Source organism: Bos grunniens, chromosome 11 (genome assembly GCF_055505025.1).
Source record: "Bos grunniens cultivar Pamir isolate PY7600 chromosome 11, Bosgru_T2T1.0, whole genome shotgun sequence".
Taxonomy (NCBI): domain Eukaryota; kingdom Metazoa; phylum Chordata; class Mammalia; order Artiodactyla; family Bovidae; genus Bos; species Bos grunniens.
In genome coordinates this window covers 658,053-729,832 of record NC_141175.1, presented here as the reverse complement: position 1 = coordinate 729,832, position 71,780 = coordinate 658,053, and the positions used below count along the sequence as shown (strand labels likewise).

General features: G+C 47.0%; 2 long non-coding RNA genes and 1 pseudogene across 3 annotated transcripts; all 3 read right to left on the bottom strand.

The window, feature by feature from the left end:
• Window positions 1-26,239: 26,239 nt before the first annotated feature.
• Window positions 26,240-27,142, bottom strand: LOC147362183 (uncharacterized). Its single transcript, XR_015136005.1, has 2 exons — window positions 26,978-27,142; window positions 26,240-26,456 (listed from the first exon to the last, which is right to left on the bottom strand). It is a non-coding gene; the product is annotated as an uncharacterized LOC147362183 (long non-coding RNA).
• Window positions 27,143-48,817: 21,675 nt separating this feature from the next.
• On the bottom strand, window positions 48,818-60,945 carry LOC147362182 (uncharacterized). The gene is made up of 2 exons (XR_015136004.1): window positions 59,448-60,945; window positions 48,818-49,679 (listed from the first exon to the last, which is right to left on the bottom strand). It is a non-coding gene; the product is annotated as an uncharacterized LOC147362182 (long non-coding RNA).
• Window positions 60,946-62,348: 1,403 nt separating this feature from the next.
• On the bottom strand, window positions 62,349-65,471 carry LOC147362181 (small ribosomal subunit protein uS2 pseudogene; annotated as a pseudogene). Its single transcript, XR_015135989.1, has 2 exons — window positions 62,628-65,471; window positions 62,349-62,476 (listed from the first exon to the last, which is right to left on the bottom strand). The product of XR_015135989.1 is annotated as a small ribosomal subunit protein uS2 pseudogene (transcript).
• Between the last annotated feature and the right edge of the window lie 6,309 nt (window positions 65,472-71,780).

Genomic DNA, 71,780 nt, shown 5'->3' with positions numbered 1-71,780 from the left:
TTCAAAAATAACAAAACCCACATATTATCCTCAGTGCTTTATTTGGTTCTCACTCTAAGCTCTGTAGACATAAATGAAGATGCCTGTGTCTGTGTGTGCATGGTCAGTCGTGTTTGACTCTTTGTGACCCCACAGCCTGTAGATGCCCAGGCTCCTCTGTTCATGGAATTTTCCAGGCAAGAATACTGGAGTGGGTGGCCATTTCCTACTCCAGGATATTTTCCTGCTCCTTCACTGTTTCTTCAGAATTTGTCTCCAGAGCAAGGAGTCAGCCACCACCACTCGCCTAGTCTGAGACTCAGGGCACACAGGGGAGTGGGGATGCGCTCTGGTGGGAAAGAGGGAAAGTGTGTCCTGCTCAGAGCATGTAATGTGGGGTAGCCGGAGGCAGGCTGGCAGGAAGAGGGCCGTCCCAGGTGACTGCTTAGATGACAGATTTGGTTTCCCCCATTTGGTACTAAATAGAAAGGAAGGAAAATAAAGAAGGTGGCACACACTGGATCCTGGAGCCCATTGCTGCAGGGGCTGGGGTCTGGTTTTCCAGGTCGGTTGCTGCAGGGCAGGGCCTCCTGCCTGGAAGGAGAGGTTCCCCAAATTCCCAGTGTGTTAAGAAAGTTCTTCATTTCAACATCCTTCTCTGGTCGTCTTCAATTGGATACTCTGTGGATAAACTTGAAACAGTGTTTCTTAATTAATTGCAAACAAAGGTAATAACTACGTTATTGTTGAGTAACAATGATAACGGTGATTTTCATTATAATTAATTTCAAGATTTCTCATTGAATACCTACATCACAGTACACATACTGAGAAAAATCCCCAACAACCTGTCGGGCCATCTGGTCAACCTCGCCACAGCAGCCACCAATCTGTGGGCTTTGTGATCTTCACATAGATGTATCCGTGTCTCACACCCGCGAAACACAGCGCCTCCACACGGACACCATCCTTTCCACTTCTGAGCCCGAAGAGAATAGTAGGGACGCCTGGCGCCCCTCGAGTAGATGCAGCCCGACCCGCAGGAAACCCGTCTGCGGAGTCCTGAGCACGTGACTGGGAACCGTGGCCACTTGGGAGCAGCCTCAGCGCCGAGAAGGCAGCGGGAAGGCCTTTCGCCCAAGGTGGCAGGGGAGCGCTTCCGGGCGCCCCTTGGGGAGGAGGACGGGCGGCCCGTGGTCCCTGCCGGTGCCTCCTGTTCTGGACACCAGGGCCGACCCTCTCCGGGGAGAGGACACACGTTGTGAATCGGGACTATCGGGGTCCATGGGGGAGGCTGGGAAGACTGGACATGTCCGCGTGCATCCATGTGGTCCGCACCTCCGGGTGAGTGAAACATCGAGAAGGTGTAACCCCGCGGACGCCGGCGCCGTGACCTTTCCTGCTCGTGCTCAGGTGCCCCGGCTGTGCCCAGGGGCAGAAGGGGCCCCGCGGCGGGATGGTCCACCGGGCCGGGAAGCGACACCGCCCGCCGCCGCCCGCCCAGGCCGCGGACCTGCAGCCCGAATCTCCGGCGACAGCAGGCTGTTCCCGGGTCTCATGGCACCGGGAGCGTTGCCGCTGCCCACCCCCCCCCCCGCCCCCCCGGGCCTCTGGAGCTCTGCCCCGGTCTTGGGCCGAACCGTAGCCTTCGCGGGAGTCGCCAACGTTCCCCAGGAAGGGACCGGCTTACGGCGGCAGCTGGGTGGCTCCCGACGGGCGGCGCACACGGCCCCGGGGCGGACTCTGACCGCAAGGCCGCCCTGACGCCCCGCTTGTCCCGCGCGTCCGCCTGGGAGCCGGCTCCCGGCCCGGCAGGGCGCGGAGACCCAGACACCAGACGGGAGGGTGGGAGCTGGGAAGACCTCCCCGGGCAGCTGCGGGAGAAGGCGCGCTCCTCAGCGATTCCCGAGGCTCGGAGCCAGGCGGCCCAGAGGGCAGGCCCTGCTCCCGGGCGGACTTAGGAATTTAGTGAGACTTAAACTGTGTGGTGGAGAAGGAAATGGCAACCCCACTCCAGTACTTTTGCCTGGAGAATCCCATGGGCAGAGGAGCCTGGTGGGCTGCAGTCCATGGGGTCGCTAGAGTCGGACACGACTGAGCGACTTCACTTTCACTTTTCACTTTCCTGCATTGGAGAAGGAACTGGCAACCCACTCCAGCGTTCTTGCCTGGAGAATCCCAGGGACGGGGGAGCCTGGTGGGCTGCCGTCTATGGGGTCGCACAGAGTCGGACACGACTGAAGCGACTTAGCAGCAGCAGCAGCAGCAGATTGTGTGGACTGCAAAACTGAAACCATGAAAGGATTCGGTAAAAACATGTATGAATGATTTTTATTCTGTGGAATAAAATGAGTGGAATCAAGACACAACATTAAAAAAAAAAAGTGTCTTCAGAAGCTATCAAAGAAATGAATAATAACAGCCATAAATCCACCTCTTCATATTCCACACGGAAGGTCCAATGATAACAACTGAGCGTGGGAGGAACATTTGTGCAAATACTTGTGTAATAAGATTATTGATATTAGTATCGCTCAGTATAAAAACAGAACATTCAGGAAACAGCCATTAAGAGGGATCTGGGAAGGAAATTTGTATCGGTACTGACTTGGAACGATCTGTATGATGAATTGTTGGATAAAAATAGCCAAGTTATAGGATTTCCACTGGTGCTAAAGAAAAAATACATACATTTGTACATTTATCTTTTATCCATGAACTAAGATGGAAAGGCAAATGAATTAGAACAGCTAAAGCAGTTTTATAAAAAGAATACAATCTTTCCCATAGCTTGGCACCTGGTGCCAGAAAGAAGTGTCTTCAGAAACCAAGACGAGCCACACCGTCTGCTTTTCTGCCCCCTCCTCCTGTGGCCTCCGGGCAGGCAGCTGGCATCCTAGCCCCTTAAAGTCACTGCTCCACTCAGACAGACGCAGATCCAAGGAGGGGTTGGTATAACCTTGGCTCTGCAGACTTGAGCTCCTCAGCCTCTTGCCTCATCCTGGGAGCCCCCAGCCAGTCAGTCATCACCCCAGTCTTCCCCACCAGAGGCTACTGGCCCCACTCTGCAGGGGGCAGCCCTTGTCTCTATGAGCTCTGAGCTGTTTTCCCAAAGGAAGGATTTTCCCTTTGCACCACAGGTACGAAGCAAGGGGATAACTGACTTTTTGCACCTGGACCCAATCTGGCCCCAATTATCCCCATGAGGGTAAAAGAAGGCCATTCCCTTTACATAGAAGGTGTGAGTCAATGGGACGCCTGAGCTTTTACATCTGGACCTTTCATGCTCATTTGGTATGCACCATGCTCCTGAAGACACAAGACAGAGACAGGGTTAGGCCTCTTAGCGTGGTGTGGTCATTGCTCTCATGAAATATCCAGGGTCACTAAGCACCTCCAGGGTGGCAAGAATAAAGAAGCAGCATGCAATCATTCATGCCACACACACACATACACACACACACACACACACACACACACAGGAGAGGCTATGGAATCCACCTGATCCTAAGGGAAAATCCAACTCTGGAATCAACCATGTCAATATGTCATGCAGAAGTAAAATCACTTAAATGACCTGATTCTTTAACAAATTTTCAAATATCAATAAATATTTGATGTCCTTGTGTTTATTCTGAGATTACTGAGAGTAACGTGGCCAGTTTTACATTACTTAAAAAAGATTTATTTTGTGGGGCAAAATTTACTAAAATTTTACTTGCTTCAAGCAAAATTCCAGCGTAGAGTATTGAAAAATGCTACTTTCCTGTGAGGAGTTGTGAGCGAGGACACTACTTCTGTTATGTCCGAGCGGGCAACAGCCAATGTTATAAGACGGATGATGCCAAGGTGACCGCCTGTGACGAGACCGCTGCCCTGAGCCAGAGCGCCTACGTCCTGTTCTACGCCCGGGAGGGTGCGTGGGAAGGGGGTGCTGGGGGATGGGCAGCAGCCCCCGTCGGCGCTGACCCCACAGAGCCCGGGCAGCCTGCAGGAGATGCCAGCGGCAGAGCTCCTGGGTCGGAGGAGTCCCCGAGGGACACAGAGGTCTAAGGGATGAGCTTCGAGCAGTGGAGACGCCTGCAAGAACACAACCGACCGAAGGCGGCCTTGGAGCTACGGAAGGTCCAGTCTGCCCTGCCTGCCGGCGCAGTCGTGATTCACCAGTCCAAACACGGAGGAGGGAGAAACCGCACGCCGCCCCAACAGGAGCACGAGCGGCTCGACCGTCCCAGCACGGACACCCCGCCTCCGGGGCCGAAGAACGTCGGCAACGGCCCTTGTGCCAGCGGGAGGGCCAGAGCCACCAAGGGGAAGAACAAGAAGCCGCGGCCGTCTCTGGGGCTGTGGCGGTAGGTCGGCTCTGACGCACATGCGTGCAGACGCCCAGGCACACGCTGTGTGCGGCACGCCCTGTGTGACGCACCAAGAGTTCCGACGAGGAGCGAGTTCCTCTCGGCCGTGTGCGTGAAGCAGCCTCCTGGGGAAAAGCGGGGCCTGGAGTGTGCCCGGGGTCTCGGTGTTCACTTGGAACCCACTCGTGCCTGAGAGGCTGAGCTCTCTCAAGGGCTGGCTTTGCTGAAAAGTCACTGGAGAGGATGGGGTGATGGGGTCCACGAGCGGGTCTGGGCACGGGCCGAGGGCCTCCCACTTCTGCGAGGGTGGGAGAGTCCTCTCGGGATGGGACTTTGGGTGTGGGTTTGCCTTTCGTTCCCCGTCCCCGTTCCCTGGCAGCACCGCTGGCCTCGGATGAGTGACGCGGCCTGGAGACGCCTCACAGAACGCTCCCAGCCAGCCAAGCAAGGAGACGATCTCCGGAGCCCTTCGAGGGTCAGGGAAGAGCGGCTGCAGGTCCACGGACCGTGTGCTTCCGGCCGGTCAGGCTCTTGAAAATGCCCCAAACATCGAGCAGCGTCCGGGGAGAAGACGGGCAAGCAGCCTTTATGGGTGTCTGTCCTTGGGAGGCCTCGTGCTACTTGGCGGAGGGTCCGGCAGGAATGAGGCGGGGATGCGCGCGTCCCTGGCAGGACACTTGTCCACAAAGATCCCTGGGGCTCCATGTCCGGTGCAAGGAGTACGCTGGAGAAGCTCCAAGTGCCAAACAGGAGAAGCGATCCACAAGGCCATGAGCACCACCACCAGCGCCACCAGCACCACCAGCACCAACACGAAGGCCAGGGGGAGAAAGGCAACCCAACCAGTCCCAAAGAAACTTCTCCACCAGCATCGCACTGGTGCCTAAGTGGAGATATGTCGCGCCACGTTCATTTCTGAAAGCAAAGTTCCTCTCCGCACTGAGGAAAGACCCGAGCCTACCCTAGATTGTGATAGCAAGACAACTGGACTTCCGACTCCACCCATCCTGTCTGGCAGTCTCATCCAGCTGGGCCCCGGGCAAACGCTTCTGGACGCCAGGAGATGCAGCCGGCCTCTGAAGTTCCTGGGGCGGTGGGGAAGCTGTCCTCCCCTAGCTGCTTTCTCGACTGCCTCATGGGCCCGTGACCCGCTGGAGGGGCACCTGAGGCCCCTTATCGACCACCTCTTGCGTTTTCTTTCTTTGGCTTGGCTGATGGCTTCAAACCCCAAACCCTCCATCAAACTTTGGCAGACCAGGAATTTGCGATGTAACATGTCCGACCTCGAGGGCCAACTCTGGCTCCTGACTGCACTAGTCGGCGTGGCAAGGAACAGAGAACGTTCCGATGGCTTGTTTCCCCCGCATGGCTACCTACGCCGCACCATGCCCTCCGCACGTAGAGAGGACAAAGAATGATGAGCAGTATCTTCCCCCGAGAACACGAACAAGCGTGCCCTGCACGAGGAAGCAGAGCCACCCACAGTCCGCCCTCATCATCACCATGCATCTTCCTCCACCCCATCGTCTCAAATGGACTTACTGCTTGCCCCATCCACACCCTCTGAAGAAGGAGGAGGAGGAGGAGGAGAAGAATGTCGATTGGGGTGGCGTGACAGAGGGAATGGGAAGGTGGCCTTATGCTGGGCGAAATCCGTGCAAAAGAGAGAAAAATCCTGGCTGATCTCGCTTCTCTGTGCTATGGGAAAGAGGCAAGAGGACAGCAAGGGTGTGAGCACTTGAATCATAAAGCACAAAGCGGTAGGCTCCTAGGATGGGATGGGGGAGCGGGAGGTGGGAGGGGTGCAATAGGCTAAGGAAGAAAGCGAGGTCAGGGCTCTTCTTTCGTAGTAAGGATCAACGGAATCAACACTTCAGCTATGGTGAACCCGTGGACGGTCAAACCCCCATAGTCCTGGAAGGCAAGCATAAGGTCCAGGACAGGAGAGCAAACAAACACACCTGTCACACACCAAGAAGGAAAGCAAGAGTCATCCTCCTCCAGGAGGGAAACCTTTTTTATACCTTGAGTTATAGCACGTTTTGAGCCCTGGAATCGGAAAGACGACTGTATGAGTCAACTAGTGTATATAAAATAGAGAAACAGAATAAAAGCAACAAAGAATAACAAAATAGACACAAAATTTAAAAAAAATGAAAAAAGAAATGGAAAAAAAAAAAACAACCCTCAAAAACCCAAAACAAACCAACCGGGGGCGGGGGGCGGGGGGGGGTGGTGTGGAATGGAAGAAGGAAAAGGAAGAAAAAACGGCAGCGGAGAGAGAGAAGGAGCTGCAGAAATGAATCCAAAGTTTCAGGAAGCCTATGCCTTTCTAAATGAGCTCGCTTTGGGTCTTGACCAACGGCCCTGAAGGGAGAAAAGCATATGTGGCACTCTGCTGGCATCTTTTGGTGCTAGGACCCTGAACGCTAGAAGAGTGGCCATTGAGAACGCATAGAAATTGGGGAGGACCTCACTGGAGAGCAACGTTGAGGCAAGGGTTGATTGTTGTCCGGGGAGGGGTTGTCCTCAGGCAGGGGTCTGGGGTGGGGAGACCCCTAAAGGGGAGAGGGTCAGTGGGCAGACATATGTTTCCACACGTGTGTTAGGATGTGAATGGTGAGCCCACGGAAGTCCTGTCCAGCCGGCATTTGTGTGCTGAACTTGGAAGCCCCACAGTGACTTTCTAGAAGGCAAGGCTGGAAGGCCCAATGACCCCGAATCATTTGCATCCTGAGCCCTTTGGTCCAGGGGGTCAGGTCGGAAGTGCGTGTGGGGCCTCTTCAAGGGGACTACCCCGAGAAAAGTGTGGGTGGTTGGATGGCGGGAGTGGGAGTGGGCACGCCCTCGGCCGCCTCAGCCAATGAGGAGCCTGCACGTGTGGGGGTGGGGCTGTGGGGAAGCCCCCAGAGGCCCGAGGGGGCGGGGCCCAGGCCCTTTTCTGGAGCCGGACCGCCTGAGGGAAGGAGGCATCAGTGTGCAGCTGCAGGTAGGAGATGGAAACCCTCGTGGGCCTTGTGTGCAGAGCCCCGGGGGCTGCTTCTGAGTAAGGGGAGGTACGTGTCCATCTCCCTTCGACGTCTTCCCCGGAGGGTAAGGTTGTGGGCCCAGCGCCGCTGGTGCGGATGCCCTTCCGGGACCCTCTGTCCCTGAGGGGCCGTCGCCGGCGCTTGGGTGTCTGTAGGGGGGTGACTTGGCTCCTGGGTCAGCAGGGCTGACGCCTGGCCAGAAAGGCGCCCTGAGTTGGAAGGGGCCGTGGGGGGTGGGGGTTGGGCTTCAGAACCTGGGGAACACCTGCTACGTGAATGCGGCGCTGCAGTGTCTGAGCCACACGCCGCCCCTGGCCAGCTGGATGGTGTGCCAGCAGCACGCCACCCTCTGTCCGGCCCACAGCGCCTGCACGCTCTGTGCCATGCGAGCTCACGTGACCCGAGCCCTCCTTCTCGCGGGAGAGGTGATCCGGCCCCGCAAGGACCTGCTGGCGGGCTTCCACAGACACCAGCAGGAAGATGCCCACGAGTTTCTGATGTTCACTCTGAATGCCATGCAGCCAGGGTGCTCGAGTGCATCCCAGCCGTCGAGCCATGCCTCCGAGGACACCACCGTCATCCGTCAAATCTTCGGTATGTAAGGTTTTCACAAAAGTCGATCAGGGTCCTTGGCTAAGAGGAGACTGTGCCTTGGACTTGCTGGTGTAATAAACTGCACTCCACTGTCTGCACGCCAAAGCCTTTGACTGTGTGGATCACAATATATGTGGAAAATTCTGAAGCAGATGGGAATACCAGCCCACCTAGCCTGCCCTTGAGAAACCTGTATGCAGGTCAGGAATCAACAGTTAGAACTGGACATGGAACAACAGACTGGTTCCAAATAGGAAAAGGAGTATGTCAAGGCTGTATATTGTCACCCTGCTTATTTAACTTATATGCAGAGTACATCATGAGAAACGCTGAGCTGGAGGAAGAACAAGCTGGAATCAAGACTGCTGGGAGAAATATCAATAACCTCAGATATGCAGATGACACCACCCTTATGGCAGAAAGTGAAGAGGAACTAAAAAGCCTCTTGATGAAAGTGAAAGAGGAGAGTGAAAAAGTTGTCTTAAAGCTCAACATTCAGAAAACTAAGATTATGGCATCCAGTCCCATCACTTCATGGCAAATAGATGGGGAAACAGTGAAAACAGTGTCAGATTTTATTTTTGAGGGCTCCAAAATCACTACAGATGGTGATTGCAGCCATGAATTTAAAAGATTCTTACTCCTGGAAGGAAAGTTATGATCAACCTAGACAGCATTATTAAAAAGCAGAAACAGTACTTTGTCAAAAGATCTATCTAGTCAGAGCTATGATTTTTCCAGTATTCATGTATGGAGGTGAGAGTTGGACTATAAAGAAAGCTGAGAGCTGAAGGATTGATGCTTTTGAACTGTGGTGTTGGAGAAGACTCTTGAGAGTCCCTTGGACTGCAAAGAGATCCAACCAGTCCATCCTAAAGGAGATCGGTCCTGGGTGCTCATTGGAAGGACTGATGTTGACGGTGAAACTCCAATACTTTGGCCACCTGATGTGAAGAGGTGAGTCATTTGAAAGACCCTGATGCCTGGAAAGATTGAGGGCAGGAGGAGAAGGGGACCACAGAGGATGTGATGGTTGGATGGCATCACCAATTCAATGGACATGGGTTTGGGTAGACTCGGGAGTTTATGATGGACAGGGAGGCCTGACCTGCTGCGGTTCATGGGTTCACAAAGAGTCGGACTCGACTGAGTGACTGAACTGAACTGACTATCTGCATTGTCCTTCTGAGTGAATTTGTTTCCTAGAACGCGTGGCTACAACAGATTTGCTAAATGAGGGAAAAGCACAGTTTGATTCCCTACCTGACAAGCTCCAAGGTATGCCGGCTGTACCCCATTGCTTCAGATAGCTATTGGTTCCTTGGAATTAACTCTGGACGCCTATTCTGAAATGGCGAAAAGTCCATAGATTTTTCAGTTCCATCTTCTGTTTCAGTTATTTGTGACTGTGATCAAGGTTGTATAGTAGTTTAGAAAATTTTATTCCAAGCAGAGCAGCTGTCCTCTGGGTCTAATGGTTAAACATCCAGTGGAGAATCTGATGGTGGATACTGGGGGCTTTTTTCTAGGAATTGAAATGGATATGGTCACTGTGGCACAGAAGAGAGGCATTCCCTACCACCCCCCGCCCCCTGCCCCAGAAGACCTAAAAGCCAGATGACACTCTTATTCTTCTAGCATGGCTCCAAGGAGTCGGGCACACCCTAGGCATGAGAGCAGGCATGGCTGGATCAGAGCATCACAAGTGCCATCTGCAGATAGGCTGAGCACTGAGATTTTCCGTGACTTAACATTCATGAACAGTATGAAAAAGCAAAAAGATATGACACTGAAAACCCCCTCAGGTTGGTGGGAGTCCGGTGTGCTATTGGAGAAGAGTGGAGAAATAGCTCCAGAAAGAATAAAGAGGCTGAGCCAAAGTGGAACCAGCGCCCAGTTGTGGAGGTGTCTCGTGGTGAAAGTAAAGTCGGATGCTGTAAAGAACGATATTGCCTAGGAACCTGTAATGTTAGGTCCATGAATCAAGGTACATTGGAAGTGGTCAAACAGGAGATGGCAAGAGTGAACATCGACATTTTAATCAGTGAACTAAAATAGATGGGAATGGACCAATTTAATTCAGATGACCATTATATTTATTACGGTGGGCAAGAATCCCTTAGAAGAAATAGAGTAGTCCTCAAAGTCAACAAAAGAGTCTGAAATACAGTACTTGGATGCAATCTCAAAAATGACAGAATGATCTCGGTTCATTTCCAAGGCAAACCATTCAATATCAAAATAATTCAAGTCTATGACCCAACTACTAATGCTGGAGAAGAACAAGACCTTCTAGAATTAACACCAAAAAAAAAAAAATTTTTTTTTCATCATAGGGGTTGTTGTTCAGTCGCTCAGTCGTGTCTGACTCTTTTGTGACCCTATGGACTGAAGTACAGACTCTGTCCTTCAACATCTCCCAAAGTTTGCTCAAACTTATGTCCATTGAGTTGGTGATGCCATGCAACTGTCTCATCCTCCGTCATCCCCTTCTCCTCCTTCCCTCAGTCTTTCCCAGCATCAGGGTCTTTTCTAATGAGTCAGCTCTTTGCATCAGGTGGCCAAAGCATTGGAGGTTCAGTTTTAGCCTCAGTCCTTCCAGTGAATATTCCAGGTTGATTTCCTGTCAGATTGACTGGTTTTATGTCCTTGCCGTCCAGGAGACTCTCAAGAGTCTCCTCCAGCCCAACAGTTCAAAGGCATCAATTCTTTTGTGCTCAGTCTTTTTTATTGTCCAACTCTCACATCCATTCGCAACTACTGGGAAAACCACAGATTTGACTATATGGACCTTTGTAGGCAAAGTCTTTCTGCTTTTTCATATGCTGTCTAGGTTCATCCTAGCTTTTCTTCTAAGGAGCAAGCATCTTTTAATTTCATGGCTGCAGTCAACAAACTACAGTGATTTTGGAAACCAAGAAAATAAAGTCTGTTACTGTGTCTGTTTTCCATTCTATTTGCCATGAAGTGAAGGGACCAGATGTCATGATCTTCATTTTTTTTTTTTTTTTTTATGTTGAGCTTTAAGCCAGCTTTTTCCCTCTCCTGTTTCACCTTCATCAAGAGACTCGTTTTTTCCTCTTTGCTTTCTGCCATAAGGGTGGTGTCATCTGCATATCTGAGGTTATTGATATTTCTCCCGGGAAATCTTGATTCCAGCTTGTGATTCATCCAGCCCGGCATTTTGCATGATTTATTCTGCATATAAGTTAAATAAGCCGGGTGACAATATACAGCCTTGACATACTCCTTTCCCAATTTCAAACCAGTCAGTTGGTTCCATTTCATGTTCTAACTGTTACTTCTTGACCTGCATACAGGTTTCTCAGGAGGCAGGTAACGGGATCTGATATTCCCATCTCTTGAAGAATTTTCCAGTTTGTTGTGATCCACACAGCCTAAGCCTTTAGCATAGTCAAGGAAGCAGAAGTAGATGTCTTTCTGGAACTCTCTTGCTTTTTCTATGATCCAAACGATGTTGGGAATTTGATCTCTGGTTTCTCTGCCTGTTCTAAATTCAGCTTGAACATCTGGAAGTTCTTGGTTCACATACTCTTGAGCCTGGCTTGGAGAATTTTGAGCATTATTTTGCTAGCATGTGAAATAAGTGCCATTGTGCAGTAGTTTGAACATTCTTTGGCATTGCCCTTCTTTGGGATTGGAATGAAATCTGACTTTTTCTAGTCCTGTGGCCACTGCTGACTTTTCCAAATTTGGGGGGCATATTGAGTGCAGCACTTTCACAGCATCATCTTTTAGGACTTGCAATAGCTCAGTTGGAATTCCATCACCTCCACTAGCTTTGTTTGTAGTGACTGGAATGCAAAAGTAGGAAGTGAAGAGATACCTAGAATAACAGGTAGGTTTGGTCTTGGAATAAAAATGAAGCATGGCAAAGGCTAACAGAGTTTTGCCAGGAGAACACGCTGGTCATAGCAAACACCCTCTTCCAACAGCACAAGAGATGACTACATATGGACATCACCAGACGGTCAATATTAAAATCAGATTGATTATATTCTTTGCATCCAAAGATGGAAAAGCTCTATACAGTCAGCAAAAACAAGAAAAGGAGTTAACTATGGCTCAGATAATGAGCTCATTATTGCAAAATTCAAACTTAAATTGAAGAAAGTAGGGAAAACCATTAGGCCATTCAGGCATGATGTAATCAAATCCTTATGGTTATACAGTGGAGGTGACAAATAAATTCAAGGGATTTAGGTCTGATAGAGAGTCTGAAGAACTACGGGTGGAAGTTCATTAAACTTTACAGGAGGCAGTGACCAAAACCATCCCTAAAAGAAAGAAATGGCTGTCAGAGGAGGCCTTAAAAAGAGCTGAGAAAAGAAGAGAAGTGAAAGGCAAAGAGAAAAGGAAAGATATACCCATCTGAAGGTAGAGCTCCAAAGAATAGAAAGTAGAGAAAAGAAAATCTTCTTAACTCAACAATGCAAAGAAATAGAGGAAAGCAACAGAATGGGAAAGGCTAGAGAGCTCGTTGAGAAAGCTGGAGATATGCACGATGTGATAGTTGCCAAGCTACATTTTATTTGGGGCAAAATGAGGACTGAGCCCAGGAGACAGCACCTCAGATAACTCTGAGAGACTGCTCCAAAGAGGCAGTGGGGGGAGGTCAAAATATAGGATTTTGGTGAATGGGGAGTTCCGTGCAATCAAGCACTTATTTTACAAAAGGTTTTCTGCTGGTCATGAGGAGCTGATGTCACCATGAAGGGATTTAGTGATTTTTCTAGATATGAACAAATGTAAGAGTTGGGATCAAGAAATCAGTTCCTGAAAATATCTGACTATCTAAAAGACCCGTTCCACCAGTTTCCCTGGAGCAGAGTGCCTGGCTCTCCACCCTGAATTCCCCTCAGTGGATGCTGACAGTCGGCAGCTTCAGCAGCACAGGGGTCAATCTCCGCAGAGGCAGCTGGCAAATCCCCTGTTGCAGGTCAGTCTCTGGCCAATGCTTGTCACAAGTGCCAATTTGTAGCTGACATAGATATCACGTGGACGTAGTCGAGAAAATACTGAAAAGGTAAAGCAGAGATGTATTACAGCGCGCTATGTTAGGTTGTCAACCGCAAATTGGCACTTGCAATGGTCACTTGCCTTCCACCTCTACAAGGATCAAATAATGTGCTGCTGCAGCTGCTGATTTTCAACGCCCCCTGAAAGGAGTTCAGGCTGGAGAGCAGAAATGAAGCCCCCTGTGCTGTGGAAAAAACTGGTGGAACACGTCTTCAGATAGATATTTTCAGGAGTCAAGTTTATAAGGCCAATTCTTGTATCTCCTGGTATCTAGAAAAGGGCTAAAATCCTTCATGGTGGTTAAGTCGACAGGCTTTATATTTAAGGAATCAGAACTTATTATACTTTGGCTTTCCCATTGAGAAATGGAATATTTCCTGCCATGTCAGTAACAAATGACTTCACAGTCATCAGTGATTGCAGCCACCAGCCAAAGGCGAGCTGGTGAAGCCCTGAGGGGACTCAGGAGGGAAAGACTATCTGCCCTCTGGCAGCCTTCAGACTGCAGCTATGCCCCATGGTGAGCCCCGAGGGAACTCAAGATGTGAAAATGCGGTAGGATGTAGATGAGTCCCAGGCTGCACACCTGGTGATTGTCAAGGGGAGTAAGGTTGAAGCTCTGCTCTCACCCAGACACTCCAAGGACAAAGCTAGTGGCAAACACTGAGCTCTGCTGAAGTAGAGATACAGTGCCCACTCCTTAGGTCAAGGAGGACTTCTCTGTGCACACATGTGCAGGAAGGCTTGTTGAGGGTCAGAAAGGGAAGGGAGTCCCACCCCATAAGTGTGGACATACACCTACAGGCTTGTGTGGTGGAATCCATATTAGCAGAAATTTGCACAAGCCTCTTAGGGGCGAAGGACCAGCCAGGTGTGAGAAAAGAAGCAAAATAATTGGCCAAATGTAAACTAAGACCCTATATAAGGACACTCCTATATAAGTGTTTTAAATCAGCTTCTTACTGCACTCCCCGTTCAGGACACCGTGTTCCTCTCCCAGTGTGTGTTACTGTCATGCTTCTGACATAAATAAATTATTTCTCTGAGTGCTCTCCTATATGTTGCTCTGTGTCTCTATATAAAAATCTTTGCACCTGTTCTGCAGTTTTTGCCTCCTTGAAACATTTTTGCTTTCAAATGGAGTAAGAATCAAGGAACTTCGCTTGTAGCCTCTAGCCACTGGTGGACTGGCAGCTGGGTTCATTTCCTAGATGGGGAAATGAGATCCTACTTCAAGACTAAGACTGTGCCCCCAATGCAGGGGGCCCGGGTTCCGTCCCTGGTCAGGGAATTAGGTCCCACATGCCACAACTAAAATGTCCCACGTGCCACAGCCCAGTCTTGGCACAGCCAAATAAATAAATGAGTAAAGACCGCTATTCCTTCCAGAACAAAACCACAGGATCCTGTCCCCAAACAGCTGAGATGCATATCAAAGGGATGATTTCAGTGAGCCCAGCCTCTTGCATCTTCCCACACAGAAAAGTGCTGAATTCATTCACTCGAGATATCTGGCTTTCTTTTAATTAACAATAATCTTTGATGTTCTGACTACTTGCCCTTTGTGCAAAACCTCTATATAACCTGGCTCTCTCCTCACCTCAGAGCAGTCCCCTCAGGTTTTCTTGAGGTGCTGTCTCCCTGTTTTGAAATCCTAAAAATTCCTGCTGAAGAAAAGGTAACGCTAAACTTTTAGGTTGTGCAGAATTTTTAAGCCAGCACTTTACTGTCTTTAAGGAATAAAATTATTTCTTAGGGGCTTCTGTGGTGGCTCAGATGGTAAAAAGTCCACCTGTCAATGCAAGAGATTTGGGTTTGATGCCTGGGTCAGGAAGATCCGCTGGAGAAGGAAGTGGCAACCCACTCCAGGATTCTTGCCTGGGAAATCCCATGGACAGAGTCTCAGAGAGTCAGACACACTGAGTGACAACAGCATCTGCAACAACAACGAGCTCTGCCTAAACTTGCTTGTGTCCCATCCATCACCTTATCTGTCCATGGAGAAGGTTTTGTGTGGACCTGAGAAGATGTGGGAAACAGTGGAAACAGTGTCAGACTTTACTTTTTTGGGCTCCAAAATCACTGCAGATGGTGACTGCAGCCATGAAATTAAAAGACACTTACTCCTTGGAAGGAAAGTTATGACCAACCTAGATAGCATATTGAAAAGCAGAGACATTACTTGGCCAACAAAGGTCCGTCTAGTCAAGGCTATGGTTTTTCCAATGGTCATGTATGGATGTGAGAGTTGGACTGTGAAGAAGGCTGAGCGCTGAAGAATTGATGCTTTTGAACTGTGGTGTTGGAGAAGATTCTTGAGAGTCCCTTGGACTGCAAGGAGATCCAACCAGTCCATTCTGAAGGAGATTGGCCCTGGGATTTCTTTAGAAGGAATGATGCTAAAATTGAAACTCCAGTACTTTGGCCACCTCATGTGAAGAGTTGACTCATTGGAAAAGACTCTGATGCTGGGAGGGTTTGGGGGCAGGAGGAGAAGGGGACGACAGAGGATGAGATGGCTGGATGGCATCACTGACTCGATGGATGTGAGTCTGAGTGAGCTCTGGGAGTTGGTGATGGATAGGGAGGCCTGGTGTGCTGTGACTCATGGGGTCGCAAAGAGTCGGACATGACTGAGTGACTGACTGACTGAGAAGATGTGTATTCTGGTTGCATTGGGTGGAATGTTCTATATATGTCTGTTAATTTAATTTGGTCTAAAGTTTGGTTTAATTCCAACACGTCATTCTTGATTTTCTGTTTGGATGATCTATCCATTGCTAAGAGTGAGATGCTGAAACCCCCTACATTGTTGTAATGTTGTCTGTTTATTTCCTATAGATGTGTTATTATGTGCTTAAAATACTTAGGTGATCAAATGTTGTTTTATATATTTGCATATGTATGTGTGTGTGTGTGTGTGTGTATACTTTTTGATGTATTAACCCTTTGTCATACAATGGCCTCCTTTGATGTTTGTTATCATTTTTTCTTAACGTCTATTTTGTCTGATGTAAGAATTACTATGCCCCCTTTCTTTCTGTTTTCATTCCTGTGAAATACCTTCATCTAGCCCCTCAATTTGAGCCTTTGTGTATCCTTAAAGCTGAAGTGAGTTTCTTGTAGACAGCATAGAGTTGGGTCTTTTTTTTTTTTTTTTTAAAGCATCAGTGTCTTTTTATTGGTGAACCCACTCCATTTGCATGTAGACTGGGTATTGATATGTAAGAACTGACTCCTGCCATCTGAGTGATTGCTTTCTGGTTGTTTTTTGTTTCAATTGATTCCCTTTCCCTTTGTTTCTGCCTACTTTTGTAAATTGGTGGCTTTTCATCAGGGTATTGTTTCCCCTTTCTATATTCCTTGCATCTACTCTAGATTTTTACTGCGGTTACCATGGAGCTTACATTAAAATTTTATACCTAAAACAGTTTGTCTTGTGCTGATTGCAACCTGGTTTTTTTAGCCAATTAAGTGGCTCTGCCATGTAACTCTTCCTCTGCAATGTTCTGATGTTCCGGGTCTCTCTTTTATTCTGTGTGTTTGGTAATAAGGTGTATTAGGTGTAGTTACTTTCAGTCATCCTTTCCTTGAACCTTTATACTTGAAGTTGTTAATATACCATTCTTCTAAGTAACTGGAATTAACTAAATCTGACTATACATTTTTACCTTACTAGTATGTTATATACTTTTGTGTGTGTTCATGTGTTACTTTGCGTCTTTTTTATTCTGCTTGAACTTCAGCATTCTTTGCAAGGCAGGTCTGGTGGTGATGAACTCCCTCAGCGTTTCTTTAGGAAAACCTTTATTTTCCCTTCATATTTGAAGGATAAATTTGGTGAATAGAGTTTTCCTGGTTGGCAATTTTTATTGCTCTGCCCTCTGAATATTTCATTTTACTCTCTCCTGGCCTGTAGTTTTCTTCTGAGAAATCCCCTGATAGCCTCGTGGGGTTTCCTGTGTCAGTTATAGTCATGCCTGTAAGTAAATCAGACATTCCTATTTTAGATAGGAAAATTTAATCAGTATTTTGGAACAACAGTAAGGAAAATTGTCGTGGTCTGGGCTCTGGTTGGAAAAGAATTTCCTGACATGAGACAGAGTGAGAGGGAAATAAAGTTTCTTAGCATGAGAGACGCTATTAGAACAGTGGGCCAGATCAAGAGAGAACCATCTTTGAACAGGGGCCCTTAGTCCAATTTTATACCCAGGGTACAGGGAGCAGAATGTGGGTCATTGCTGATTGGATGGGGGGGGGGGTTGCGGAGAGTAAAGCAAAGACCTTCTCCCTATGGGCTAGGAGGGGAGACAGGTTGTACTGCTCAGGAGGACCTGAAATCCGTTAGTAGTTACACCATGGGGGAGGGAAGGACGATCAGGGTCTGGTTCTCGTTCCTGTATTCTGTTCCCCCTCTATTTTCTCTGCTCTTCCGTCCTTGGGTCTCCACCTTCCTCCCTCTCTTTATTTTTAGGGCCAATTCTTTGGCCCCCTTTGATACCCTGCTCACGTCTAACCATCTACCTATTTCCCTTCTCAGGCATTTGGGAACCCGGTCTCAGGGGAAAAGGGGAGATGACCACTCTGGCTTCTTCAGGCTGTAGGGGCTTCATGGGGCTCTAGGTTCCCTTTGCCTGCTCTCTGCCAGGATGCATTTACAGAAGGAGATGAGAGTCCATGGAATGATAAGGCGGCTTGTTTCAGCGTTGTCTGGGTGTTGGCCAGGGAATATTCTTGTCAAACTATCACTTGGAGATTTGCTGTATTCTAGAAGAAGCCAACTTAGCAAGAAAGTTAAAGAGACATGGCCCAAAGATTGAGAGAAGCCGAAAAGCTCCCAAAGAGCTAGCCAGGAGAACCAGGGCCAGACATTGGGTCATGACATTAGTGTTTCTCTGGGTGCAAGAAGAGGCGAGAAGTTGGGCTCATAAAAACCTTTACCTGAAAACATCCGACTCCCTGAAGGCCGGTTCTTCTGGGTTTTTCCCAGAGCACAGAGTGCCTTATTTCTGATCTCCACCCTGAACTCCTTTCAAGGTCAGCAGTTTGCAGTGGTCATGATGTAATCTTTGTAGAGACAGCTGGCAAGTGCCGACTTCCAGTCAGCAGGGTCCCTTCATAATCACATGTTTGACCATGCTTTGGGGGCATTTCAGGGCCCTCGTGTCCCAGGTCTAATGAAGATTCCATTGACAGGCCATTGTGTGCTGTTACTAGACCAGACCTTGCAAGTAGCAAAAGTCTCAGGACCACACCTGTCTTACTAGCCTCTTGGCCCAGGAGAATATTCCCTCTTGTTGCTTCTTTCCATATCTAGAGTTACATTATTACATTCATTGATCTCATCAGTTCATTTCAGTTCACTTCAGTCACTCAGTTGTGTCCAACTCCTTCCAACTCCATGAATCGCAGCACGCCAGGCCTCCCTGTCTATCACCAACTCCTGGAGTTCACTCAAACTCACATCCATCGAGTCGGTGATGCTATCCAGCCATCTCATCCTCCTTCATCCCCTTTTCCTCCTGCCCCCAATCCCTCCCAGCATCAGAGTCTTTTCTAATGAGTCAATTCTTTGCATGAGGTGGCCAAAGTACTGGAGTTTCAGCTTTAGCATCATTCCTTCCAAAGAACACCCAGGACTGATCTCCTTTAGGATGGACTGGTTGGATGTCCTTGCAATCCAAGGGACTCTCAAGAGTCTTCTCCAACACCACAGTTCAAAAGCATAAGGAACTGCATATCAGCATTTTATCACGTCAGCCACACATTTAGTTATGTAAGAAACAATCTCCTGAAACAAGAAACATGGAAAATAATATAGCTAGCAGGTATTAGTAAGGTCACAAGCAAGAATTTAAGTCAAGAACTTTCATTAGGTAGAGCCCAGTATACCCCAGGTCATCTGACACAGTTAAGTGAATATAGCCAGGTGTTAATCTCCTGATTGTACATCATGGAGGATCTGACCTTTATCCAAAGATTGGTTACTAAGATAAGCTTTAGAAAAAAACGTAGAGTGTCCTTTTAAATAACCTAACTAATTAAACCTTTTAGCAATATAACATAACAGCAAGAAACTATCTCAGAAGTGGGTCATGGTAAACACAGACCTTAACTAACAAAACTAGAACTTAATATTAAGTGAAATATATATTTTTTGTCATTGTGAGGGCATTAGCCCTGAAGCCAGGGAAGGCTTTAACCCATCAAATAAAAATGAGGTTTGTTAGGGAGCCGGGAAAAGCCAATCGGCTGCCTTGGATTTCCCATAGCTCTGACTCCTTGATTTACAGCTACTGTTCATGCATTTTTAATTCCCCATTTTAGGAGTAGACTGTTGCCATGTTTTAAGGACATCAGAATAGCAAAATCTAACAGTGAGGGGTTATTTTTTTGTGGAAGCAGAATGAGCTTTTACATGTTCCATAATCTTCAGATCAGATCAGATCAGATCAATTGCTCAGTCGTGTCCAACTCTTTGCGACCCCACAAATCGCAGCACGCCAGGCCTCCCTGTCCATCACAAACTCCCGGAGTTCACTCAGACCCACGTCCATTGAGTCAGTGATATCATCCAGCCATCTCATCCTCTGTCGTCCCCTTCTCCTCCTGCCCCCAATCCCTCCCAGCATCAGAGTCTTTTCCAATGAGTCAACTCTTCACATGAGGTGGCCAAAGTACTGGAGTTTCAATTTTAGCATCATTCCTTCCAAAGAAATCCCTGGGTTGATCTCCTTCAGAATGGACTGGTTGGATCTCCTTGCAGTCCAAGGGACTCTCAAGAGTCTTCCCCAACACCACAGTTCAAAAGCATCAATTCTTCGGTGCTCAGCCTTCTTCACAGTCCAACTCTCACATCCATACATGACCACTGGAAAAACCATAGCCTTGACTAGACGAACCTTTAATGCTTATTTACTTTACCAAAGTAACAAAAGATTTAAAAACAAATATAAATCACTTAAAGGCAAAGAAATTCATAATGTTTTGAAAGCCTCATTCTAAGAAAACTTTGTTCTCTTAACAAAGAGAGTAGACTAAGTCCTGGTCTTGTGCCAGCTTACCAGATAACAAACAAACAAAATGTGTTTATCGGTGAATGTTGGAAGTCTTTTCCATAAGTCTTGAAGTAGCAGTATTCTTGCAAAAGAATCAGAATGAGACCATAGAAGGCATGTTTAAAATCTGATTAAATTGCAATTGACATGCACAATGGAGTATTACTCAGCCATTAAAAAGAATATATTTGAATCAATTCTAATGAGGTGGATGAAACTGGAGCCTATTATACAGAGTGGAGTAAGCCAGAAAGAAAAACACCAATACAGTATACTAACGCATATATATGGAATTTAGAAAGATGGTAACAATAACCCTGTATACAAGACAGCAAAAGAGACACTGATGTGTAGAACAGTCTTTTGGACTCTGTGGGAGAGGGAGAGGGTGTGTTGATTTGGGAGAATGGCATTGAAACATGTATAATATCATATATGAAACGAGTCGCCAGTCCAGGTTTGATGCATGATACTGGATGCTTGGGGCTTGTGCACTGGGATGACCCAGAGGGATGGTATGGGGAGGGAGGAGGGAGGAGGGTTCAGGATGGGGAATACGTGTATAAGTTTGCGGATTCATGTTGATACATGGCAAAACCAATACAATATTGTAAAGTTAAAAAATAAAATAAAATACAATTAAAAAAAAGAAAAAGAATGTATATATGTGCATAACTGAGTCACTTTGCTATACAATAGCGATTGGTATAAAATTGTACATTAGCTATCCTTCAATAAAAAAACAATTAAAAAATTGCAATTGACAAAGTAGCCTGGTCATTCCTGTGATATGTAACACTTTAATATGATAACTAGAATTATAACTGACAACATTTTACCAGGACATATCAGATTTTCATGAATTTCACATAATTTCTAGGATATCTATATTAGTAACATCAACCATACAATGTAACTGGACAAGATTCACTACTCCTCCAACAATAATTCCCATGTAATTTAACATGTCAAATGAACTCAGGTAGTTTAATATCTCCCTTTGGGATGTCTCAGGGGCCCTCTGAAGCACCCCAAAGTTAGCCAGAAGTCAAATGATTTAGGAAATGTTTTCAATAAATATCAAACGGGTTTATAACACTCAGTCTCATAGGATCATATAAGTCGCTATGAAACAATAGTTACTCATTTAGCCAAAATTAACAAAAGATTTCAAAGGTAAACATAGATCACTTCAGAGATAAAGAAACTTACAATCCAGTATCAAAGGCAGTTCAACATGTCAAGAAAACTTGTATTTATGCACAAAACTCTTCTCTTGGGGTCCACTTCCCATAAAACCTCATCACGTTCTGTACCCATTACTTTGTTCTCCCGCCTGAAACAGCCACCTGTAAGTCAGACCCACTTCCTTCTCTCTTCGTAAAATGTAATTTCATGTCTCATATCTTTTTTACTGAAAACACACATCCTACTTTCCTTAAGCAACCAAGAACTGACCTTTATATTAGCATTCTATAGATTGGCGAACATAATTACCAGTGATAATTTCTACAGAAAATTCTAGAGAACATCTCAGGATGGCATCAAACATTATTCATTAATCGTCCAAAATCTCTAGTTTCTCTCTAAGAGGAAGTTAGTGTTCAGTAATGAATGTTTCCAAATCTTATTTTATTTGGAAATGACCTAGCTATTCAATAAACTTCTGTCACTTAGTTTAGCACATCCCTGGAAATTCTAGTTGAGAAGGCAATGGCACCCTATTCCAGTACTCTTGCCTGGAAAATCCCATGGACGGAGGAGCCTGGTAGGCTGCAGTCCATGGGGTCGCTAACAGTCGGACACAACTGAGCGATTTCACTTTGACTTTTCACTTTCATGCACTGGAGAAGGAAATGGCAACCCACTCCAGTGTTCTTGCCTGGAGAATCCCAGGGATGGGGGAGCCTGGTGGGCTCCCATCTATGGGATCGCACAGAGTCAAACACGACTGAAGTGACTTAGCAGCAGCAGCAGCAGCAGAAATTCAAGTTACCCCAATCTGGAGAGACTATTTTAGACAGGCATCCCTAAAATATAATCAGTCTTAATAGTTTATCTAAAAGTTCATATCTCATTTACATTTTTTACGAGTTTTTTTTTTTTTTGTTCTAGAGGTACTTTCCTTCTTTACAAACTTGTAACAGATATAACAATATTTAACTTATAATAAACCTAGGCACAACGAAAATATTAGGCTTAATGTTAACGACTCTTGACATGTCTATATTAGATTAGCAAACAAACATCAATACTAGATATTTCATATTGAATATTTCCCAGTTCACGTGAATCTGATATTCATTTAAGTTAATTTCTCTTGTATTTAGAATTGTCTGATTTGTAAGTACTTATTTTTCTTTGAAGTGAAGTGAAATGAAGTCGCTCAGTCATGTCCAACTCTTTTCGACCCCATGGACTGTAGTCCAACAGGCTCCTCTGTCCATGGGATTTTCCAGGCAAGAATACTGGAGTTGGTTGCCATTTCCTTCTCCAGGAGATCTTCTCAACCCAGGGATTGAACCCCGGGTCTCCTGCATTGTAGGCAGGTGTTTTATCATCTGAGCCACCAGGGAAATGTGACCCACAAATGTATGGCCAGCTGGCTTTCAACCAGCATCCTGAAAGGACAGTCTTTTCAACAAGTGGTGGTGGAACAAATAGAGAGCCGGTAAGTGAAACAAACCAACCAACTCCCCCCAACCCTTACTTTAAGAATTTTTATTCTTCAACTTTTCTTTGGCCAATTAAATTAGAACTCATTTACCTTTTTGGCAATATTATTAAAACAAACAAACAAAAGACACACACTGAGACATACAAATTGAGACAGACAGACAGAAATCTCATAGTTTTCCACTTGACATTTAAAATGTCTCTTTGACCACCCCACCACTCACCCCCATTTTTTTGAAGTTCTAATTTGCCCAAGGCTGAGGTCTCAGGCAAAGTGGGCTGTGTATTTCAGGGACATGAAAAGGGTTAACTTCAAGCTTTTCCCTAGGCAGTCTTTTTAACAAACTTGTTTTTAATTGCATATGCAAAAATACCTGGTTTTCCAGTTTTCAAGAAAAAAAAAATTTTCAGTTTAACCAGTTTTCTCCAGAGTCTAAAGAATATCATGGCCATCCTGTGCCAGAAAGTCACCTTTCCTTTCTGTAGTCATAGTTTTATACCTGAATTATAGGCCAAATGGTGCTCAAATTGACTCTGCTGTCAGGGGCAGATCAGCTGATACAAATCTTGGATTGTACCTCTGGTGGGAAGGGAGGTCTTTGTCCCATCAGAAGGATCTGAAGGGTTAAGGGAATTTGCAGGAGTGGGGGAAGCTTGGTCCTTCCCCACCCTGAGAAACAGGAATAGTTACAAGGGAATTCTTTAGGATGTTCAGGGGTGGGGGAAGCTTGGTTCTCTCCCGACCTGAGAGATAAGCATAGTTAGAAGGGGATCTTCAGAATGTTAGGAGAGCTTTTGATCCTTCAGGCTTTTGAATATAGGAGAAAGACCTGGACCAAAGGGAACCTCAGAATCCTTTCCAAGAGATCATGTGGGCATGAAAGGTCGAGTAGGAGTCGTCTAGGAAACCTGATGGAGAGAGACAGAGGGGGGCCGGAGACAGGGAGGCAACAGGGAGACATGCGGCATGGGTCCCTGAAACCCGGGTTCTGACTGAGGGCCCCAAAGGACTGAACGTAAGGAGATTCTGAGTTCTCTAACTGCTTTTGGCAAAAGCTAGTGTGCCCTTCAGAGGCCATTTTTTTGGGTCCCCCACAGCGCAGGAGTGTGGCTGGGAGGAGCTACCACACGTCCAAGGTCAGGGGCGGCAGCTAAGAGGAGCTACCTCATTTCCAAGGTAAAGAGGAGCGGCTGCACTTTGCTGGAGCTGCCGTAAAGAGATACCCCACGTCCAAGGTAAGAGAAACCCAAGTAAGATGGCAGGCACTGAGAGAGGGCATCAGAGGGCAGACAGACGGAAACCACAATCACAGACAGCTAGCCAATCTGATCACATGGACCACAGCTTGTCTAACTCAATGAAACTAAGCCATGCCCGGTGGGGCCACCCAAGACGGACGGGTCATGGTGGAGAGGTCTGACAGAATGTGGTCCACTGGAGAAGGGAATGGCAAACCACTTCAGTATTCTTGCCTGGAGAACCCCATGAACTGTATGAAAAGGCAAAAAGATAGGACACTGAAAGATGAACTCCCCAGGTCGGTAGGTGCCCAATATGCTACTGGAGATCAGTGGAGAAATAACTCCAGAAACAATGAAGGGATGGAGCCAAAGCAAAAACAACACCCAGTTGTAGATGGGAATGGTCTTCGAAGCAAGGTTCGATGCTGTAAAGAGCAATATTGCAGAGGAACCTGGAATGTCAGGTCCATGACTCAAATTATATTGGAAGTGGTCAAACAGGAGATGGCAAGAGTGAACATCGAGTTGGACTATAAAGAAAGCTGAGCACCAAATAATTGATGCCTTTGAACTGTGGTGTTGGAGAAGACTCTTGAGAGTCCCTTGGACTGCAAGGAGATCCAACCAGTCCATTCTAAAGGAGATCAGTCCTGGGTGTTCATTGGAAGGACTGATGTTGAAGCTGAAATTCCAGTACTTTGGCCACCTGATGTGAAGAGCTGACTCATTTGAAAAGCCCCTGATACTTCGAGAGACTGAGGGCAGGAGGAGAAGGGGACAACAGAGGATGAGATGATTGGATGGCATCACCAACTCAATGGACATGAGTTTGAGTAAGCTCCGGGAGTTGGTGTTGGACAGGGAGGCCTGGTGTGCTGCAGTCCATGGGGTCACAAAGAGTCGGACACGACTGAGCAACTGAACTGAACTGAGTTTGTATTTGGGCCAGGCCTTTTGCAGGGCTAAAATTTCCAGTTTCTGAGAATGTAGCCAAGGGGTGAGTCTGAGAGAGGCTCCCGGAATGTACCAGAGCTCACTCTTAGCCTATCTGCCATAGAATGGGGTACTGAGAGTCACAGGCTGACGGAAAGGCGTCCCTTTTGTCCCAGTGATCTCCCCGTGTGACTAATGCACGAACATGGCCGACCGACCTGACAGTCGCGACCAACAGTGAGAGGTGATCCCTAAGAACCGTGCAGCTAGGGCACCATGTGACCTGGGCAGAGACAGATTCCATACTTTTCACAAGTGCACGGGGCACATTCTCCAAAATTGACCATATGTTAGGCCAGAAAATAAGTCTACTCTAAATACACTCAAATCATAGAATGGAACTTTTTCCTGTCACAATGCAATGAAACGAAGTTAATAGTAGAAGGAAAAGTGGGAAAATCCACAAGGATGTGAAGATTAAACACACTCTTAAATAACCAGCAGGCTAAAAAAAAAAAAAAAGGAACTTGGAAAATACCTAGAAACAAATCAAAATATTAACAGAACATACCAAAATGTATGGGATTCTGCAAAAACATCACCAACAATGAACTGTAAAGCTGAGAATGCATACATTAAAAAGAAAGCTCGAATAAGCAACCTATCTTTACACCTAGGCAGAAAAGGGAGAGCTGACCAAACTCAAAGCTAGAAGAAGGAGGGAAAATAGTAAAGATTGGCTCTCAGATAAACATACAGAAGAGGAAAACCAAAGAAATCAATTTTAAACAAAAGTTACTTCAAACAGATCAACAAAAGTAACAAATCTTTAGCTATATCGACTAAGAAAAAAGACAACTAAAATCAGTAACAAAGAGGAAACGTAACTGCTGATATGAGAAAATAGCACAGTAAGGGAGAGCTCTGAGCAGCTGAGCGCTGTAAGATTGGATAACCGAGATGAAATTCTGTTATTTAAGCCTCAGTCTGTGGTATTCTATTCTGGCACCCCTAGCAAACTAGCATAGCTTTACCCTCTTTCTTGCAAATAAAAGTTATGAAAATAGTGCCAAAACCCACAAAGTATATAAAGTATTCGAAAGGAGGAAAAAAGAAAAGGACGAACTACCTAGGGTGTTGAGAAAAATCTTTTTCTTTGTTTCTTACCAAAGTTAAAATAAAAATGTCAAAACCACCAGAAAAGAGTCATGAATAGACATTTTAGAGAAGCCAAACAACAACCGTGGTAAAACAACCAGAAAGTCATTCCGTTGGTAAAAACAGTAAAATAATATATAAAATAAAAACAGTAAAATGCATTTTATTCTTTGGAGGTTTTTAAAAGTTCAATTTATTGAAAATTCCAAAGAGGTTATAATACAGGTTCATGATTCAAGATACTGAAAGTACACTTTGCCTTAATCTGTGCCTCCTGTCATTTAGTCTGTGTGTCCGGGGCCATCTGACCTCCACAGGTATTATTTTGTTTCTTACAGATCCTTCTAGAGTTCCTTGTAAGCAAACATGAAAATATATTTCTCCTTCATGCCCTAATTCAAAACACAAATAGTGGTATATTAAGCATGGTGTTTTGTTACATGTTGCTTTTATTTATTTGACAATGCCTTGGAAGTTGTCCTCTATCAGGACATAATTTCCTGCACAGCAATGCACTGAGTGGATGATGTAGTAGTATAATACTTCTTGGCCATCCACTTTGGGATGAACACTGATATGCAACACTCTGTTTATATTACAAACAATGCTGCAATGGAGAACTGTGACCTGTACTATTCTGCTGCTAGCAAATGTGTAGGATATATTTCTAAAGGATTTGTAACCTGGAGTATTTGTAACTGAGAGAGCATTTGATAAGATGCTACCAGTAAGAACCTTCTGAGCCAGCAAAGAGCCTTTCTGTTTAAACTGCAACTTCTCTATCACACCACTCCCCCACCTGTGTTTAAAACTGCTTTCCAGCGTTTTCTAACCTTTAGAACACTCTACAGTCTTTCCTATCATCAGCACTGCCCTTTATTCTCGGTGCATTTAAACATCACCAGGTACGTACCTGTTGTCTCCACTCTCCTCTGGGTCCATCACTGCTCAACTCACTCCATTAGAGCTGGAGCCAACGTGGCCAGATAACTCCTTGAGTGTAGAGAAATGGGTCATGGATGATCTGAACCAGGGAGCCTGGTGCCCAGGAGAGAGAGAGTGTCTGTAAGGGGTGTAACTGGGGAGAAGGAAAGGTATATTAGGTTTGATCCACAGTAATTTCTCAGGTGAAGATTCTACAGAGCCCACATGTGGGAGCAGGAGTCTTGGTTGGAGAATTTGTACTTGGGAATTTGTACCCAAATAGCACAGCTAAAATGGGAGGCAGGGACTCCAAAGGGAACAGCCTGTGAGTGAGTCTGCTGTGAACCTGCTGTGAGTGCCAGGGAGAGACACACACGGGACAGGATGCAGCAGAGAGGCAGGAAGGCAACAGCAGGCATTCCAAAAGGAAGGAGAGAGCATCATGGCAATAAGGACGTGTCACAGAAGCATGTGCCACAGAAGGGTGGCGGTAAATGGAAAAGGGATCAGAAGTCATTCATAAGTCTTGGCAAGTTGCTTTATGAGAGGCTAAGGGCAGAATCAGACCATAGGATACAATGAAAGACAGATAAAATCGGTAGCTAAAACCTATTCATGTTCAAATCGAGATTTTGTTAAAATGCTCTCTTAAGGAACATAGAAATACAACCTCACACGGCAGGATGTTGAAATTTAGGTGATGGCTGACAGAATGACTCCCTGCCTAGAAAAGATGCCGTCAGCAACAGTTCTGTGCAGAGTCGGGCAGAGAGCCCATGACACTGGCGGACAGATGTGATGGGAGACACGTGTGGTAAAGGCTGGTGACCTGAGGTCTTCAGGGAAGAGGGTGTTCTTGCAGACTACGTTCACCACTGTGCAGATAACATCAAGGGGGGGCTTTTTGGGTCTTAGGAATTACTTAACCTGAAAAAAATTACTTAAACTGAGTTTTAAATTGGCACCATGTAAAGTGCAATGGCTTCCCTGGTGGTTCGGGTTGTAAAGAATCTGCCTGCAATGCGGGAGGCACGGGTTTGACCCCTGGGTCAGGAAGAGCCCCTGGAGAAGAAAATGGCAACCCACTCCAGTATTCTTGCCTGGAGAATTCCATGCACAGAGGAGCCTGGCTGGCTACAGTCCATGGGAAGTCATTGGAGGAATAAACCCAGCAACATGAGCAAGTGTGCTGTGTGCTGGGTTTTTCAGGACAAAGCCTGCCGGCTTTGGATCAACCCCTTCTGTCTCTGAACTTCTCTTGTATTTCATTGTCTTTCTTTTTAATAATTTAAAAGTCACATTCCTTAAACTTTCCAAGCAGTTTTCGTGGTGGGCTTTCTCCCATGAAGTAGGATTTCTAGGCATGGGTTCTATGTTTCCTTTTTACCTAAACTTCATAAAAAGTCCAACATTTTTTTGAGGCAACAGTTCTCAAACTGTAGAAATAAATTTATTTTGGTCCATACTGGCCAAGACTACAAAAATTGCTCCTCAGTCTCCTGAGTTTAAAATAGGCTCTGTGGTACCATCAAGGTTCCTGCTGATCTCAGATCCTGTGATGTTGCTGGTGCCTTGACTACTGCATGCACTCTGTCTGACTGCCAGGGCCCTGCGTCATCCATCTGTGTGGGCACGTGGCATCAATGTGCTGTATTTATGGAGAAGTATTCAGAGCAGGATCAAATCCTGGGATCAGGGACTGCCAGCACTGAGCTAGCACTGACTCCGCCCCCCACCCCACCCCCTTCCCATCACCACATGTGCGCTCACTCATGTCAACTCAGCCCCGATGTGTTTCCACCCTCCAAGTTGGTGCCCATCTCAGGACACTGGTACCTGCTCTTCCCTCTCCTAGAATGCCATTGTCCTAGAGCTTAAAGTGGCTGCTGTTTTCTGCTCAGCTGGATGGCAGCTCAGATATTAACCTCTTGGATGGGCATTCTTGGACCAGCCTGTCTAATGCTGGTGTTTCCCGTTTACCATCCCTCGGGATCCTGATGTTTTCCATCAGTGTTTTTGTTTAGTCACTAAGTCATGTCTGACTCCTGCGACCCCGGGACTGCAACCTGCCAGGGTCCTCTATCCCTGGGATTTCCCTGGCAGGAATACTGGAGTGGGTTGCCATTTTCTTTTCCAGGGGATTTTCCTGACCCAGAGATTGAACGCGTGTCTCCTGCTTGGCAGGTGGATTCTTTACCACTGAGTCACCTGGAAAGCTCAGTTTTTTCTTTATAATGCTAATCAAAACTTTTCCCCAATTAAAATTTTTATTTATAAGAGTCTGTGTACTCCAGAAAGTCACATGAAGTCAGGGTCCCTATCTGTTCACTTATTAATGTGCCTCCAGTGATTACAATTCTCAGTTGATAAGTATTTATTGAGTAATGAATACAAGAGCCTTAAGGTCCCTTTAATTCAAATTCATGGATTAAAAATGAGACGGGAGCTGCCAGGTGTCACACAGGTGGTCACCTCAAGCCAATCCAGAGATAGTGAACTGCACACTTTAGAGCAGAATGAACTGCTAATGACTGAAAAAGAAGATGGACACTGGGATTCCGGTGAAAAAAATTCTCCACAATATAAACTGTGGGAAAATTTAGTGTGACTTATTAGACCAACAGATCTTATGAAAACAGGAGCAAAAATGGCCTCAGTGACTTGATATACCTGAAGAATTCAAACTCAGAGACTCCTAAGGCCTTACCCAGGATTTATTGGCATAAAGTTCTTCTGGTGTGGGGGGGTGGAGGAAGCCATCTAAGTGTGTCTCCTGATATTTTTATTTTAACATGTTCATGAACAAAAAAAAAGAATATGAAACAAAATACACCTTCAAGACTATATGGTTAGGTGATTTTAAATTATTGATTCAAAAGTATAATTTTCTCTTGAAATGAAATGTGATTTCTGCCTCTAAATACAAGAAGGAGTGTCTGGACTTCGTCACCTACTACTGGTAATTAGAAAGCTGAACAAAATCCATGAAATGAACCTTGAGTCAGAATGCTTGGCCAGAGGCAACCTGGAAACCAACCCCATCACCATAAATCCTGAGACTGCAGGTCACGTGGCAGAGAAGTCCCCTGGGCTTCCTCGCCCTGCTGCTGTCCTCCTGCCTGCCCTTCCCAATCAAGTCTCTTGCTTTGTCAGCACGTGTGAGCCCACTCTAGGGCCCTGGGAAGGGTTTCCCTTCCTGCAATGATAAGAGGAACAGCGTCTAGACTTCCTCACCTACTATTGGGAATTAGAAAGCTGAACAAAATAGGAACCGATTCTCAGACCCTGAACAGCAGGCAGTGTTAGGCTCCAGGACTAGGTTCCTCGAGTGAAGGTGAGCACACATGTCAACCTGATGACTCCGCAGCTCTCTGCCTTCAGGCGGTTTTCACGCTGCAGCTGAGGGTAGAGGAACCATAAACATTCTGGCAAAAATCTGAATTGAGAACACTGGTGAGCTGGGAGGCCACGGAGGCTATAATCTGTGTGGCAGAGCATCAAAGAGGAGGGAGCTACTCCGAGAAAAAATTCCACAACTGCTTATGCTATGCTATGCTAAGTCACTTCAGTTGTGTCCGACTCTGTTCGACCCCATAGATGGCAGCCCACAGGGCTCCCCCGTCCCTGGGATTCTCCACCAAGAACACTGGAGTGGGTTGTCATTTCCTTCTCCAGTGCAGGAAAGTGAAAAGTGAAAGTGAAGTCGCTCAAATTGTGTCCGATTCTTAGCGACCCCAGGGACTGCAGCCTACCAGGCTCCTCCTTCCAGGAGATTTTCCAGGCAAGAGTACTGGAGTGGGGTGCCATTGCCTTCTCCACCACAACTGCTTAACGATCCCTTTAAGTCTCTCAAATATCAATATGAAGAGACACAGGTGAGGTTCCATAATGAATAATAACATAAAACATTGGTTTCACGAGCAAAAAAACAATTCTTTCTACATTAAATTTTTTTTCAAAATATGGCAATTAAATGAAGGATAGTGCGTAGTACACACATAAATGGATATGTTTCTAGAAAGCAATTTTTTTAAAGACGTCAGCATCCGTTGTGTGTGGAGGCGGGGACGCAGGCGCAGTAGAAGTGTCGGCCTGCGCGGTCCCTAGACACGTGTGTTGGGCTGTCCCGCGCAGCAGTAAAAAAAAAAAAATAAATAAATAAAGACGTCAATAAACCTCTTGTCATTCCAATTTTAGAATTCTACTAAAAAAGTGAAAAACTGTGGCAGTATGTCTGCATACAAAAGGCCTTCAAATAGCTTTCGTATTCTTTTAATTTTTTTTTAATTGGTGGAAAGTTGTTTTACCATTTTGTGTTGGTTTCTGCCATACAACAAAGCAAATTAGCCAATAATTATATATATACGTGTATATTTGTATATCACTTGCTTCTTGAGCTTCTCTCCCCTCCTTCAATAGCTTTAGTTTTAGGATGGAAAAGTTATAAGGAGCCCTCCATTTAATGTCTAAATACTAAGGAAATCATTAACAATGTCACACATGTTCCTAACTCAGTATTATCCTTCCATTACGATGTTTATGAATATTTAAAAATACCGATCAGTAAGTGCATTGAGCAGCTACTATTTGCATTGCAAGGAGTCAGCCAGCACCACTTGCGTTAGGCTGAGACTAGGGGTACACATAGGAGTGGTAGCAAAACAGGAAGGCGTGTCCTGCTCAGAGCTTGTGATGCAGGGAAGTTGGAGGCTGACAGGAATAGGGGCCCCCACGGGCTTGCTTAGAGGAACAAATTCCCGCCGATTTGTTTCTAATTGGAAAAGATAAATGAGGAAACAGTCACTGACCAAGACCGGACCTTGAGGCCTATTGCAGCAGAATTTGGGGGTGTGGGTTTCCAGAATAGTTGCTGCGGAGCATGGGACAGGGCCTCGTGGGTTGTAGTTTCCTCTCCTTTAACTGAAACTCCTCTTTGGTCATCTTCAACTGAGCAGCTAGCTATGTTGTGGGTAAAGTTTATCATTGACTACACATAATGGTAATAACAACAGTAACGTGGAATGATAAAGATAATAGTAATTTTCATTATATATTTCATCTACGATATTGTGTCTTTCACGTAAAATCTACACTATTGCAAATTTCAAAGCACCAAAGTCTGGCCATTTGGTCGACCTGTCTGCGGTGATTGCCCGGCTACAACCAAACAGCATGAACGCCAGCGGGACAATCTCGAATCGCAGGGCGGAAAAGGCACAGCACCACCACTCCGCACTCGTTTCCTCCGAGTTCGCCGGAGTTCGTATTTCTCTCCTCTGAGCGGTCTCCCGTCCGCGCGTGTTGAGAGGCTCTCCCAGGACTGAAGACCGCGCCAGGCTCGCGTTTCCTTGTACCCTCACCGCACGGCCCCGGCCACTTTCCGGGTCTCAAACATTTGTTTAGTGCCTCTGACCACTGTGCCCGGACAGGACTACAGCCGCGCATTGGGCGACCTCCTTGCTCGCCCGCCTCGTTCCCTGTTGTCACCCGCGGGAAGGGACCCGTGTGTGGTCCACACAAACGACGAGCCCGCAAGGTGAACAGAAGAAACTACAGGCGTTCTCCGCGAAGACACAGCCCGGCCTCGGACGATCGCAGAGCTTAGTGACACGACAGCTGCCATCGCGGAGCAGCTACCCCGCCGCCCGGCCCTGGTGCGGACCTGGGCCCCCAGGCGGCGAGAACGTGGGGCCGTGAGATCCAAGCACAGGGATGTCGGTGCCGCGGGGAGGGCCGGGCGCGCAGCCCAGCGACGCCTTGTTCCGCGCGTCCGGCCAGGCCCCACTCCGTGTGAGGACGCCCGGGATCCAGGGTTGGCCGGCGGGAACCCTGCGCCGTCCGACGACGGAGACACAGGGCCATTCCCAGCCGAGGAGTGAAAAACGGAAAATGTGGCCCCAGGACACCGCTCGGGGCACCATCACTCTCCTGGGCGCAAGCGGTAACCCAGGCGTCCCCGCGGGCGGAGAACACGTTCGGATTGCCGTAGAGCTTCTAGATATACGGCCGTACTCGCCACGCAAGCCTCACCGTTCAAGTCCAGCGGGAGCAGGACGCGTCCAGGGCTGGAGACGGGGCCCAGGCGGCCCGCCAACGAGCCCTCCAAGCACGGACTCGGCCGGGCTGGCCAAGCTCTAGAGCCTGGAGCGGGGTACCGAGGATGGGAAACGAACGCCCCTAACGGTGACGCAGGAGCCTGGCCGCCGAGCCACAGGAATCCTGGTGCGAAGACTCTGCCCCTACTTGCTCCAAGGCCCCGCGAATAGAAGGACGCGGGGAGATGCTGGTCGACCCCGAGCGCCAACCACCTCGCCCCGCCGCAGCGCCAGGCCATCTCATGGACACCTGCAGAATCAATCTTCAGCAGGAGCAGGCGTGCCCAGGTCTCCGAAGCACCGGGGTTATCGCTGCCAGTGCTGCGAGTCTCTGGAGCTCCGCTTCGCTTTCGCTGGCTGAGACGCAGCCCTTATGAAGGTCGCCGAAGGAAAGGAACGCTCTGAAAGCGGCCGCCAGGGGCGCCCGACAACCGGTTCGAGTGTCCCCGGGACGACTCGCCGGCAGGCCGCAGCGGCGCCGACCGCCCTAACGCCTGAGCTCGCCCGGGGCCTCTGCCTCGGAGGGGGCTCCCCGCTCGGGACAGCGCGACGCGGCGTCGCGGAGCGGCCCAGGCGGCAGACGAGGGCGGGCGGAGAGCGGGAGGCCGCGGCGGAGAGGCCCTCCCCGCGAGACTGCAGGGCCGCAGGCCAACCTGAGCAAGGGAGATTCTGCAGGGGGCTGGGCTGTGTGAACTGTGAGCTGAAACAGCGAAAGGAAAACGGAAAGAACGAAAGTAAAACAGAAAGAACGAAAGCACGGAAGACATCTTAATCTGTAATTTCAGAGTTGAGATGTTACTAAAGCACAAAAATACAAGGCTCAGAAGCTAGGAAAGAAATGACTGGAAACTTGACTATGTAATTGGTCTTTTAGTCTTCACCAAGCAAAGCCAGATGACAAGAAACGGGTGTGTGAGAACATTTGTGTGACTACATGTATATTAAGAATGTTGACATCAGCATTACATAACAGAATATTTAGAAAACATGCAAGGCACCAAGTAAATTTTCAGTGCATTCACATAACACAAGACTATCAATTTGCTTTTGGTTTATTGCTGTTGTTTAAATGAGTTAGATCCATAGGTACTGACTTGGAAAGATATCGATGGCAAACTGTCAAATGAAAACAAAGTTTCAGCACTTCCAGGGGTATATATATATACCTTTTTAAAAAATGAAGTGGAAAAATAAAGAGTTAGAATAGCTAAAGCGGTTTTAAAGAGCAAGAATCAAGTCTTCCCTGTAGCCTGGAGTCTGGACAGAAAGACGTGCCAGAAACAAAGATGGGCCACACTACGTGCCTCTCTGCTCCCTCCTACTATAGTCTTGGGAAGGCAGCTGGCATCTCAGCCCCTGCACCTCTCTGCTGCACTAACACCCACAGCCCCTGCAGGCAATCAGAACTCTGACTCTGCAGGCCTGGGATCCCTATGTCCACAGTCTCTTCCTTCATGTCAGGAGCCTGTAGCAATACACTTGGTTTGCCCAATCATCCATGCCCAGAGCTGCTGGCTCTAACATATACCTGTGCAGTCCTTCTCTCTATAAGCTTTGAGCTGATATCCTAAGGGAAGACCATTCCCCTCACAAAACAGGTATGAACCACGGGAACAACCGGAAGTTTGCACCTGGACTGATTATACAAACTCTGTGTGCACACTCAACTCCCAAAGACTCTATCCTTTTCACTGTGCTGTTTGCATGGCATGGCCATTGCTTACTTGAAGCATCCAGGCTCACTTATGCGGCAGGAAGAAATACGAAGCACACACACACACACGTACAAACATAGAGGCACACACACACACCCCAGGAGCTAATCCGGACTCCTGCTAGGGCTGGCAATGGTGGGAGCAGAAAAGAGATCACTGTTGCTGCTTCTTGGGTCCTCTGCACTGGCAGACCCTGGTTGCTTTGCTGACTTCACCGTGGGGAGTCCGGGGTTGGGGCGCCCTAGTCTGCAGTTTGCTGTCCAGCGCCCTGTGCTTTATTCGGTCCACTCTACCCTCTCTCCTCAATGCACAGTCACCATTAAGAAATAAGTATCAACACACATTGCATTTAATTTTCAAACTTGAACAAAGTTTAAGAACAGAGGGAAACTGAGTTATTGTGAAGAAGGTAGTGAAAACTTTTATTTATCTTTTTTGTAGCTACCAAAATATTCAAATATAGTCTATAAAAGCTTACTATTTTTTAAAATTAGGAAAAGTAAATAATCTCTCATTGCTCCTTCTTGCCCATAACCACCTCTGCCCCAGCATCTGTCACACTGGGCTCACCTGATGACATGCCTATTCTCCTGGTTGGAGACTTCTTTCACACTCATCACTATCCTCTATGCTCACTACACACCTGAGGCCATGGTAGCCATTCACATGGTAAGTCAGGGGATTTTTCTCTAGTAAGCCTGAGGGTTGTATTTTTTTTTTTTTTAATTTTAATAGAAACCTCTCCTATCTCTCCTCTAAAGTCACAACCTTTGCGGATGCTGTAACATTGGGTGTGAATGACAGAAAGAGGCTGTTTCCATATCAGTCCCTGAGCTGCCATATGCCTAACAGAGTGGTGGATGTTACTGTCATTAATATTTCCTGGGTGGTGTTAGAAGATCCAGGCTGAGAGGAGAAATTGGACAATTTGGCAAGACACAGATCAAACCAGGAGCTAAAGCAAGTCCCTCTCATTGTTTCAAAGTCAAGAACTCAGCCACCACTGTCCTCCTCTGCATCCTCATGCAGGACGGTTGAAACTGACCAGATAAAGCTGAGGAGATGGAAAGAAGTTATGACAGCCAAACCTCTAAAGCCCTGCTAGATACTCCAGGCATGAGTTCCCAACCACTCACCTGTGGCCAAAATAAATTAATCAATTAGTTAATTTTTTAAAAGACTAAATCCAGCAAAAAGAAAAAAAAAATGAAAAATGACATTTCATTTCTCTTTATTTTCATTCTTCTTCTGACATTCTGTACCTGATTCTGTTAGATATTTAAGATGCTTACAAAACTCAGGTCACAGAAAAGGACGAATTCCCAGTGTGTTTAGTGTCTCAGGGAACAGGCACACATCACTTGTGCTGAATAGTCCAAGGAGATGTGAGGAGAGCAATGAACCAAAACCACCAGAAAACTCCAAGAGGAGAGCAGCCCATGGACCCCAGAGCAACTGTCTGCGGGCTCACTCAGGGGTAGCAGAGGACCCGCAGGCTGGCTGGGCTTCCTGAGCCCCCAGACTGCTGGGGAAGGCTGCTGTCTTTCAATGATGATTCAGACTCCCCATCAGGAAAACCAGGCTTGATCTCAGCATCTCTGACTCAGTAAATACCTTCAGGACCCACCCCAAGTCCACCCTCTCCTCCTCTCTCTCAGGCAGAACGAATCAACTGCATTCAGTGTGGGCTAGGTTGCTGATCATCCTGGGGTGCGAAGGCCAGGACTGGCCACCTAACTCACCACCTGGGGATTCTTGGGGTCATAAGAACTTACCTAATTCCTCATTCAGGGTGAGGAACAGCAGTGGCTGTGAAAGGAAGGAAGGCCCAATAAGGCAAAGGGACAGGCAGAGTCAAGGTGAAACGACAGGAGGCTGTCTGTGCGGGAAGCTAACCAGGGCAGCATGACCAGCCCTTCTATTCAGGGACAGGCAGGTGCCCTTGTCACCAGAAGCAAATGCAAATCAACCAGGGTCCCAGGGCTGTGACTCACAGCAGGTAATGACATCAGCTTCTTGGTCCCTGTACCAGATGGGCACTTGTGAATGTGGGATGGCCAAGGAGAGCCAAGCCAGGTGGAAGATTAGCCCATGGAGCCTGCAGACCTTGACACCCACTGGGCGGAACACAGAGAGAAGGGCTGACTGGTCACCAACTCTCAGTGAGGGGAGGCGGCAGGAAGCTTTGGCCTGAGTCTCATTCCTAGGACCTACCTACAAGGTTAAAGACTGACCTGACCATTACTAGATTCTTTTTAACAGAAGCCCAGGATTCCTACTATACCCAGTTTCTAATGGGCCAAGGTGAAGATTGAAGAAAATGTTAGCATCATTCCTTCATCATTCATTTGTAAATTCATCCAATATTTACTGGACATTTTTATCACTAGTGATAAAGAACAAAATCTGTCTTTGAGAAGCTCATTCTCTGCTGGTAATACAGAAAGTAACCCCCATCACAGGGCAGTGGAGAGTCCACTCGCTCCACTCAGGAGTCTGGGGGCCCTGACAGTCTCATAGAGGAGGGCAGGTTCAGGTGAGTCTTTAAAAGTGAGACTTTTTTACCTGGAGGTGGAGGCAGCTAGTGTGAACAGGAACGTTTGTGAAAATGAACCTCATCCCCCCCGCCCCCCAACCCCCGCCTTCTCCTCTCAGGTGCTGGACCACATGGCACCCCGGGCTGTTCTTTGAAATCCCCACGCTCCCCCAGTTACAGAGCATTTCCCTTCTCTCTGAAATTCCCCTGAAACACACTTCTCTTCCAGTGACAGACAGCTCATTCCTTCACTGGCTTCAAGCCTTTACTTAAACACTCCATCCTGGGGGAGAGATCCCGCACCTCACATGGAAGGCATCAGCTCCATCCTTCTCTTCCACTCGTCCTGCTCTCTCTCTCTCTCTCTTATTTCTTGCATCTCTGACAGCCTCTAGGGATGGGGCTGTGGGTGAAGGGAGATGTGGGGAGAGGGTAGGGTGCTATCTTCTCTCCACAGGCTTTGCTGGAAAAGAAGCTGTTTTTCTTCAGACAAGGCATGAATATAAACTGCAGGTAAATTGAAACTTAAATTGAAGGTGTTAATAAATTGAATATTAAGTGTGAAAGACAAAAAACATGAAACCTTTTGGAGCATACCTAACAGAATGCTAATATGATGTCTGGGGGATGAAGAACTTCTTTAAAGAGCCAAACAAATGAGTAAGCAAAAATGGATAAATATGATCATGTTACAAGTAACAACTGCTGCTCATCAAAAGACATCATAAAATGAGGAAAGCAAAAGCCAGGGAGTGGGAAGTGACATGTGCAACAAGTGTAAAGATCTTTAACCAATAAATATATTTATTTTAAAGTAGATGTCAAAAACACATTAACAGGCATTGCATGGAAGGTGAAACATGGCAGTCCAATGAACATTTAAAATGTGATCAATTTCATTTGTGATAAATTAAATACTAGATAAAAGTGCAACAAAACAGCATCTCACAGCTCACAGTTGAGCAAACATTTGTGAGTGACTATGAAAGGCTGGCTCAGATGTGGAACAGAAGAAGCTGTCATTCCTTGTTAATCAGAATGGCAACTGTTGTAACATAGCACAGCTGCACAAGTGCACACCCTAGGTTTCATTAATTCCCATCCAGCTCATAAAACAGATACATGTGAATGATATTCTTAAAAGCAAAGAGCTGTAAACAGCGCCAACATCCAGCAACAATAGAATGGATAGATCTGGTACATTTAAAGTATGGACTACTATATAGCAGTAAAAGTAACTCAATGGCATGCATACGAATGAATGAAGCTCAGAAACCGATACCAGACACAAAATAAATATTATGTCACAAAAGGATAATCACTGTGATTCTACTTACATAAAGGGACAAAAGAGGAAAATCTTGTGTACTGTTTAGGAACTCATAGTCATGTGCCAATCTCAAATAAAAGGCAGGGAATGACATAGAATTGAGATATCCAGAAAAATTAGGATCTTTTAAAATGAGAGTGGGTGTTGAGAACATGAGAATTCACTTTACTATTATCCTGCAAATTATGTACTTATATTACCTACAAGCTTTTCTTTGTATAATCTATTTCTCAGTAAGATTTGTGCCACATATCAAAATAAATTCCAAGTGGCATTTAATATAAAATTTGATACCATAAACCTTAAGAATAAAGTATAAATATGTATGCAGTCTTGAGATGGGGAAGACCTTGATAAACTCAGATGGACTGGGTTGTGTCCCCCCAGGTAAATGTGTTGAAGTTCTAACCTGCAGGGACTCAGAATGTGACTGTATCTGCAGACAGAGTTTTTAAAGAGATAAATCAATTGAGGCCTTTAAGTTGTGCCCTAATCCAGTATGACTCTTGTGCATGTAAGAAAAGGAAATTGAAAACAGAAAGAAACCCCAGGAAGGGTGCACACAGAGGAAGGGGCAAGTGAGGACCCAGAGAAAGCCATTGTCTGCAAGTCAAGGAGCAAGTCCTTGGGAGAATCAACCCCAACCACACCATGCTCTTGGATGTCCAGCCTCTGGAGCTGTGAGAAAACAAATGTCTGCCATTCAAGCTTCTGGAGATGTGCGATTTTGTCATGGCAGCCCCAGAAAACTAATATATAAGCATTACATTGAATGTCAAACTACATAGAAAAGTCTTCATAGGTTTTACTACAACATTGCTAAACACTTACATGTCAAAAAGGAAAAGGAAAGTTACAAACTCAAAACTATAATACACTTGACAAAGTCTGACATTACCAACACATAGCTCCTATAAGAGTGTAATAAAACAATCTAGCAAAAACTTTGGCAAGATCCATAAACTGAAATGTTCATATAAAGAAATACAAATGCTTGTTAGAAGACAGAAAAAAAAAAGTCAACTTCCCTCAACAAATTAAGGCTGAGGTATTATTTTGTCTTCTATTAAATAGAGAGAAATTCCTCATAAAATAATATCATACACATTTAACAAAGATTGCAGCTATCATCCTTTGCAGATCTAAGTATTCAACATTCCTTCTTGTTTGGTCCTTTGAAAGTACATACAGATCAAAAAGCTGTAAAAATGATTTCTGTTTGGTGTGGAAGTTTAAAGTCTCACTTCTGGGAATTTATACCAAGTAATTAGGTAAATATTTTGACTATTAGAATATGTACTCTAAAATGAGAAATAATCTTTACTCTCAGCATAAGGATTTGGTTAAACAAGGATAGCAACTTTCACACCATGGAAATGTTTAAATTGGAAAGGAAATAAACCAAAATATGAAGCGAGATCATCTCTGATAGGTAGATTTTCTGAATTGTATACAGGTAAATTTAAATGTCTTCTTTCCTAGTTATCAGTATTTTTCAAAGTTTGCTACAATAAAGTATAGATTGCTTTGATAATAATGTGGTGGTGGTTTCATCACTAAGTTGTGTCTGGCTCTTTGGGAACCCATGGACTGTAGTCCGCTAGGCTCCTCTGTCCATGGATTTCCCAGGCAAGATTACTGGAGTGGGTTGCCATTTCCTTCTCCAGGGGATCTTCCTGAGTCAGGGATGGAACCCATATCTCCTGCACTGCAGGCAGATTTATTACAGCTGAGCCTCCAGGGAAGCTCGAGAAATCTATAAAGTCACTTCAAAAAAACCATGAAAGCAATTGCCGAGGTGATCTGAGTAGAATGGGAAGTGGACCTCCTGTGGGTCTGAGACCCAGGGACAGGACTCCTCTGCATTTGAATCGTGTTCACTCTCACTTGCTCTAATCTTGGCTGGGTTTCTAAAAGTACCAAAGTCTGAGTTTTGTCAGCTGCCTCAGAACCTTGTTTCCTGAACTCAAAGGGCTCAGAGTGGGCACAGAGAAAGGCTGCTTCTCACCAACTCCTCCAACCTTGTACAGTGAAAAGTAGATTTTTAAAGCTGAGAGTAATAAGGTCTTTTTGAACCAAGGGGGATGCAGAAGTGGAAACAGGCCAGATGGATGCAAAGAATCCAAAGCAGGACCAGAATCCAGAGGTTGCTAAGCATGATCCCCCTGTGTTCAGTATCAAGAGTCATTCCCTGGGATCTGGGGGGATCGATAGCTACCCTCACAGATGTGAAGAACTGACTCACTGGAAAAGACCCTGATGCTGGGAAAGATTGAAAGCAGGAGAAGGGTACAACAGAGGATGAGATGTCAGGATGGCATCACTGGCTTGATGGACATGAGTTTGAGTAAGCTCAGGGAGTTGGTGATGGACAAGGAGGCCTGGTGTCCACGGGGTCACAGAGAGTTGGACATGACTGCGTGACTGAACTGAACTGAGCTACCCTCATCTAAGTGCCAATACATGTCTTATCTCATGTAACTTTCCACATGGCTCTATGATGCAATAGGATTGTCATTTCTACTCTAGAAGTAAAGAAACAGGTGATTAAAGACACTAGGTGTCCTGTCCAAAATCACACAAGTAGACAGGGGTAGCGATAGGATGTGGATGTTTGTGTGACTCACAGCCAGCTCGTGTTCCCCCGACTCACACAAGCACAGTTTACTTCAGGTTTGTGCACTGAGAATGCCTGGCTTCTTACCTCAGCATTTGATAACATATTGCTGTCACTTTCAGCTAGGTGTCAGAAGAGAAAGATGCAAAGCTAAGTTTCCATGGGGCACGTTATGATATAAGATCATTTTTTTCCCCTGGTTACTCTTTCCCTCCAGTGGGACCCCCCCGGTTCTGGATGCTCATCTTTGAGGGACGGTGCTCACCTGGTGGTCAAGATGCAAGGCCCCAGGAGCCCCCTTGTGCATCACCCTCTCTCAGCTCAGCTGTCTCCAGAGCATCTCCAGATCTAAGTAAGATCTTGAGTCCAGCCCTCCTAGCTGTTTCCCTGAGGCTCCTCTGCCCACAGTCCCTTTCTGCCCCCAGGGAGGGCCTTTCATATCTACCCACATCTTCCCTTCCCTCTTTCTCAGGAGCGTGGCTTCTGAATTGCTTTTCAGAGGATACATATTATCAAATTACCTTTCCTCATTCTAACTCCCTGATACAAAGAAATTCTTCCTACCAGTAGGGGGGCCATGTATCTTTTAAAAAGATACATTTTTTAAAGAAAACACTTTTAAATGTTAAAGAAATTCTTCCTACCAGTAGGGACCCATGTGTCTTTAAAAAAGATACATTTCCCTACCTGTATCCATTTCTTACTGCTGGTATAACAAATGAGCACAAGTTCACTTTCTCATCCATCTGGAGAAGTCCAGTATAGATCTCACTGTGCAGAGAAGGCAATGGCAACCCACTCCAGTATTCTTGCCTGGAAAATCCCATGGACAGAGGAGCCTGGGAGGCTGCAGTCCCTGGGGTCGTGAAGAGTCAGACACGACTGAGCGACTTCACTTTCACTTTTCACTTTCATGCACTGGAGAAGGAAATGGCAGCCCACTCCAGTGTTCTTGCCTGGAGAATCCCAGGGACGGCGGAGCCTCGTGGGCTGCCGTCTGTGGGGTCGCACAGAGTCGGACACGACTGAAGTGACTTAGTAGTAGTAGTAGTGGGGACATCGAGGTGTCAGCGGGGCTGGGTTCCTTCTGGAGGATCTGGGGGTGTTCTTTCTAGGGGTCACCGCAATGCTCATTTGTGGGCCCAGCAGCCACTTCAGCCCCGCTCTAGCTCATGTCCTCACGTCTCCTTCACCAGCTGTGACCTTCCAGACTCCCTTTCAGACTTCTGAGGACCCTTGGGACTACATTGCACCCTCACCAGTAACCCAGAGGGCCTCTGGGTGTAGATCCTTTCTTTAATCACACCCACACAAGTCCCTTTTGCCATGTGAGTTAACAGCCACAGGTTCTGGGGATTAGGGCCTGGACGTCTTTTGAGGGAGGGAAACTGTTGATCACACTACTCTTTCTGCACAACTTGAGAAAAAATTACTTTAAACAATTGCGAAGTACCTTCACAACAGCTCAGAGTATAATCACCTACGATAGTATAATACACAGATAATAAAACAATTGGATCATAATGTGGGTCACAATAAATAGGCCTAGAAGAATGGTTTCCTAATTTTTCACCAGCGAGAAACAACGATCAGATTGTATTTGGGTGACACCTGTCAGGGTCGTTTCCTGAAGCATGAGGTCGGGGAGGGTGGGTGGGGTCTGCACAGACAGGGCTGAGCCTGGAGAGGTCCCGGTGAACACAGGCACAGAATCCAAGGGACAGCTAGGCCTCTGCAGGGTTCAGGCAGGAGGAGCCCGAGACATTAGGGTGGGAGCTGGGTGGGCAGGATGTGGCTGCGGGTGTGGGGGTCCCTGAGAAGCCGAGTCTTCTCACCACCTATTTGTGCAAGTGCCCACCCTCTCTAACTCCTAGTTCCCCCGTGATGTCCTGATCTACAGCGTCCATTCAACAGAAAAGCACAATGTGGTAACAGCAGCGTGGCAGGACTGCAGAGGGCGGTTCGGACCGCTGAGATCAAGAAGCACTTGAGAAAGAGCAGCGCTGCTGAGCCCGGAGCCCCGGGAGACTCCTTCCGCCCCGCCCCGTCGGTGATCCCCAGCCCCGGAGCTTCCCTCTCCGGTCCTCTGCTGGAGAGGGGCCCGGGCGCCCGCACGTCTGAGCCCTGGGCCCCGCGACCGAGCTCGGGTGTGTCGCCTGCGCCCTTTCTCCCGGTCCTCCTCTCCCGGTTCCCGAAGCGGCCGGAGGCCCAGGGTCGGGCCCGGGGAGGCGAGCGGGCGGGGACGCGAGGCCCCGTCTGTGGCCGCGTGCGGGGAGCGGGTGCAGTTTCTCCCCGCGGGGACGAGCCCGGTCGGTCGGAAGCCCTTAGCCCGGGAGAGGGGTCGCTGTGCCGCCGGCGGGATCCCCGGGTCCTCCACATCTCCGGCCCGCGAGGCATCGGAACCGTCTCTGGGGCACGGAGACCGACCCGCTCTCTCCTCGCCGCCTCCCGGCTTCTCGGGGCGCACCCGGCTCCCGGGTTCCAGCGGCGGCCAGGGGCCCGGAGCTCCTGTGGGGACGGGACCCCAGACCCCGCCCGGCCCTGGGCCCTCTGTGCTCGTCGCCTGCCCCGCGGGCCCGGATACCCTGTGCAGCCGGCCGAGAGGTAGCACCAGCCAGGGAGATGCGGCCGCTGGAGGCGTCGTCGGACGGGGACACGGGGCCGCCTCGGCTTCTGGCTCCGCCGGCCGCCCCGTCTGCAGCCCGAGGGCCGGGGGACACCAAGCGAGGCGGCTTGGCCGTCTGCCCGTGGAGCGCAGGGGCGGCCCCGAAACTACGACTTGGGGTCAACTGCACGCGCGCCGCTTCTTTGATCCATGTCTCTGGTGTGAAAGAACCCAGATTTCCCACCCTGGGCGGAAGAAAGGTTCTTTATAAATGTTTTGTAGAAGGCGTTCTTTCCCTGGCCAAAATAAGGCGGTTGGTGATTTGAACCGCCACCTTTACCCACACAGTTGGCGGTGAGCCTGAAGGGCAGGTCTGAGCCCGACCCTCTGTGGGTGCGCGGAGCACAGAACACGGCCAGCCTCGGCTGGTCATCAGCCGTCAGAGAGGCAGACTCTCAGGGCTGGACTCCAGCTCCAGGGCTGGGGCTGGAAAGGCGGCTGCTGTCCCTCTGGGAGCCTCAGCAGGTACTGACGACTTGATGGGCGAGGAACTGTGCCCAGCAAGTAACTGCTGCTCAAAACTCGATGGGCGCCAGCGCGCAGCAGAAAAGGGGGTACCTGACAGCACAGCTTCACTCCCTGCTGGAGGCTGGGGACACGCAGATGAGGTTGTTGCAGCAAAAATAGAAACGAAGTGTTTCCTCTCCTGAGAACAAGGACAGTGAACAGCGAAGCCTGGAGAAGAAACATGACCGGTCGTCAGAGTTATTCGCTCCTAGTTTTACTAACCTGTAGTGTCTGTAACCAGAAGTCCCCTAATCTACGTAATCTTCATCCTGCACCACATTTTTGCTCTCCCTACACCCTCTTGTAGCAGTCACCTCTTAGGGCTGTTTGCATTTCGGAAGGAAGGTGGCAGGCTGAGGGACCCGGGAGACCCCGGCTGTGTACAGTCTCTCAGGTCCCCCGGGTGGGGACAGGGCACTGTTCCTGGGGTGCTAGCCTGCTGTGTGCCCCCTCGGCCAGCTGAGGAGTAAAGCCGTCTACTTCCTCCAAAATCCCGTCTCCGTATTTTTTAATTGGGCATTGGTGGGCAGAGAAAGGCGAGATTTTGGCAGTAACAGGGTGGCCACCCATGAGTGGGAGGTGGGGGTTGGGGGAGCATCCGGTGGGGGGAGAACTTGAACCCCTCACACCTCAGGCAGCTTTTGGTAATTTGGGTTTTGTTTTTTGAGTATAGGGTTCATAGTCACAGCACGTAGCTCCATCACTCTGTTTTGGAATGGTGGTCCCTATGGGTGGGAGAATCCACTATAAATGGATAGAATAGCCCATTGCGTCTTATGTTCCATGGACCAAATTCCACTCCCAGATTGTGCTGGTAGGGCCTGAAAGCTAAAAATGGTTTTTATATTTTTAAATGGTTGAAAGTAATTCTTAAAGATAATATTTGCAGCATGAAAATTATATTCATTATACTCATATTCATCCAGATTTCATGGTCTATAAGTGTTTTCTTGAAACAGGCTCTTTCATGTACTTTTTATCTGTGGTGCTTCTTGGATACAATGACTGAACTGAGAGGATGCAACAGATGTCATATGGCAAAGCTCAAATACTTACTCTCTGGATCTTTATAGAAGTTTGCCCACCTCCACTGTAGAAATAGGGTAGGTTTTTTTTTTTTTTGGTTGTTGTTTGTTTGTTTTAACACATATGCTGAGAGCTATACTTTAGAAACATTGTGAATTTTGTTCCCATTACAAATTAATGTGAATTTAATTCACATTACATTGTGAATTTTGTTCTTGAAACAAACCTCCTGTAGGCAGATGTAACACTGGTTACATTGCTCTCAGTGATCTCAGCCAGAGTGAACACTGAGCCTGTGTACTCAGTTGCTACTCAGTTGCTAAGTTGTGTCTCTTTGTGACCCCATGGACTGTAGCCCTGCAGGCTCTTCTGTTTGTGGGATTCTCCTGGCAAGAATACTGGAGTGGGTTGCCATGCCCTCCTCCAGGAGATCTTCTGAACCCAGGGATTGAACCCGGGTCTCCCTCATTGCAGGTGGATTCTTTACCATCTGAGCCACCAGGAAAACCTCTCAGGAGAATGGTCAAGCTGAATCGAGCTCTCAGAGTGATGTTCACTCTACTTTCTGTCTCAAATGTCACCCCTTAATTGAATCTCCCACCCTTTTCTGCCTGGATTTGTCAAAGTTTCCATCTCTGCCTGACCTCTGCCCTCAAAGAGTCTCTCTGCATTCCTTCCAACCTATCCTTCCTACAGCAGAAAATGTAACTAAAAAAATAAAAACCGAAATCCTCCTTAAAACTTTCAGTAGTTTCTCACTACCACCAGGTCCAAGAGTCCAGGACCTTCCATGAGTGACCCTGGTGTTTCTTCTCACTCTAATCTCCCTGCCACCCTGGACTTCTTTTAGAGCCTGGCACCATACGTTTCCCCCGAGTCAAGGCTTTATATATGCTGTTTCTCCTGCCTGAGGAGCTCTCTTTCCTACACCTTGTTCCACCAGCTCCCCATCATTTCATCTTGATGTCCAATACTCCTTGTTCAGGGGAGTCTTCCCTAACCCTTCCATCAGCTCCCAGAGCACCTGCATTCACCCTCTGTAACATTCATCAGATTGCCAGTCCTTATGTAACCTCTGCCGGACTGAAAACTCTGCAAGAGCAGGGCTGTGTCTTGCTCAAGGTTCTTTCCTGGCTCTTCACAAGATTTGATTCTCGGTCACTGTTGATTGGATGGTTGAAGGATGAGTGATGGGGGTGTGCTGGGAGGGGCCTGGCTCTGCGATGATCTGGAGATGCCACACATCTTCGGAGGATTTGGAGACTGGAGTAGGTAATTGCTAACGTTCACCAGCTCTGACATGTATTAATCTTTAGGCTTACCCCCAGCCTCTTCCATTTGCTCCTAGATATTTGATTGAAGATTCATTGTACTGAACTTGAGATTCAAGATTAGGCTGTGGATGAAAGAGTTAAAAGTGACAGCTGCTTGGTAGACACATAAAACAATCTGCATAATTTCTGTGATCTTTCTCCAGTTACACAGGTCAGAGAATAGCCACCAAAATCACATAGTCATGCACTTGGCCATAGTTTCCTGGGTACCAAAGCACTGTAGCCAAAGAACCAAGTGTCGTCTCTGAAGGTCTAGGAACTAGCCATGTGTGGACAATGGAGAAGGTAACTTATGGCAGTCTTTATCTTCTGGTAAATACTGACACTGGAAAGTGATTGATGATCAACTGGCTTTAATTCCCTCACCCCAGGTCCCTCTGGGGGGACTAATCAATCAGGTTGAAACTTGTACTCTAGAAACACAAGGGGTCTTCCCCATGGGAATTTCACCTTATTCAAAGTTTTTTAACAATCTCTGAAATGGGGAGTATATGGGGCAAGACTCTGCCAGCCATGCCTGCAATTAAAATTTGAGACAGGGTTAAGATCTTTGCATGTGGCTTTTTATACGAGTGAATTCTCATTCCTATCTGTCCATAGATTCCAAGAGCACAATTAATGTTCCCTGAGTTACAGAAGTCAGTTCTGCATCATCTAGGATTAGGGCTGGTTCAAACCCACTCCTGTGGTTTAATTAATGTAAAAGCAACCTTCTGTAAAGGCCTATAGAACATGTGAAGTTTTCATGGTTTGCTGACTCTGTGACTAAAATCTGGGGGAAAGTCTCCCAGGGAGTTGTTTTCTTGCCGGATGTTTGATATTTCAAAGGGAGAGATTCAGGTCTGGACTTGTGTTTCCAAACAACAGTTGCTCTAATTAATGAAGCATTTATCAAAGGTGATGTCCATTATCATGATTGTTGGAAACAGAGTGATTACTGAATGACCACACACTTTACTGATGTGGAGTGGAAGTGCCCCAGAGCCACACACCAGGGCTGGGAGAATCTGCCCCAAGACAGGCGGTGGGAGGAGATCACATTCCCGTCTTAACGAGTTTACCATCCACTGAATGATCATTCTCACACAGCAGCCCAAGATTCCACATGAATGTTGAGAGGGTAACAGATCCAGGACCTACTAAGACCTGCACTAGTCCTACAGGTGCACAGAAAAAGGGTGAGCTCACTTACATGTGGCATCTTAAAAAAATAAATAAATAAAATAAAAAGCAAAGCACCAAGGTCCTCATTCCAGGGCACAGCTTGGTGTTTGCAGAAGGTGGGCTGTGGGGGTGTGTGAAGTAGGTGAAGGTCGTCAAAAGGCACAAACTTCCAATTACAGAAAGTCACTCATGGGATCATCATGTGCAGCATGGCAGCTACAGCTAATGATACTATTTTAAACAATTAATTTGTTATATTTGAAAGTTGCTAAAAGAGTGGATCTAAAAAGTCCTCATCACACACACACAAAAGATGTAACAATGTGAGACGATGGACGTGCGATGGACTCATCATGGTGATGATTTCACAGTACATACAGATATTGAGTCATTGTGTTGCTCATCCAAAATGAATATGAAGGGATATGTCAACTATGCATCAGTTAAAAAAAAGAAAATGGTGGAAGGATGATAAGTGCTCTCACAATTGCTGAGAAAGATGAAGCACTGAGCTTTGCCTCAGGGTCTGCAGTCTTCGCTCCTCTCAGTGATGTAAAGGATACTTACGGCCTTGGACGCAGCAGATGGGATAGGCCTGGGGTTCCGCGTTTCTCACAAGCTCCCAGGAAATGCCAATTCCTGCAGACCCCTGGCTGCATTTGAGTAGCAAGGTGTTAAAGCTCCTGAGGGTGGAGATTAGCTGGGCTGGTTTCTAAGGGATCCAGTTACACTTATGAGTACAGCACAGGGGCTTTTTTGGTCTCCATTTCTGACACTGTGAAATAGCTGCGGGGTGAGCCGAGGTGGTGTTTCCCTTGCAGAGAAGAGGAAAATGGCAACTTTCATCAGACTGGAAATGATGCTGTTTCATGTTCATATACCGATCTCCTCAGACAAATGGGGCCCACCAGCAAAGACCTTCAGAAATAAAGGCCAAAAGACCATGGTGACTTTTAAAGTATTATTTTGGAGTGCTATCCACAATGAATAAACTAGATTAAAGGAAATGATTTTATGTCACAGCTCAAGTGGTTCAATTGCCTAGGAGCTTTTTTTTTTAAGTTTTATCTTGAAAAAAAAAAAAAGTTTTATCTTGAACCCTCCTTGGAAGTGTCTACAATTACATGAGGGCTTGACGGAGTGTGTCACTGCTTGTTCAAAGCTCTGGTGGCAAATAAAATATACAATGACAGGAAGGACCCTTCACTACACTTGTTAAAATATGGAAGGGCCCTCCTTGGGAAGCTATACATTCTTGGTCACCATGAGGAGTAGAAAGTGAGCCTGTAGAAGATGAAGCTGGGCCACAGGAGAGGAGCCAGCCAAGCTCCCGCCCCTCTCAGCCCCTCTGATGAAGGCTCTGTCTGACCCCCAGACCCTCAGACACGCCTCCTGAGGGTCACAGCCGGTGAGAGGCATGGCGTGGGTCCCGGTGCTCTCCTCTGACCTGGGGGAGGAAGCGGTGGGCTCAGGAGAGACCCTGGGCGTGGAGTGAGGGCCCCGGCCCGAGGTGTGCCACACGCCGAGGGACACAATCTACCGGCTCCGCTGGTGTCGGCTTCCACGTGTGTAAGACGAGCGGCCCGGCTGCTCTTGGGTGTTTTCTTGATTCTTCAATGGTCCTTGGGCGTCAGCAAAATTGGTAGAAATCAGAAATGTGTTATCTCAGGCATCCCTGCTGACTCAGTGGTAAAGAATCTGCCTGCCAACGCAAGAGACCCAGGTTCAATCCAGAAAGATCCCACACACCGTGGAGCAGCTAAGTCCGCACACCACGACCATCGCTCCTGTAGAGCCCGGAGCCGCAACCCCTGACGCCCGGGCCTCCCAGAGCCTGTCTCTGCAACAAGAGGGCAGGGGGCTTTCTTGGAGTGAAAGCTGCTTCCCCACAGCACGCACAGTGCCTGAGATGAGAGCCAGATGGCCCTGCAAGCCTGACGGGGAGCCACAGCCTTCAGTCACCGTGCAGGTGAGCAGTGAGCACCTCCGGGCCTCAGAGAGTCGTGGAGAGTCGTGGGGCCTGGATTCCTGTCCTCAGGGAGCCCTGGGCCTAAGAGGGGCATCAGGCAAGACGGAAGTGCCCCACCATGTGGCACATGCTCACTGAGAAAAGGCACACAGGACCAGAAGAAAGACAAGGAGTTACGACACAGCCCGAGGGAGTCAGGAAAATCAGCAGAGCAGATGGTATTCAAGCCAAGGCCTCAAAGGCATGCAGTTCAGCAGCCAGGAATCCAGAGCTGGGGCCAGTGGTAGGTGTAACAGAGAGCAGGTTCCCCCCAGAAAGGCAGATGTGAAGGCAGAGCGTTCATCTCAACTCCTACATGATGTCAAAGACAGTGTGGACAGCGGGGTGGACGCAGGGGGTGAGGGCTGGCAGAGGAAGGGGGCAGGGGAGAGAGGGTGAAAGGCATTTAGAGCCTGGCCTGGGATGCCACTATCCTTCCTGGGAAGTGGGAGCCACTCAGATGCTGTGAGTAGAGAACGCACATGTTCAGAACTGCAGTTAACGCAGATCAGTTATCACAGAGAGAAAGCGAACAGGAGGGCGGAGAGGCTGCAGTCAGAGGGTGGTCAGGAGCCCAGCAAGAGCGCTGGTGAGAGGAGCCTAGACTAAACTCAGGAGGTGGAGCTGGAGGGAGGAAGCCCATCAGAGCAGGGGGAGGAGAAGGAGAGGGGATGGTAGGAACATGGAGAGCAGCTCCTGTGGAGGCTGAGGATCCTCGTTGTTTGGTGATGAAGGGAAGCTCAGAGAAGTCAGTCCCTGAAGGAGGAAACCTGAATCCTCATCCCTGTCCAGATGTTTGTTTGCCTACAGATGTTAGAAGGGTAAGAACCAAACAAAACTCAGGATAAGATGTGTTTCTTGTGTGAATTCTTAAAAAAAAAAAAAAAATCCTCTATCAATCACAATGTTTAAGTTGGAATCTAATTCACACATCATAAAATTTACTCTGTAAAATGTGCAGCTCCGTGATTCATCATCTGTGTCAAAGCTGTGCCACTATCACCGCTATCCAAGTCAGAGCACTTCATCTCCTCACAGAGAAAGCCACTACCCACCAAACAGGCACTTCCCCTTCCGCCTTCCCCCAGCTTTTGGCAATTGTCTGTGTGCTATTTGACCCTAGTGATTTGCCTATTCTGCATATTTAAAGTACATGGATTTGTACAACTGTGGCCACGTATGCTGGTTTCTTACACTTGGTGCTATGTCTTGGAGACTCATCTATGGCTTAGCACACAATTCATTCCTCTGTTTGACTTGAAAATTTTCCTTTCTAGGCCATTATAATACACACACACACGAGTTCTTTTCTTTTTAATTGTGAAAAACTCACAGAATACAAAATTACCATTGTCGGTCAGCCCACGTCACTAGGAACCGTCTTTGTGCAGGGAGGCTCTTTGCCTCACTGACCATGAGCCACCAGTGAGCACAGAGTAACCAGCCCTGCCGTGACAACCCTTCTTGGGACACTCCGTGCCACCCACCCAACCAGGACTCCATGCAGGCCTCCCCACGGTGGCCTAAGAAGAGAACTACATGGCAGGTGGGGAGAGGTGGCAAAGGAGAGAGACCAGGAGAGAGGAGAGCAGAGGTGGGTGGAGGAGCCACCCACGCTGAGCTCCTGTCTCAGTTGCGTGCCCGCCAGACCAGCCCTGCTCAACTTCTGGGATCAGAAATGGTCAGATGGCTGAGGGAGGTGTGACCACAGATGTCAGCAGCTTCAGCCAGACACCTGACAGTCTGCAGTGCAAACCTGCCAGGCCCAGCTCCACTCCCCAGGCCAGCTTCAGAGCCCCAGAGTCCCAGCCTCATGTGGGGGGCTTCCCAGCCCCATCCTCCAGAGCTCCACATCCCAGCTCTCAGGAGAGTCCTCTGATCTCCCAGGAGGTCATGTCTACTTCTGGTGTATGACAAATAGCATTAGGCTGGGACCAGTTGGAAGTGGCCAGAGTGAAATCAAGGTTCTCTGTATCTCCTCTGCCCTGGAAGTGCCCACTCTGTCCTATTCGCTCATGCCTGTTTTGTCCAGGTGTTCACTGAACACAGCCAGGCTGCAGGGAGGGGTTTCAGGGCACAGCAAGAGCTGCAGCATCTCACAGTGAGCAGGGCTGGCCACCAACTCACGTCCCACTCTGGGAGAGCATCACTGTGGGTCAGAAACTGACCCTCTGAAGGCACAGGTGACTGCTCCTGGATCACACAGGGCCCCAGAACTTAGGTTTGTCTTGTGACCTCTATAGCTGACTCTAAAGGTCAGGCCATCTAGCAAGGAGACATCTGGACCCTGGTAATCACAGTCAGGTTGGTTAAGTACAAAGCGGGTGGGGCCGGGCAGTGAGGACCGGGGTGGGGGCCACCTGCCTCTTCTGTTTCACACACCCACCCACCCCCAACCCCTCTCCTCCCCCCCCACCCCCGGCCCCACATTTCCCTGACCTTCTCCTCCTCAGCATGCTATCCACGTATTGGGCTTTCTTGGCCCAGACACAACAGAAGTGATCATTAAAGTACTCAGTATTCAGTGGAATAGTCACGAAGTGACTTCAAGTGTAAAAAGAAATAAAATTGAAAATAAAATCCACCCAGACTGTTAACGTTTTGGATGAGGTTAGTGTCAGAGAAGATCCTTGGGCTCCTGGTAAAGGTTGCCCTGAAACTCTGGCTCTGGAAGGAGGGAGAAAAGATGTCCTTTGGTGAATGTGACCTAAGCCTGGTTTGTGTTTGACCAGCTCATTGATTTGATTATTGGTCATCTTCACATTTTCTGAGCCCTGTTCTGCATCTGTTCCAGGTCCTCACAGGGCTCACAAGCTGGAGAGCTCATCGCAGTGTGCTTAAAGACTTGAGGGGTCCTGGGTGAGGCAGAAAATGGTGCGGGCAGAGCATGGGATCAAGACAGGCATCCTGGACCTGGTGAGGTCTGAGCCGGGTCTCCAAGGGTGAGTTCGGCAGGGCCTGGCTCTGAGCAGGACTCAAATACATGATGAATGACTAAATGAATGAAAATGGAAATCTTCCCCAAAAAAGAGCAAGACTGTCAGATTTTCTGTAACTGAGTCCAAGCTTGTACTGCTCACCTCATGACAGGCCAATAAATTGAGAGATGAGTCCTTGGGGCAAGGAACAGTGACTTTATTCAGAAACCCAGGACTCTTGTCTCAGGACCCATCTTGCCTGAGTTAGAATTCAGGCTTCCTTTATATTAATTCTCAAAGGTGGTGGGGGAGGAAAGTCAAATATTTCCTCATTCTGATCAGGCTCCAGACAGGATGTGTTAATGTCTGCCTCCCTGCCGTGATTCACAGGAGAGTCTGGTCAGGAAGTTTCCTGTGAATTAAACAAAGTTATTATTTTAGCTTGGTGCTCATTACCTGGGATGCAGGGCTCCCAGAGATGGGACTTTATGTACAAGCTTATAGCAACATTCCTTTAGTGGTTAACTCCTAATAGGTAGGATACAAAGGGTCCTTCTCTATGACGCTTTCAGGCCAAAGCTTGGAACTTCAGGGCACCCGAGGACAGCAGGAGAGGCCCCGCGCGGTGCCCATTCCACCCCTCACAGCTGTCTTGCTGACTAAGCAGCCTGTGTCTTGACTCCCGGGGGGCACCTGTTTGCCCTCTTCTCTCGGACAGTGCTGGTTGTAAGATCTAGATTGGGCTGAGGCAGAAAAGGAGAGACGACTTCAACGGAAGTAGGTGACCTTTATTCAGGCAAGGAGGGGCGGCAGTCGGCCAGCAACCCGGCTGAGCCTGAGAGGGATCAGGGAGGCTTCATATTTAAAGGGAGGTTTGTAGAAGCGATAAGGGAAACGCTAGTCAGGCAGGATGTTTTAGGTATTCTTTAGTTGAGATGGCATTTGTAGTTGGGCAGGGAGTGTTAAATCCTCTGGACAAGGGGTGATAAGTCCCAGGTAGATGCAACCAGCCTGGAGCATCAGGGCAGGACCTAAAGTTTGGTTTTGTTTTCCCGAAGTTAGATCACTTAGCAAGGGCCTCTGAGACTGCTGTTTCCTTTTCTAGGCCCAAAGACTCTTTCACTCGTCAGAAGCAACACTCACCTGTGCCCCTCCCTGATCAGGCACAAGCAAACCAGCTGCCCTCACCTGAAAGGGTGTTAGTCTCTCAATCATGTCCCTGTGACCCCATGGACCGTAGCACACGAGGCTCCTTTGTCCATGGGATTTTCCAGGTAAGAATACTGGAGTGGGTTGTCATTTCCTTCTCCAGGGGATCTTCTTGACTCAGAGATGGAACCCAGGTCCCCTACATTACAGGTGTATTCTTTACCATCTGAGCCACCAGGGACATGCATAAGAAACTGTTACCTCTCAAAACTGGGGTCAGAAGGTTGGGTGTGTGATTCAGGCTCTACAAGGCATTTCACATTCTCCTAGTATCTCCTCTTGTCTCCCTATGAAGCTCTTACATCTCAGGACACCTCTAACCAATACCCTCTTTTGATGGGAGCTAGTGCTCAGCGGTTAATATTTTCAGCCCAGAGAGACACAGCCTGTGCTTTAGACCATGGCAAACCCTCCCAGCTAGCCCCAGTCCATCCAAATCTCTCCTGTTCCTCAGATCCCATGGCCAACAGGCAGTCCCTGAGTCTGTTCAGCAGACAAGCTCCCACAGTGTCCAGAGCTGAGGCTTCTCCCGCCCCCGTGCCCCCTCGGCCCTGCACAATGAGCCCGCACTCCTGGGAATGGAGGGTCCCCTGTGCGCTTCTTCTGGGGCTGCTGCTGGGCCTTCTTCCTCCTTCAACCAGAGCAGGGAGCTGGCTCAGGCAGGCCCGTGATTAAGGGGAGGAGGGGACGAGCGGTCAGTCCCTCCATCTCCTGTGGGCCCAGCCCTGCAGGAGGAGGTGCTGGGGGCTGAGAGCGGGCTTGGCCTGCTCAGCGGTCAGGACTCGGGGCACATTTCAGGGAGGCTGAACCTACTGGGGAATGGTGACAATGTTGATGGTGACAAGCTGTTTCCATCTCTGTACAAGCTGGTCCAGTTCACCAAATTCTCTCAAAACTAACACCGGTATATAAACACTCTTCCTCTGGCAACAGGGGGTGGGCTGAGTGTTTTCCAGGAAACTCCTCGCTAACCTCTGGGAAAGATTCTGACAGAGTCTCTGATGATGCAACAAATGTCCGCTTTGGTTAGGAATCAACAAGGACTCCCTGTGTGGCACATGGATGTCGATGCTATGTAGCAGCCTCGATGGGAGGGGAGTTTGGGGGAGAAAGGACGCATGTGTGTGTTTGGGTGAACTGTTCCCCTTGGTGTCACTTGAAACTGTCACAACACTGTTTGTAAATGGGCTACACCCCAAATACAAAGCAAAAGTTAAAAAAGAGAACAACATGTGACCGAACACAAAGAGAAGACACTGGATGATTTGAACATTTGCTTCAAAAGTGCATTTTGGTAACACAGAAAGCTACAGTATTTTAAAATTCTAGTTTATGATTTAGAGTCTATGATATTTAGGTGACTGATCAATTGTTTAATACAGGCACTGATAAGAATACAGGCTAAAGGCTAACCAGTTTTAATATAAATTTCACACTACAGTCTAAAGCCAGGGCACATATGTCTATTTATCTGTCTCCCTCATTCCAACTCCCTCTCTCTATAGTTTTAAGATTTGTGTCACCAGTGAGCTCGCTCCAGCTCTCCTGCAACACACACCCTTCATTCTGTGGGAGAAGTGATAACACTCGTTTACACTAGTGTAAGTGAGGAGGTGACACATGGTGACAGAAAGAAGGAGACTGGAGGGGGCTTGGCCTGGCCTCGGCCTGGGGGCTTTGCCCAGATCCTCGCTCCCTCTCTCACTGCTGACCATAACAGGGGCATGGAGAAGCCTGTGAGGAGCCCTGGCCAAGAACCTTCATGCACGTCCAGCCATTTACATCGTGAGCATGGAGTTTTCTCAAAGATCTTCAAATTTCTGTTTTTTTCTGACTTCTTTAGTCTTCATTAGTCTTCTCACCAGGGATGTCGTTAACTAAATCAGCCTATATATTATTAATATTAACATATATCATTGATATATAAATATTATATTAAAATAACAATAGTACATAACATTTTATATTTATTTACATTATATAGGCATATACTTATGATGATGCTGTGAAAGTGCTGCCCTCAATATGCCAGTAAATTTGGAAAACTCGGCAGTGGCCACAGGACTTGAAAAGGTCAGTTTTCATTCCAATCCCAAAGAAAGGCAATGCCAGAGAATGCTCAAACGACCACACAGTTCCACTCATCTCACATGATAGTAATGTAATGCTCAAAATTCTCCAAGCCAGGCTTCAGCAATATGTGAACTGTGAACTTCCTGATGCTCAAGCTGGTTTTAGAAAAGGCAGAGGAACCAGAGATCAAATTGCCAACATCCGCTGGATCATGGAAAAAGCAAGAGAGTTCCAGAAAAACATCTATTTCTGCTTTATTTACTATGCCAAAGCCTTTGACTGTGTGGATCACAATAAACTGTGGAAAATTCTGAAAGAGATGGGAATAGCAGACCACCTGATCTGCCTCTTGAAAAATTTGTATGCAGGTCAGGAAGCAACAGGTAGAACTGGGCATGGAACAACAGACTGGCTTGAAATAGGAAAAGGAGTACATCAAGACTGTATATTGTCACCCTGTTTATTTAACTTATATGCAGAGTACATCATGAGAAATGCTGGACTGGAAGAAACACAAGCTGAAATGAAGATTGCTGGGAGAAATATCAATAACCTCGGATATGCAGATGACACCACCCTTATGACAGAAAGTGAAGAGGAACTAAAAAGCCTCTTTATGAAAGTGAAAGTGGAGAATGAAAAAGTTGGCTTAAAGCTCAACATTCAGAAAACGAAGATCATGGCATCCAGTCCCATCACTTCATGGGAAATAGATAGGGAAACAGTGGAAACAGTGTCAGACTTTATTTTTCTGGGCTCCAAAATCACTGCAGATGGTGACTGCAGCCATGAAATTAAAAGACACTTACTCCTTGGAAGGAAAGTGATGACCAACCTAGATAGCGTATTCAAAAGCAGAGACATTACTTTGCCAACAAAGGTCCATCTAGTCAACGCTATGGTTTTTCCTGTGGTCATGTATGGATGTGAGAGTTGGACTGTGAAGAAGGCTGAGTGCCAAAGAATTGATGCTTTTAAACTGTGGTGTTGGAGAAGACTCTTTAGAGTCCCTTGGACTGCAAGGAGATCCAACCGGTCCATTCTGAAGGAGATCAGCCCTGGGATTTCTTTGGAAGGAATGATGCTAAAGCTGAAACTCCAGTACTTTGGCCACCTCATTGGAAGAGTTGACTCATTGGAGAAGAATTGACTCATTGGAAAAGACTCTGATGCTGGGAGGGTTTGGGGGCAGGAGGAGAAGGGGACGACAGAGGATGAGATGGCTGGATGGCATCACTGACTTGATGGACATGTGTCTGCATTAGCTCCGGGAGTTGGTGATGGACAGGGAGGCCTGGCATGCCACAGCCAGGGAGTCATGGGGTCGCAAAGAGTTGGACACGACTGAGTGACTGAACTGAACTGACTGATGTTATAGTAAATTAAATTAATAAATATAAATAAACTAGCATAGCGATATGAGTATATATTACTCCTCAGAGGCAGACCTTTGCCTTTTATGCAGTCAACTCTGCCTGCTGATCATATTTTGTTTGCCAGAAAAAAATGAAGACTGAGGCCAGAATGAAAAGTGAGGGGAAGGTAGGCAGAGAAGACCCAACCTGAAATTACAGGGGAGGCATAATTGAATCACTCAAGTGAAACAAGAAGTGTGTTCCCGAGATCAGCCTGAAGCTCACATTCTTAGTGAGGGGAGCAGATTCGACTCCGCACCCAGCCCATGGGCACCTTCTGGGGTGGGGTGAGCGGGAGGGAGCCTCCTCTGGATGTCTCTCCACTGCCTCCTCCAGCTGACCTGCTCCTCCTCCCCAGGCTCTGCTGCGACCTGTGTGCTTTGCCTCCAGGAGGCCCGTTTCCTGCCCTCCACTGTTCCCCGCCTACCATCTCGCTTTCCTTGATTCTCTCGGCTGCCACCGACCAGACCAGACGGGAGACACAGGGATCACAAGACCATCCCCTGCGGCCCATGAGCTGCCCTCGCCCCGCCCTCCTCCTTTAGAGCTGGGTTAACGGGGTGCCTGGTGTTCATCACTGAGACTTTCCTCGCTCATAGTTTCTCCATTCCTGATGGTGGGATGCGCAGGGCAACTAAAGACATTTCTGAATTTCCCTGAATGTGCATGCTAGATGAACCTAGTTTGCTTATATCAGAATCATTTTGTTCTAAAAAAATATTTTTATATTCCTATTTAAAACCACTGGAAAACCTCCAAACAGGAAATGGTGACACCTCAAAGTCATACTGTTACATGACTAAGGCAAGTTGTAAAACAACACACATTATTTGTCTAACTGAACTAAAAATGAACCTATATTATCTGTGTAAATAAATATATATTTGAAAATGTTTTTTAAAAAGCTGGAGCAATATATACAAGTGAACCACAGATACTTTGATAAGGATGAAAGAGAAATTCTACTTTTACTCTAAATTATCGAGTTTTTTTGTGTACTTTTAACTCAGGAGGAACTTGAACAAGAGTGTATATTGTTTGTATTTAAATAAATACTTTACATACGATTGTACCGAACCAGCTTATCATTAAAAACCGGACCAATGTATTTCAGAGTCAAACAAATGATAAGCTGCATAGAAGAGAGTGAATACCTGCTGAAGAGTTAGGGACAGAAAGAGCACACGAGCAGCACAAACAGTGAAACGCTGGCTGCACGCTGCTGTCCCCTCCAGTCACTGGGACGTTTCCTGAATGCTTGCTGGGTTTAAGGCAGCCTGGAAGTCAGTCACCTGTCCAAGGCAAGTCTGAATTGATGCCAGGCCCATAGTAAAAATAGGTTTTAATTAGTATCTCTCAGAGGTAGAAAATGCACACTGTATTCTCTAAACTTCTTTTGGCCCGTTCTATAATGGATTGTTCCACTAAAAACAAAACACTCAAACCAACATTAAAAACCAACCTTTTGGTGTACCTGAAAGCTTTTGCCATTTTAGAGCTTTCTCTTTTGCTGTCATCTCTTAAACATGTAAAATAAATACAGTCAAGTCCCCTCAGGAGGGGCCACTCAGGGAGCTCTGGGCCTCAGTCGTTCCTAGCAATAAAAGTGGCAAAGAGCAGTTTTGCTCCAGAACTCTCAAGGCATTTTGGTGTGGGATAATCGGGACCCGTGGAAAGCACATGATAGCCTGATACTGTTTCTTACATCTGCCACAGCTCCGTGATTTCCAATATCTTACTTTCTGTAACAAAAGATTGAGAATGCTCAGGAGAGAGCATAAATATAACTACATACTCGTTATAAATAGCATATAAGTAGAAAGTATAGTCATGTGAGTCTAACTTACCTTAATATCCTAGTTCCTGTGGCTCTCAGTCCATAAGGCTCAGACTACATTCCTCGGGCACCTCTAAAGATTGGACAGTAGGTGGCGCTTTCAGCCTGTTTGAAACAGTCCACGGGCTTTGGCTTGTATACTTGCTTTTTAACTGTTTTACCACCATTGCACAGAAAACAGAGTAATTTGGTACATAAGTGTATGAAGTCCAGATCAATGTCATTGGAGCAATTCCAGAAGAACACAAAGCCATATAACTGATCTGTAGGAAGCATTTACAAATATCCACAGAAAAGACTTTACCTCTCCGTAGATCCAAACTGAAAACAGAAAGTGAAAGTCACTCAGTTCTGTCCGACTCTTTGGGATCCCTTAGACTGTAGCCCGCCAGGCTCCTCTGCCCATGGAATTCTCCAGGCAAGAACACTGGAGTGAGTTGCCATTCTCTTCTCTAGGGAACCGTCCCAACCCAAATTATCCAGTAATAAAACGCTTTTAGGGTTTGTGTCACAGATGCTCTTTGCTACTTTGATTCCTGGTAATGACAGAATCTCAGACTGACCTGGGACCCGCCCTAAAGTAGTTTGTGTCCTGTGACCCTGGTCAGACACATAGACTTTAGTTCGGTTTTCTTGTGTGGGGACAATTTGACCTAGCTGCTCACAAGCGAAAAGCAAACTGCTAGACCTTAAAATGTTCCAGTAGAGTACAGTCAGGTGCTCTTGATTCTAGGTACTTCAAAGGATGCTTTTAAGCCTTGTCAGCCAGCAGCTTCTCTTGATTCTGAAAGCTGGGTTTACTAGGGACCGGCAGCAGTGAAAGTGTGATGAAATCACTGCAGCGGTGTTGTGCTTCAAAGCACAGGGTCTGTACAGACCAGGAACAAAGATAAAATATTCTGAAGGGGTGAATCCAGGGCATTTACTCTTATCTGAACAAAAGCTTGTGCACAGATGCATTTTATGCATCACTTCAGGGAGGCCACAGGCTCCCTGGGCTCTCCAAATCCCTCAGGTTAAGAGCTTCTGGCCCGGGAGTGAAAGAAAGTAAAAGCCAGCCCTTCCATCTTCCCCATTCCGACCTCTGGTCCCATCGCATTCCGACCTCTGGTCCCATGAGAGGGACGGTGGACGCTCAGCGCGCTGTCCCAGCCGCATGGCTGCCAGAGGAGTTACAGGAGCAGACCTGCCCAATGGCGCCGCTGCTTGCTGCCTGCTGCCGGGCGCTGTGAGAAGGCCCCAAGGAGATCTAGGAAAAGCAAAGGGGAGTCCAACTCAGCAGAGCAGCCCCGAAGCACAGGGAGTTAAAGAAACAGGAAGCACGAGTCAGGTCAAGGAAGGACCCCTTTCTGAGGGCTGCGCTGAGAACGAGTGTGGCTGAAGCGTCCTGCTCCCTCCGCATGGGTCTCTGCGTCTGCAGGCACTTCCGGTTTGCCTCACCGTGAGCAGCGGCTGCTGGTCAGAAGGCAGATCTTTTCTACCATCAATAAACTGTCTTTTCCCCGCTGTCAGCCCTGCAATCTGGCACTATATGCTCCTTGTTCCATTGGAGCTAACACTTCTGTAAAAGGAGATCTAACTGTCAAGAGTTCAAAATTCCAGGGGTCTGTAGAGTCCTGCCACCAATTCACCCCCCAGAGTTGTGTTTGAATCAGGTAAAAACGCTCATTACAGGCTTAGGATTGAGGATACTAAAGTGAGAACATGAATAAATTTAGAACGTTTGGAAAGTCTGATTTTAAAAGTATTTGTTTATCTTTAAAGTCCAATAAGAAAATTTTACTCTTGCTTATTTTGTCTGAGGAATAAACATGGAAAGATACTGAAAAAAAAAAGCTACGAAATTTGAGGCTTTGAAGAAGGGAATTAAAAGAGAATGGGTCTCATGAAGAGTAACTCCTTTCAGATGGAGAAGCTGAGAGGAGAAAGAAATTGATTTAAGAAAATATCTTACTATTAGAGCTGAGGCCTTCTGCCATTTAGTCAAATTTTCTTTTCTGCATGCAGGGTCACCTTATACAGACTCGTACAGACACACAATACAGCTACCATCTCCACTGATATGCAGAGGGGGTGCCCTGGCCACCGCTTCAGACCACCTTGTGGGCACTCAGGATGCTCAGGACTCTGTCCTGTGTGTGTCTGGGAAGTGACTCCTAGGAGGTCCATCCACTGAGCCGAGTTCCACTCTGTTTTGAAGCAGCCCTTTAAATCCCTGAGGCCAGCGCCCCTCTCTCATCACATAAAATGTCCCCCCGTGTGTCACTGCTCCTCATCAACATGGCTGCTGCTTTTATAATCAGTCTTCAGATATGGTCACCTGATTCTATTATTTTTTATTATGCTGAAGTCAATCAAGTGTCTTATATCTTACTAGCATATTAATATGTCAGATTCAGAGAAATAATTCAAGTATGAAGCCAACTGATTATCCTCCTATCCATATGAAGTATAAATATAATTTCTGGGAGATGGTGAAGGACAAGAAAGCCTGGTGTGCTGCAGTCCATGGGGTCGCAAAGAGTTGGACATGACTAAGTGACTGAACAATGATAAAATATTATCTCAATTGATAATGAATGTACAGTGCATAGGGAAAAGTGGGAGAAAAGTGGTTTAAAAATTGGATCAAGCTTATCTGGTAAAATTAGCAGTTGCAAATATTGTTTGAGGGAAGAACATAATGAATTATGAAAATTTCCTCTTATGTGAAAGGAAAAAAGCAAAAGTCACAGAACATTCTCAAAGTAGACATATTTATTTATTTAGAAACTGCTTATTTTCTGTGAACCAATTTCCATTTTAAGAGTTTGTGGGGTTTCCATAATGGCTCATGGTAAAGAATCCTGCCAATGCAGGAGACATGAGTTCAATCCCTGGTCCAGGAAGATCCCATGTGCCTTCAGAGGAACTAAGGCCGTGAACCACAACCATCAAGCCTGTGCTCCACAGCCTGGGAGCCACAGCTCCTGATCCCATGCTCTGCCACCACTGAAGCCTGGGGGCCCTGGGGCCCACGCTCCATAAGAAGAGAAGCCGCTGCAACAAGAAGGCCAGGCACCACAACCAGAGTGCTCCCTGCTCACCGCAACCAGAGCAAACCTGTGCAGCAGCAAGGACCCAGCACAGCCCCCACCCAAGAAAAGAGCCTGTGAAAGAACAGCTGAAGCCCACGCAGTGCTGTGCCTACCCGTCCAGTGGCCTGAGCAGCGGGCGCTGCAGGCCAGCCTTCTGGCGTAACTGCGGAGTAGGCAGCGAGCTTGCCTGCCTGCCTGTGGACTAGGCCAGCACCTCAGATCCAGTAGCGTTGCACTCAGCTGCTGAACTGACCCATTCACGGTGAAGTCCTCCTTGGTCACAGCTTGCTCAGCTGCCACCTGCTCTTCCCTTTTAATCTCTTCAGAATCTGCAGATGTGGAGATCAGGCACGACCTCCCAAGAGTGTTCACAGGAAAGGATGCCGCGCACCGGCAGAACTTCCCGGGTGAGCATCCGCCAAGTCAGACCCACCGACTGAGCTCCCTGGTTGCCGGGAATGGGTGGTCTCCAGAGTGCAGATGAGAGTCCGTGTCACACAGACCGATGGTAAGAAGTTCACATACATGCCTCTGTGAGAGGCTGGCGGTCAGCCCAGGGATCGTAACTACCAGGAGTCTTAGCTCCTGGAAGCTGCCTGGGTCTGGTTAGTGGAGGCTCCAGGAGCAAAGCAGCAGCAAACTGCAGCTCAGCTCGCTGGCGAAGGTTCCTGGAGGACGCAGCAGGGACAGTAGCTGGGTTTTCAGTGGCAACGATGGCATGAGCTGCCTACAGAAGCTTCTCCCAGGTTCTCTTCGGATTCCTAATGTGGACGCCGCCACTTTTCCTTCTGTAGGTGTACTGCTCCATTGGGAAGTAAAGGTTGGTGCCACCTAAGAGGGCCCCTGCTGCAAGGAACGTGATGACGTCGTCCTTCATTTGCCGGACAGCAAGGACCCAGGATAATGTAAAAGATTCACTTCACATTATGACAAGAATCCAGACAGTGCCGTATGGACCACTGTCTGGGTAGTGTGGGAAAAGCCTGAGAAGGTGTTTTAGAGAAGCCAGATAATCTTTCTGATAAAACAAACTTGACTTTCATTCAGTTTGTAGAAATAAAGCTGTGAGTTTTGTTCTTTAGAGGTTTAAAATTTTTGGTAACGTCTTGGCATTTCTGAGAAACTCAGAATACATGTACAAGGCTCAAGAACCTAAAAATATAAAATAGTTCATATTACATTGTTCTTCCTACCCCTTCCCTTCTTGTCAAGTCCTTGCTGCTTCCACAGTCAGCCACGTTTTTGTTTCTCAGGGATAGCTTTCAGAGGTGTATTTTTTTTTTCTTCTAAGTATTTGTTTGGCTGTGCCTGTGGGACCTTTTCCATGAGAACTCTTATCTGTCGCATGTGCGTTCTAGTTTCCTGACAAGGGATTGAACTCGGGCCCCTACAATGAGAGTGCAGAGTCTTAGCCCCTGGATCAGGAGAGACGGCCCAGAATGCCATTTTATGGATACACAAGCAACTATGACTATCTATTTCTTCTTCACTCCACATGTGGTGCTAATGGTAAAGAACCCACCTCCCTGTGCAGGAGACACAAGGGACTCAGATTCAATCCCTGGGTCTGGAAGATCCTCTGGAGCAGGAAATGGCAACCCACTCTAGTATCCCTGCCTGGAGCATCGCCATGGGCAGAGGAGCCTGGTGGGCTACAGTCCATAGTGTCACAAAGTGTGGGACATGACTGAGTGACTGAGCACAACCACATTTAAAACCATACATGGTCGCACACTGTGCACAATGTTTTATGTATCTTGCTTATATTCAGCTGACACTATCTTGGGGAATATTCTCTCTTGGGACACTATTTTCCACAAATCAGTCCACTGAATAGATGATGTACTATAATATGCTTTACTGGTCCACGTTGGAATAAACACTAATATAAAATGACATCTTGACATCACAATAAACAATGTAATGCATAACCTTAGCCTAATTTATTCCATTGCAGGAAAATGTATAAATTTCTAATGCATATGGAATTTCTACAAATCTAATGGATTTGTAGCCTGAAGTATTTCCAACTGAAATACAGCATCTGATAGGATGTTGCTCGTAAACTAGCACGTTGCTGGATTCCCCGCCCCACTCCCGAGGAGCTATGCAATGATCATTTCTCTTTCCTTAAGACTCGACCTCTCCTCTCCCAGATTTCTCCCTGATCTTTTTTCAAAAACATTCTCCAACCTCTTCTATCCTTGTGACTTCTCTATAATCTGCTCCTCTTCTTAGCACTGTCCTTCATTCTCACGCCCTCATTGCCTGGCCTGGTCTCTACCTGCCATCTCAACATTGCCCATCATTGCTCCACCCACTCCCCTAGAGACGGTATCAATATGGCCAGATAGATGGTTGAGTATAGAAAAATGGTTCATGGATGATACTGAATCACTGAGCCTGGATGAGAAGGAGACATCCACAGGGGAGTCTAAGGTAGCTGGGGAAGAAGGAGAATTTAGGTTTTATCTGTGGTCTTCATTCAGGGGAAGATGCTACAGAGCCCACCAGGGAAGGAGAAGTCAGAGTCAGAGGTAAATACTTGGGAGGTGGTGTCCAGAAATTCCAGCAGGAGCTCTGGAGAGAAGAGTGAGGCAGAGTGCCTGCTGTGAGGCTGCTGTGAGTGTCGGGCAGGGACACACACGGGGCAGCAGAGAAAGGAGCAGGAAGGTGATAACAGGCTTCCCGAGGGAGGGAGGGTGTCATGGTGATAGTGATGTGCACACAGTTACACATGTCATGGAGATGAGGGAGGACGGAAAAGAGCCAGTGAGAGGGGAGGGCGGATGCAACTAATACATCCTGTACACTGTTTCCTGAGAGGCCAAGAGCAGAGGCCGAGAGAGAGGCTGAGCCAGAGCACAGGACACAATGAAGGAGACATCAGTTCAGTTCAGTTGCTCAGTCATGTCCGACTCTTTGCGACCCCATGCATCGCAGCATGCCAGGCCTCCCTGTCCATCACCAAGTCCCGGAGTTCACTGACACTCACATCCATCGAGTCAGTGATGCCATCCAGCCATCTCATCCTTTGTGGTCCCCTTCTCCTGCCCCCAATCCCTCCCAGCATCAGGGTCTTTTCCAATGAGTCAACTCTTTGCATGACATAAACATAAAAGTTGATAAATAAAAACATAGGTGTTCAAGTCAAGATTTTGATAAAACGCTCTTTTAAGGAATACAATTGGGATTTTAAGGAACTCCTTTTAAGGAATATAGAAATAAAATTGCAGGTGAGATATTAACTCTTAGATGATGATTCACAAGAATGACTCCCTTGCCTAAAGAGTGACACCATCAGAAGCAATTCTGTGCAGAGGTGAGCAGGGAGACAGCACAGCACCGTGGTGGAGACACGTGGTCGATGGAGACACTGGGCCTTCACGGGAGGAGGGGGTTCCTGAAGACCCCGCACGCCAGTGTGCCGACAACATCGAGCAGGAGTTACTTGAGCCATTGAGAGTCACTGTACTTGAAGGGGTTTTTGTTTAAATATAATTTTATTTCTTTTGGCTGCCCTGGGTGTTCTTTGCTGCCTGCAGGCTCTCTCCACTTGTAGCGAGCAGGGCCTGTGCTCTAGTTGGGTGGTTGGGCTTCCCGCTTTGGTGGCTCCTCTTGCTGTGGAGCGCTGGGCTCTAGGATGCCTGGGCTCAGTCTTGGCGGTGTACAGACTTAATTTCTCTGTGACATGTGGGATCTTCTGGGGACCAGAGATCGAACCGGTGTTCCCTGCACTGCAAGTAGATTCTTAACCACTGGACCACCAGGGAAGCCCCTGTACTTGAAGTTTTCATTGGAGCTACCTAAAACATGATAAACGTGATCTCAGCAAAAGGGGGAAGGAGCAGTGAGTGCACGGCCTGCCTTCCACCAAAGAGAGCCTGCTGGGTTTGCACAGACCCCTTTCCGTTTCTGAATCGCAGTTGTCATTTACTCACTTCCTCTTTTTCCACCTGAAACCCACACATCTCTTAAATTCTCCAAGCAATCTTCCTGGTGGCTATCTTCCATGGAAGTAGAATTTCTAGGCAAAAGATTCTATGCAATCTTTCTATGTGAATATCAGAAGAAGGTGAACATTTTGTTTGAGGTTATGGTTCTGGAAATTCAGAATTAAATATGTTTCAGCTCACATTGGCGAAACCTGCTGTACCTGGCCTCAGCCTCCTGTATTTTAGCTGGCTCAATGGTGTCATTAAGGTCCTGGGATCCCTCTAGCCCCTCAACTACTGCATCCAGCTCCTATGGCCTGGCAAAAAAAAAAAAAGCTCTCTGGTACCATTAAGATCCCCGTTGATTGCAGATCCTGTGATCTTGCTGGTGCCTTGACTTACTGCAGCTTCCTAAGTCCTTACCTAGGATTTGTTGGCATAAAGTTCAACCAGGAAAAACAGAAAACAAAACCTATTTTAGTGTGTCTCTTGATATTTGGTTTTGTTTTTACATTTGCAAGAGCAAAACAGAGAAAATGAAGCAAAAGGTACTTTCAAACATATGTGGTTAACTGATTTAGAATTACTGATTCAAAGAGTGTCTATAAAAATAAAATGTGACTTCCACTTCCAGCTTTAAGAGGAACAGTATCTGAACTTCCTCACCTGGCACTGGTAATTAGAAAGCTGAACAAAATACTGGGAACAACTGTTTACAGATCCTGGACAGCAGGCCATGCAGGACTAAGTTCCTAGAGTGAAGATGCATACACAGATCCATCTGCAGACTCCTGGCTGTCTGCCTTCAGGCAATTTCCATGCTGCAGGTACAGGGAGGGGAACCCAGATGCAGCCCAGGAAAGCCCTGATCTGAGAACACAGGTGAGCCAGGGAGGCACAGAAGATGATATGTGTGGGGCAGGGGATTGAAAAGAAACAGCTACTCAGACAGAAAGAATGATTCCAAGTGCCTAATGAGCCCGCTGAGTCTCTGTCATCTGATCACACACAGGTGAAATTCCACAAGGATGAGCAGGAACAACTTTTGAGGAAAGAATGGTTACTGGAGATCTATGCATTGAGTGGGACTGGATGCCATGATCTTAGTTTTCTGAATGTTGAGCTTTAAGCCAACTTTTTCACTCTCCTCTTTCAATTTCATCAAGAGGCTCTTAATTCTTCTTCACTTTCTGCCATAAGGGTGGTGTCATCTGAATATCTGAAGTTGTTGATATTTCTCCTGGCAATCTTGATTTCAGCTTGTGCTTCATCCAACCCAGCGTTTCTCATGATGGACTCTGCATATAGGTTAAATAAGCACAGTGACAATATACAGCCTTGATGTACTCCTTTTCCTATTTGGAACCAGTCTGTTGTTCCATGTTCAGTTCTAACTGTGGCTTCCTACAGGTTTCTCAAGAGGCAGGTCAGGTGGTCTGGTATTCCCATTTCTTTCAGAATTTTCCACAGTTTGTTGTGATGCACACAAAGGCTTTGACATCGTCAATGTTTTTCTGGAACTCTCTTGTTTTTTTGATGATCCAGGGGATGTTGGCAATTTGATCTCTGGTTCCTCTGCCTTTTCTAAAATCACCTTGAACTTCTGGAAGTTCACGGATCATGTATTGCTGAAGCCTGGCTTGGGGAATTTTGAACATTACTAGTGTGTGAGATGAGTGCAATTGTGCGGTAGTTTGAGCACTCTTTGGCATTGCCTTTCTTTGGGATTGGAATGAAAACTGACCTTTTCCAGTCCTGTGGCCACTGCTGAGTTTTCCAAATTTGCTGGCATATTGAGTGCAGCACTTTCACAGCATCATCTTTTAAGATTTGAAATAGCTCAACAAATAGTTGGAGAAACAGTGGAAACAGTGGCTGACTTTATTTTGGGGGGCTCCCAAATCACCACAGATTGTGATTGCAGCCATGAAATTAAAAGATGCTTATTCCTTGGAAGGAAAGTTGTGACCATCTTAGATAGCATATTAAAAAGCAGAGACAGTACTTTGCCAACAAAAGTCCATCAAAGCTATGGTTTTTCCAGTGGTCATGTATGGATGTGATAGTTGAACTATAAAGAAAGCTTAGCACAGAAGTATAGATGCTTTTGAACTGTGGTGTTGGAGAAGATGCTTGAGAGTTCCTTGGACTGCAAGGAGGTCCAACCCTGGGTGTTCATTGGAAGGACTGATGCTGAAGCTGAAACTCCAAAACTTTGGCCACCTGATGTGAAGAGCTGACTCATTAGAAAAGACCCTGATGCTGGGAAAGATTGAGGGCAGGAGGAGAAGGGGACGACAGAGGATGAGATGGTTGGATGTCATCACCAATTCAATGGACATGAGTTTGGGTGAACTCAGGGAGTTGCTGATGGACAGGGAAGCCTGGCGCACTGCGGTTCATGGGGCTGCAAAGAGTCAGACACGAGTGAGCAACTGAGGTGAACTGAACTGAATGCATTGAATAATGTCCAACATTCATGTGGGGCTGAGAATCCTCAGCAGCCAGAGTGAAGGAACCTCCTTGAATATGTGGGGCATTCAACTGAGACAGAAAATGCATGTATTAGAGCTGAAACTAAAAAAAAAAAAAAAGAGAGAGAGATGAAACTAATCACAAGCCTTAAAATAAAGGGCATATAGAATTGTACTAACAAACCTTAGCAATAATCATCAAAAGTGTCTGTTATAAAAGTAATCATTTCCTACTAGGAAAAAGCAAAATGAACACTTTCTGAAAACATACAAAGAAAACAAATCAAAAGACATTTCTATAGCCCAGGAAACTTCAAGACACTTAGGGGTCCTGTGTCAGATAGCAGGTCCAATGTATATTTCATATTATCTCATACCCATCCACAAAATGAATATAAACCCCTTTATATACACTGCAAATATGCTAGAATATTCAAGAAATTGACTACTTTCTGGAAAAATATGAATTCTCAAGACCAATATTTAAAGCAGCTATAAGAAAAGAAAAATAAGCAAGGAAGGCTGTAAAATAAATTTTTTCAAGAATTACTTCTGAAAATCATGTGAAGGCTATGCAAGCAAAGAACAACTGACTACAAAAGCACCACATAATTTTAGAGAATCAAGAATAGAGGAACAGAAGAAATCTGTATTTTGTGAACATAATTTAACCCTGATAGGAGTCGGACACAACTGAGTGACTTCACTTTCACTTTTCACTTGCGTGCATTGGAGAAGGAAATGGCAACCCTCTCCAGTGTTCCTGCCTGGAGAATCCCAGGGATGGAGAAGCCTGGTGGGCTGCCATCTATGGGGTCGCACAGAGTTGAAGCAACTTAGCAGCAGCAGCAGCATGAGAACTTGACATAAGTGACATAAAACAAAACGACACACCAATTTTACCTACTATTCTTGGTCTCCTAATCCATTAAATGCTCATTAATGATATATGAATCATTGCAGAGAAATTCTCCATCTCTAAAAAAACTTAGGTTTCCTCACAATTTTGGTTCCTTTAAAGGAAGTCAAGCTGTACAGTCTAAGAAGTGCTTGCTCCAGAAGATGTGGAATATATATACAATGGAAAATTACTCAGTCATAAGATCAAATGAAATAATGCCATTTGTAGCAACATGGATGAACATGGTGATTTCACTTTAAGTCAAGTAAGTCAGACAGAAAGAGACAAGCATCGTATGACGTCACACATGTGGAATATTGAAGAATGATACAGATGAACTTATTTACAAAGCAGAAGTAGAGTCACAGACATAGAAAACATGCTTATGGTTACCTAAGAGGACACGGGGGTGTGGGGAGAGGTGAGTCAGGAGTTTGGGGTCAGTACACACACACTGCTGTGTATACACCAGGTGACATAAGGAGCTGCTGTGTAGTGAGGGAGCTGTACTCAGTATCTTGTGACGACCTGTAACGGGAAAGAATCCGGAAGAATATATAGTCGCTCAGTCGTGTCCAGCTCTTTGGGACTCCAGGGCCTGTACCTGCCAGGCTTCTCTCAAAGGAGGGATCACAAGGAGCTGGACACAACAGAGGGACTAACCACACAAGTCCTACTCTGCTCGTTCTCAGCCAACTTGGAGAAAGACAGGACGCCTTGTCAGCACTGCAGTAAGTTCTGCTCTAAGATGCCTGCCCTGTAGGGAACAATTTGAACATATTCTGAACTTCAGTTGTGCTTGCAAGTAATTTTGTCAGGAGAAAGAGTTGGTGAAAGAAAGCACAGCTGACCCAGAGGAAACTAACCAGGCGGGAAAACACAGAACACAAGCTTAACACACAATAAACATTAAACTGACTGAGGACATTGCGGGAAGTGTCCTAGTTCATGCTCTATTTGTCCACACTTAATTGAGTGTGCTCAGTTAAGACACTCTGTGTCTAGAGTGCGCTGTCATTCTTGGCTAATTTAAAATATAGTGTATTAATAGGAAATTGGAGGCATAATAAGGCAAACAGATCAGGAGACGACTGTCATCGAGAAGAGAGTTGATGACTTAAAGTGCCCAAGAGGAGGGACAGGCCACGCCACTGGGCCACACGGGAAAGGATCAGCCTTGTCCGGAGAGGGAGGGAGGGGAACTCAGCACAGGGGCCTTTACTGTGACTCCTCAGGAGGGAACAGTGAGCTGGGTGCGCAGGCTCAGGACTGGCTGGTGCGCGTGATGTTAGCGGCCATCCTCGGTGTCTGGCTCTGGGTGACAAGGGAAGGGGACAGTGGCCCGGAGCGCAGCTTAAATGTCACCTCCTCAGAGACACGTCCCCGTGTGCATCTGCGGTGACAGCTCCCCCATGTCTCCTACCCTTACCACCTCGGTCCTTCACAGCACCAGGGCCGGCCCTGTCTGCACCCGCTGGGGCTCATCACCCATTCATCCTCGGGCCCCAGGACTCTTCTCCTCCCCGCCCCTCTCTGCCCCAGCCCCGCCATCCCGCTGTGCCATTTCCCGCCCTTCACTTCATGGAGCTGATTCTTCTACAAGCTGTTCTGTTTATTCCTTGTCTGGTTCCACAGTGTCAGCTTTGCGGGAGCAGCAGAATCCTTTCTTTTTAAAGTGTGGTGGTCTTCTGTTTTACTCTCCTCTTGAATGTCAAGGACTGTGAGGTGTCGTGGCTGGGTCCCTGCCCCCAGCACAGGCCTGGTACAGAGCACATGCGCTCTCAGCATTTGGGGAAGAACCAGCAGTGGTAAGCCTTGTTGCTGCCCCCCAGGGGACTGTTAAAAACAAGACAACAGCCCCAGAGGAGTTGCTTAGTTAGGAACCATGCTAGCAAAATAGACTTAAATGCAGTTTTGGCTCTTCCAGAAATGAAATCTTGAACCAGTCAGCCAGGA